At 35.7% G+C, this 72,089-nt stretch overlaps 2 protein-coding genes and 1 pseudogene across 3 annotated transcripts; 1 reads left to right on the top strand and 2 right to left on the bottom strand.

Annotated features, from left to right (window-relative positions):
• Nucleotides 1-38,405: 38,405 nt before the first annotated feature.
• Nucleotides 38,406-42,020, top strand: LOC145557489 (uncharacterized; annotated as a pseudogene). The gene is made up of 3 exons (XR_014092305.1): nucleotides 38,406-38,637; nucleotides 39,258-40,012; nucleotides 40,094-42,020. The product of XR_014092305.1 is annotated as an uncharacterized LOC145557489 (transcript).
• Nucleotides 42,021-45,111: 3,091 nt separating this feature from the next.
• On the bottom strand, nucleotides 45,112-48,742 carry LOC145559619 (nucleobase-ascorbate transporter 7-like). The gene is made up of 4 exons (XM_081621016.1): nucleotides 48,423-48,742; nucleotides 48,195-48,253; nucleotides 45,841-45,970; nucleotides 45,112-45,489 (listed from the first exon to the last, which is right to left on the bottom strand). The coding sequence occupies exons 1-4, from the start codon at nucleotides 48,427-48,429 to the stop codon at nucleotides 45,311-45,313; spliced, it is 375 nt and encodes a 124-aa protein (XP_081477142.1). The 5' UTR covers nucleotides 48,430-48,742; the 3' UTR covers nucleotides 45,112-45,310.
• Nucleotides 48,743-61,882: 13,140 nt separating this feature from the next.
• LOC145558455 (uncharacterized protein C57A10.07-like) lies at nucleotides 61,883-69,884 on the bottom strand. Its single transcript, XM_081619703.1, has 3 exons — nucleotides 68,919-69,884; nucleotides 64,444-64,565; nucleotides 61,883-62,350 (listed from the first exon to the last, which is right to left on the bottom strand). Exons 1-3 carry the CDS (start codon nucleotides 69,511-69,513, stop codon nucleotides 62,033-62,035), a joined length of 1,035 nt encoding a protein of 344 aa, XP_081475829.1. The 5' UTR covers nucleotides 69,514-69,884; the 3' UTR covers nucleotides 61,883-62,032.
• Nucleotides 69,885-72,089: the final 2,205 nt, after the last annotated feature.

Here is a 72,089-nt window from a genome sequence, read left to right as displayed (position 1 = left end):
AGATACTTCTGTTGATGTATCATGATCCCATCAACTGTTTGCTTGATCTGCAATCCTAGGAAGAATCCTAGTTCTCCCATCATGCTCATCTCAAATTCACTTTGCATCAGATCTGCAAACTCACTACACAAAATTTGATTAGTAGCACCAAATATTATATCATCTACATATATCTGTACTACAATCAAATCAAAATTCCTGGTTTTGATAAAGAGGGTCTTATCAACCGTTCCCCTTCTATAGTCATGTTCCATCAGAAAGTTGGACAGCCTTTCATACCAAGCTCTAGGAGCTTGTTTAAGACCATAGAGTGCCTTGTCCAGCTTATATACATGATTTGGGAATTGACTATCAGCAAAGCCAGGGGGCTGCTCAACATATACTTCTTCTTTCAAATAACCATTAAGAAATGTTGTCTTAACATCCATTTGAAAGAGCTTAATGTTCTTATGAGCAGCAAAGGCAATCAAGATCCTTATTGCCTCAAGTCTAGCTACTGGGGCAAAGGTTTCATCATAATCAATGCCTTCTTGCTGATTATAACCTTGCACGACCAGTCTAGCTTTGTTTCTGACTATAGTACCCAGATCATCCAATTTGTTTCTGAAGACCCACCTGGTACCTATGACTGACCTGTTCTCAGGTCTTGGCTCAAGATGCCACACTTTATTTCTTTCAAATTGATTTAATTCATCTTGCATAGCCAAAACCCAATCAGGATCTTTTAAAGCCATCTTGTAGTCAGTTGGTTCTATATTAGATAAAAATGAGAAAAATGCACAAAATTTTTCATAAACAGCTCTCCTAGTCTGAATACCTCTACTGATATCACTCAGAATTTGTTCAGTAGGATGAGAAGATTTATATTTAAAAATGCTAGGCCTAGGTGCATTCTCATTTAATCCATCAGAACCATCATGCATCCCTGGTTCATTTGTGCCATCGAATTGGTTTTGCACAGATGGACCAGTATGCTGAGATGTTCTCCCTACCTCCCTTACCTGGGTGGAAAACTTGTCCTGAAAGTTTTCTGTTCCCCCTGAGGTGTTGCTTTCTCCATTTACTTGGGGGCCTTCATCTCCATCCTCATGAGTATCTACTTGTTGAGGATCTCCTTCATTGTGACCAAGTCCTTCACCAGCAGCATCTGGTGAACCAGTAGGTGAACCTGGCTCTTCTAAGGAAACAGCAGTTGATTCTCCTGTAAAATACAAAAGTCCTATCTCATCTAAGTCATCAACCTGCACATTCTCACAACACATATTAAATTCATCAAAGACTACATGAACACTTTCTTCAACACACAAAGTTTTCTTATTGAATACTTTATATGCCTTACTGTGAGAAGAATAACCAAGGAAAACAGCTTCATCACTTCTTGGGTCAAATTTATCCAAGCTGTTCTTACCATTATTATGCACATAACACTTACAACCAAAGGTTCTGAAGTATGCTATGTTTGGTTTCCTTCCTCTAAGTAGTTCATATGGAGTCTTCTTCATTTGAGGCCTTAACATCAACCTATTTAACATGTGACAAGCTGTATTTACAGCTTCTGCCCAAAAAGACTTGGGGAGACAACTCTCAATGAGCATTGTTCTTGCCATTTCTTCCAAAGTCCTGTTCTTCCTCTCAACTACTCCATTTTGTTGAGGAGTTCTTGGGGCAGAGAAATTGTGAGAAACTCCATGTTCCCTGCAGAACTCTATGAAGCTAGAGTTATCAAACTCTGATCCATGATCAGATCTTATGGCAGCCAGTTGATGATTGATCTTGTTCTGAACCTGCTTTACTAACACAATGAACTCATCAAAAGTTTCATCTTTAGAAGACAGAAATAGAGCCCATGTGTATCTGGAATAATCATCAACAATGACACACACATATCTAGAACCATTTCTACTTTGGACTCTCATGGGTCCACATAAATCAATATGAATAAGTTCTAGAGGTCTGCTGGTACTGATAGTTTTCTTTGGCTTAAAAAAGGATTTGACCTGTTTCCCTTTAGCACATTCTTCACAAACTCTATCTGCTTCAAACTTGATGTTAGGCAGGCCTATCACCAATTCTTGAGACCTGAGTTTGTTAAGAAGTCTAAAGCTGACATGTCCCATCCTTTTATGCCAAAGCCACTGGTCCCTATCAGAAACAGCACTCAAACAGATGGACTTGTTCTCAGGGATTTGGTTTAAATAAGTAATGTAAACGTTTTCATGTCTGAATCCCTGGCAGACAAGTTCATTTGTTTGCAAATTCACTATGTGACAAAGGTTGTCTTTGAACTCAACTTTATTACCTTTATCACATAATTGTGAAATACTCAAGAGATTATGTTGTAAACCATCAACATAATATACATCACTAATAGCATGGGAAAGTGACTTACCAACCTTACCAATTCCAAGAATGGTACCTTTGCTGTTATCACCAAAAGTCACCTTTCCCCCTTCATGAGCTGTAAGTGAGAGAAACTGTTTCCTATCCCCTGACATGTGTCTTGAGCAGCCACTGTCCAAATACCAGTAGGTATTGTCTCTCACTTCAGCCTGCACAGGAAATTCAAACATTAGCTTTAGGAACCCAAATCTTTTTGGGTCCCTTTCCAACAACAGATTCAAGCAAGTCTTTTCTAACCCAAATCTGCTTAACATTTTTCTTATTTTTATCCAATCTACTTTTCCTGTCTTTACACTCATATTTCTTATGACCATTTTTGCCACAATGATAGCATACATGCATGTCTTTTGCTAAGACATACTTACCTTTCTTATATTCCTGTAACCATGTAGTATCTCTGGGAGACCAGTTCCTCCTGTTCCCCTTCCCAGTATAACCAAGTCCCCTTCTACCACTGTTTCTAGCAGTTAAAGTTAACTGGTTCAATGAGTTCTGGGATTGGAGGACTTTATCCATTCTCTTCTTAAATTCTATGAACTCTCTGTCCTTTAAGTTCATTTTCTCATGCAGGGATAAATTCTGGTCAACAACTATCTCAAAGTCAAGCTTAGCTCTTTCAAGCTCAGCTTGCAATTTTGAAATATTTGAATCATGCAAAACTACAGAATCACATGAATTAGTCTTTCTAAGCTGGGCTAACTCAACCTGCAAGCTACAAATTTTAGCTTCACATTCATCATGCATATTACTAGAAACAGTTTCAGAACCAGTACTTTTGCTGTTCTTAACTAGGACATATGCTTTATATAGTTCCTCTACATCATCAACTAACAAGTTGAATCCTTCTAACAGTTTAGACCTATTTAGAGCACTTGCCCTAGATTTTATACTATCAAAGTCATACAAGTCATCACCACTATAATCAAGCACATTAATGACACAACTTGTGAACTGTTTCTCACATTCATCATCACTGTCATCACACAAACCCATATCAGATTTTATTCTCTGAATTTCAAGTTTGCTTTGATCTAAAGCAATCTCTAGTTCAGCTACTTCCTGCTTCAAGTTAGCACAGACACTTTCCAACAGATCACAACTTGAATTAGCAATATCATATTCTTTAGACTTTTCTTTAAACTTTCTCTTAAAATCATGATAAGCAATTCCAAGTTCTAAACATTGATCTAAAGCACTACTAGCACATTCCATCAAGTTTTCTCTATCATAAAAGAGCATATCCTTTTTTATCTGATCAATGTTTACCTGATGTTGATCCAAGGGGTGCTTCTTTGCCATGAGGCAGTGGACATCTGAGCTGGTTCCTCTGCTGTTCCTGGTACCTTCTTCTGAACTTTGATTTAGTATTGCTGTCATACATACATCTGACTGACTTGAATCATCTCCCTCTTCATCACTGTCTGTATCTCCCCAGACAGCAGCAACCATGGCCTTTTTGTAGGCCATCTTGTCTGCTTCCTTGGACTGGTTGTCCTTCCATTGAGGACAATTCTTCACAAGGTGTCCCTTCTCACCACACTTAAAGCATCCTGTTGCAGAGAAGTTGTTAGATTTTTTATTTGATGCATTATTAAACTTACCCTTGATGAATTTTCCCTTCTGGTTTCTGAAACTTCTTTCAAACCTTCTAGCCATCATTCCTATCTCATCATCCTCATCTTCGACTGTTCCCTTTAGTGCAATTCCTTTTGCTGGTACCTTCTCTGACTTAGATCCAACCAGCATTTCATGGGTCATGAGGGAACCTATCAACTGTTCAACTGATAGAATTGAAAGATCCTTTGCTTCATAAATGGCTGTAACCTTGGGAGTCCATTCACCTGTCAAACTTCTCAAAATCTTTCTAACAAGATCTTCATCAGTAAAGCTTTTACCAAGAGATTTTAAATCATTTACAATAGTCATGAATCTACCAAAACAAGTATTAATATCTTCATCCTTAAACATATTAAAAGATTCATATTTTGACATAAGTAAATCAATTTTAGACCTCTTTACCTCACTGGTACCCTCAAAGGCAAGTTCAAGGGTATCCCAGATCTCCTTGGCAGTGGTGCATGCTGAGATCCTGTTTGTCTCATTCTCAGCAATGGCCTGTTGCAGTATTGACATAGCCTTAGCATTTTTCTCCAGCTTTTTGTAATCAGTGGAGATGTATTCATCTTCAGTCTTTGGGACTAGCTTCCCTTCTGGATCAGACTTCTCAATGGTCAAGGGACCATTCTTAACAACCAACCAGCATTCATAATCAATGCCAATGATGATGTTCTTGATTCTGTTCTTCCACCATGCATAGTTCTTCCCATTGAACTTTGGTGTCTTGTTGTCATATCCCATAGCATTCATTTCCTGAGTACTCATGATCTACTTCTCTAGGTGTTACCCTTACAAGAAGCCGAGGCTCTGATACCAAATGAAAGTGCAGCTGGTACTCAAGAAGGGGGGGTTGAATTGAGTACAGGGCAGTGTTAGAAATTATTGGATTTTCTTCTATTTATGTACGGGGACCAGATGATGAACTGGTCCTGCAGCGGAAACAGAAAATACAATAAATAATCAACACAAAGATTTAACGAGGTTCAGCTCAACTCTGAGCCTACGTCCTCCACTACCCTAATTACTTTTATTAATCAACTCTGAAAAACAAAAGCAATTACAAATGATCACACTCGTGATCCCCACACCTAACTCTAGGTGTCACTTCGCACTTGAACTCACAAGCACTTGCACTCACACTCGTAAATGCTACCCAATCACTAACCTCTTAGTGATTCAATACAAACCCTTTGTTTCCCTCTAAATGCTTCCACTCAAAGCTTACAAGAGATAATTACAAAACAATTCTTACTGTGTGCATAAATAGTTTGTAAGAGATGAACTAACTATTTCCCTTAGAGTGTATTTCGAGCTTTCAAAGATAGAGAATTTTTTTTCAGAAAAGCTCACTCGAAATTCTGATCGAGTTTATGCTTTTATAAGGTTGGGAGATAAAATCTTTCGTGATCTTTTCAGATCATAACTTAGGTAAATAGAATATCTTTTATTTTGTAAATAAGAGACATTCTAAGATATTATTCTACTTTCCATAAATGGGTAGAATAATATATTCTAAGTTATATGCGAAATAATTCATCTCCAACTTTGCATAAACTGAATCAATTAGTTTAGTAAATATTCTCTAAGGATAGGAAATATATATTCCAGAAAATATTTACTGAACTAATGTCCAGGTTCATGAAACAAGCTACGAAGCAGCTGTTTCCTGACCTGTTAATGTCCTAGGGATCAGGTCAACTTTTCCTGATCTCTACAACACTAAATACTCTAAGTAAGGGATACAAATAGCTCACGTACAAACATCCATGCACACTTAACATTATAAAGACTACAAAGATCAACTATCCTAATCTAAGAGACTTCATAATCTTCAAGTCTTGACGGCCTTCCTTGATAGAACATTCTGATACAGATTTCTTGAATGCTTTGATTCAAAAGGACTTCATATTGCCTCAAGTACTTGGGATAGCTGTTCCTGTTCAAAATGTCAGTTGATATAATATAAAACCAACAAGAACCAGCTAGTCAGCTGTTTGTCATCACTCAAAACCTTAAGTGACTCAACAGTCTTAACTGGGACCAATGGAGTGAATATGACCTTGATCATGAAGACAGTCAAAAGCTTCATTGTAAGTCATTCCTATTGGTGTGTAGTCTTCAATGGTCCGTTTTGCCATTGGCTTAGGAGCATTGAGCTCTTCATTGAACCCTTGGCGAGGATTTTGTTCGATGGCCATCACCCGATTTGTTAATCCTTCTACCACGTTCAAGAGCATGGCAACGACATCTTGCAGTTTTCGAACGTCCTCTTTTAGACTTGACAAGTCTCCCCTGGTATTATCTAAGGAAAGACTTTCATCCTCCTCAATCATGGCCACTTCATCGAGAGAGGTTATATAAGCTGTCTCGATCATGGGCTCACCTACAGGTGTGATAAGAAGTGATGGATCGAAGGATGTTTGATCATCTTCGATGGCTAGAATCTCGGAAGTTCCTTGTTATCGATCAGATCTTGAATAGCTTCTTTGATTTTCCAACACTCCTCAGTGTCGTGACCCTTTCCTTGGTGATATTTGTAATGTTTATTAGGGTCCCACTTGGGTGGCCTGGCTTCTGAAACTAGATCTTTGATGGGCCCTATAAGCATGACTAGTCCTTTATGGTGTAACTTCTCGAAAGCTGTTTCATAACTCATACCAAGTGGAGTGAACACTCTTTTTGACCTTTGGATTCGTGATTTAGAGGCGTTCGTGGCATGTACCTCATTAATGGGAGAGTAGGAAGAAGGATGGTCGTTCTTCTTTCCTCTCGCATTATTATCTTTCAGAAGGTCATCTTCAATGTCAATGCCTATATTATAGACAGCCTTAAAAGTATTCAAGTTGTGTTGGTACTTTAAGTGCCTTGAATACTTCCCTTGGAGATTCTTGATAAACATCCTCACAGATTCTTTTTCGGTAGGAGCCTTGACCATATTAGCGGAAGTTTTCCTCCATTTGTTGAAGAAAGAAGTGAACCCTTCGTTTTCTTTTTGTTTTAACATCTCGAGTTGTCTATGGTCTGTTTCGTCTTAGATGTTAAACTTATATCTATCTATGAAAGCGTTTGTTATCGACTCCCAAGAAGAGGTTTTTTCTTTCTCGAGAGAAAAGAACCATTGCTGGCAAACGGTCTCGAGAGATAGTGGGAACAGAGAGGGGAAAACCTTCTTATCGATACCCTTAATACTCATTATTGTTTCGAATGCTCTTAGATGAAAGTAGACCTGGCAAATGGGTCATTTGGGTCGGGTATGGATCGGGTCATTTCGGGTCGGGTCATTTCGGGTCGGGTCAAGTTCGGGTCAAAAGATTATCGGGTCAAGTTCGGGTCGGGTCGGGTCATTTCGGGTTGACTGATAATCGGGTCGGGTCGGGTATCGGGTCAACAGTTCGGGTCGAGTTCGGGTCGGGTCAAGTTTGGGTCGGGTCAATTTTCGGGTCGGGTTAGGTCGGGTCAGGTCAATTTTCGAGTCCAATTTCCGGGTCAACTTCGGGTCGGGTCAACTTCTAGTCGAGTCATATTCGGGTGATTCATTGGGTTAAATTCAACTCTGTATATATATTTATTTATTTTTTGACGAAAAACTCACTATATTTATTAAGGCTATTTTTTCATGGATTATAGTAATTGTTTGACTTTTATTAACTTTTTTTTTTTGTGTGTGTGTTTAGAACTTTAGGCTAAGAATCACTTTCAGGATCTCCTGAAACTAAGAAGAACTAATTGAGTTATACCTCACTCTCTTATTGATCTTAGTTTTAATACGTACTCTTATTATCATTGTCATTGTTGTAATAATTTCTTTGAATTATTCTTGTACTCCCTTCGTCCCAAATTACTCTTAACGATTTGACATTTTGCACTATTCACACATCTCACTTTGACCATCTTTTTTAGCTATTATATGAAAGTCAATGTAGTCATGTAAGATGTTGTTGGGTCTATTTTAATGTATAATTTCCTAATATAAACTTTTTATACTACCTCCATTAACTTTTATTTGTAACTTTGGGGTATTATTTGTGAGATATAAAATATTCCAAAATTGCAAATAAAAGTTAAAGGAGGTAGTAACTTATATAATTATTTACTAAAAGAAGTTAAAGGTCGGCTCATTTTCGGGTCGGGTCAACTTCGGGTCTCGGGTCAACTTCGGGTCGGTTCGTTTCGGGTCTCGGGTCAACTTTGGGTCGGGTCGGATCGTTTCGGGTTGGGTCATTTCGGGTTTCGGGTCAAGGTCGGGTCAGTTCCACTTCGGGTCGGGTCGGGTCGGGTTAATTCGGGTTTTGGGTCAATTTCAGGTCACTGGTTTCGGGTCGATTTCGGGTCATGGGTCGGGTCATTCGGGTCAGGTCATCGGGTCTGGGTCAAGATTGCCAGGTCTAGATGAAAGTAAGGGTTATCTGTTGCCTTGAATTTAGGGATGTCAGTAGCGTTGAACTTATGCGGAAGAAGTTCCTTGTCCAATGAGACCCCTTGTGAACTAATGCCCTGAAATTTATAGTCACTAGATATCTTGCTCAAGCTTTCCTGCATGAGGTTCATTTGTTGTTGCTTCACAGGGTCATCAATTTTCAGGGTTAAAGCCTTTAACACCTCAGTCACGTCATTCAATTGATTCCTAAGTTCATTGACCTCTTCTTGACTTGCCATTATCTTTTTAGCCTTCCTCTTTTACCGAATTGGTTTATCAAAAAGTGAAACTTGAATAAAGAGGTTGTCCTTGATTAATTGCCCTTCTCTCCTCGACCAAGTACTGTGGAAAAGGAATTTGGGGATATTCATTGTTAATTATTTGACTCAAATTTTATTCAACATGCAATGGATGGAGGAAGTGAAGAAAGATTGGAATAGAATGTGAAGAAAAATGATGTAGATTGAGGGATATGAAGAATTAGGAGTAGAATGTACCCCCCAACTCAAATGACGGAAAGACCGACTTATGCATGAACCTAAGACATGGTCATGGTAACGTATACTCAAAGTGTGTGCTAAGACTAGTGAGTGTAGGTGACATGTTAAGACTCGTGTTATGACCATGAGACTTAGTGCCTAGACTCAATTAATGACTCGACAAAGTATTATTGACAGTAAAATTTAATCGAATTAATTAGCAAACTGGTTAATTAGACACTAGGTTATGACTCGATCAATAATCCGAACTGTCGTCAAAACGACAGGACTGGTGTCGCACTGTGTAGTGTAGCGCAAGACGACAGAGTTGTCGCCAGGCGCCACAGTCCACAGAGTGGCACTACAGCTCATATTTTGGCGCCAATGCTGGAACTTCAATCTGAGACTGTTTTCGGTGTTATTAATCAACAGGGGTATGCCTAAAGTCGTACTAGGTCAATTCTGATTAAAAAATTAGACTTTATTTACTCAAATTAATTAATCAATTAATTAATTAGGCAAAGTTCTTTAAGTCATTAGTTTATTAAATCTCAACACAAGTCAAACAAACGGTTAAGAAAACATATATATGCACAACAAATAATGCACAATTAGTCAAGTAGGCACAATATGATGCAATGAGTTTGCAACCTAACCACGGCTCTAGTTCTCTAAAGTTCGGGATATGGTTTAGTCAATAGAGGGTCCATGGTTAATTGTCCGGATGCACCGCGCGGAAGCCTAACCGTGAAGGGTTGGCGCGAGTGGATGGGACACCGCGAGTTTTAGAAAAAACTCGCTTCCATGGTTTGGTGAATTCAACTTTCTCGGATGTACCCTTTGTTGCTTAGAGCGTTCAATCAGGTAGATGGAGCATGAATTCCTTGAGGGTTATGTCCATATGTATAACACATATGGGTTTCAGAAAAGTGAGAAAAAATCAATCAGGAAAGAGGATCGAGCAAACAATGCTAAAATCTGGTCAAAATTAGAACGCATATTTCTGGCTCGGTATTGGAAGAATTTGGCGCCAGCAAACAGAGGTTGGCGCCAGGGTTTAGCTGTAGGGCCTGGCGACAGAGTTGTCGTCTTGCGCCAGCTTCTATTCGCTGACGCTAATTCCTACATGCCTCAGCAGCTTTCTATGCTCGATAAAATTTTCCAGTTTCGCGCAGTGTTATTTCGGTCCTAGTTGTGAAAGATATTTCTCAAATTTCCTACGTGTAAAATCCTATGTTTTTAACTCATTACGGATGGTCTTTCCAATGAGATCTTTTTTATGCATATGACAATAATGTTAATCAAAATTACACACATGAAATACTTAGAACGTTTCGAGTCTCATCCACTCATTCTAAATCATTGCCGAAACAAATTCAGGAATTAAAATAGAAATCCTCCCCAGTGGAGTCGCCAAAAACTGTAGGGAATATTTCAAGCGTTAATCCCTTAGCTTGAACCCCACTGTGATCATACACTAAAGTACGGTGGCGTCCAAAGGGAAAGAAGATAGAGCAAAAGAGTCGCCAACAAGTTTTTTTAGGAACTTGTAAACCGTTCACAAGGTGAAGGTTACACCCCTTAACGATCCAAGAGATCGTCAACTCCATAAGGTCTTGAACCAAATAGGGTTTGGGGATGAAGGTACAAATCCAACCTAAAAGAGATTGAACCTGCCCTAATAATAGGCCTCTACTTTATTCTGATCATATTCATGTGCGCTTTATGAGTAACATGCAATCAATAGGATTAACCCTAAACCTGTTTATCTATGTTGGTTGAATATAATGCACAAATAAATCTATTATTGGCGATCACTTGAATTATAATCAAATTAACCCTAAACAAGATTATTAATTATCTTATTAAGCGTGATTACAAGTACCAATTCCCTTTAAACATGCATAAAAAGGCGTGATCAAGCAATAACAATAAATATCAAGCAACATAATATTAAACATGACAATTATTATCATAATAATAATAAAAATAATCATAAATCATAACAATTATAATCATAATCATATTCATGTTAATATTAAAGCATAGCAAGATCCTAGGCATGATACTAACAAGATTAATAACAAACCCTAGCATGTCACTAAACATCAAAAATCATATATGTAGCCCTAACATGATACTAACAATCATAAATATTAGGAAGAGCATAAAAGGCATCATACTTAATATTAAAGTTACCCTAGACATGATACTAGGAATCATAATAACAACTTAAGCATGAACTCTATATCATAACATCAATAAAAACCATTAAAGTACTTACTTTGATGCCTCGTACCTCTTTCTAATAACAAAATACACGCGTTAGTAACTTCAAGCACTAGTAGAAAAAAAGCATTAGGCACCCCCCATATAGCACCGGTTCAGGCTAAACCGGTGCCCAAAACCGGTCCAGAAATGGGCGGGATTTTAGAAGAAGAGAAAAGGCACCGGTTTGGCCTGAACCGGTGCCTAAAATTAAAAAGGCACCGGTTTGAACCGGTGCCAATTGAACCGGACCCAATTCAAAAAAAAAAACGCAGACTACCTTCTTTTCCTTCCTCTCTTTCTCTTTCTCTTTCATTCCTTCTTCATTCCTTACTGTTTCATTAGAGCTGGGTTTCGAAAAACGGCGGCCTTCAATCCTTCCTCTCTCTCCCTCCACCACAGCCGTCACCTTCACCGGCGGCCACCAGGGGTTTCGAAAACCGGCCGCCTTCAATCCTTCCTCCAGCCACCAACATTCTCCCCCTGCCCTTGTACGAATTGGCGAATTGAAACACCGCCGTTGTACAAATTGTCGAGTTGAAACACCACCAGCATTGTACGAATTGTCGAAAACCACCGCCCTTAATTCTCCCCTGCTCTTCTCTGTCTTTCACCGCCCTCCAGCCACCAGCATTGTTCGAATTGAGCAGCAGCGCACCGCCTCCACCTCCGCGTTGTTCCCTCCACCAGCGCGCACCGCCTCCACCTCTGCGCTACCTCCACTAGTCGCACCACCGCTGCTACCTCCACCACCGCCTAAGGTATATATATAATTTTACCCTAATTTTTTTTAATTTTTGCATTGGTTGTTTATTTAGAAATTTTGAATACATATTATACATTAGAGTAATTTTGTATGTTTAGAGTAATTTTGAATACATATTATAGATTAGAGTATTTTTGCATTACCTTGTTCCTTAGTTGAAAAATTTATAAGTTTTAATGGGTTATTTTGAGGTTGATTTAATGAGTAATTATGAATATAATAGAGATTAGTAAGAATGTTACTTAATTAGTTGAGTTTTTGTATGTTTTAATGTGTAATTTTAGGTTGTTTTAATGGGTAATTGTGAATATATTAAAGAATTAGTGACCTTGCTACTAATTAGTTGTGAATAAATTAGAAAATTGAGAATAAATTAGAGAACTGTGATTACATTAGAGATTTGTGAATAATTTAGAGAATTGTGATTAAATTAGAGAATTGTGCATAAATTAGAGAAATAAATAGTGATATTGCCACCTAATTAGTTGTGAATAAATTAGAGATTGTGAATACATTAGAGAATTGTGAATATATTAATTAGATAATTAATGACGTTGCTAATCTTTGTTTTTTTAATATATAGATTCATATGTGAATTGAAGCACGAGTTTAATTAGCTTGAGGACTACATATTGAGCTCAAGTGGGTAGTTGCATTGCTATATTGGTATGACTTATAAACTTTACTTAGCTATATTTCTTTCTATTTATCCATTTAATAAAAGTTTATTCATGAAATTGCAACTTGTGTATTGTTTAATTGCAAATAAATACAACAATATGTAGAATACTTGCATCATCATATACCTAGATACCCGTTCAAGGCTTTCTCATTAGGAGAAAGTCTTGAATAGTCCCCGGTTGGGACTGTTCTTGAATGTGTACTCTCACTTAGGTGGTGAATGTATGTTTTCTTTTCAATTTTAAGGAAAATCTTGGCTTACCATTTCCTCACTATGTTCTCTGGGTACATATGTGGGTAATTAATTATCTACATCGTGTACTTGGAGAACTAGGGGGAAATGCTGCCAGATTTTCCTTAAAATTGGAAGGTTGACATACATTCACTAGTGAGAGTAGACATTCAAGGATGGGTTAGGTTGGAGTGATAAGGACCCTTTGGAAACATGCATTTTTTCACTATATGAATGGTATATTCACGTTTTGTACTTGAATTTGATTTACATAAAATATGTAGCACTTACACATTATAATTATATGGTGCTATATATATGTTTAGAGACAATTTACTAAATGGAGAAGGATCGTGGTTGGATGTATGGTAGACGCGATACATTGGAATTTTGGAATGGGGTTCAAGAGTTTTGCGAGAGGGCTTTAGCTTATCAACGCACACTGGGAGGCAAAGGCCTTTATTGTCATTGTGTTGATTGTAATTGTGTGAATGTGGTCGATAGTGTTGAAATCATTAGAGATCATGTATTATGTCGTGGGTTTAGGCAATTTTACCATGTGTGGATTTGGCACGGAGAAAGTGGAGAGTACAGTGGGGATCTTGATCAGAATGATGTGTGTGTTAGAAGCACTGAGATTCATGTGGACGAGGAATACGAGAATGATGAGTATATTGTTGATAATGGTGAGGATGGAGCTGATGAAGATCAGGCGGATGAGGTCGAGGATGAACAAGTGGATAAGATGTTGCAAGGTGTTGAAGGTGAAGTGTTTGAATTATTATCGGAGGCTTCCAAAAAGCCTTTGTATCCCGGGTGCAAAAAATACTCCAAACTATCGGCCGTGCTAACACTTTTCAACATTAATTCGAAGCATGGGTGGACGGACATCAGTTTTACTTCTTTGTTGACCGCATTAAGTGATATGTTGCCTGATGGGAATGAAATTCCTAAGTCTTATTATTACGCAAAGAAGCTCATGAGTCCCTTTGGTTTGGAGTATAAGAAGATACATGCATGTCCTAATGACTGTATTTTGTATCGAAATGAGTATGAAAAACTGCAGGAGTGTCCACGATGCAAGCTGTCGCGGTACAAGCGCATGAGTTGCAATCCTGGCACGGAGGAACCTCCTGCTAAGGTGTTGTGGTATCTTCCCATTATTCCAAGGTTTAAGCGTCTGTTCTCAATACCAAAAGACGCTAAAAACTTGAGGTGGCATGCAGAGGGAAGAAAGAAAAACAGAATGCTGAAGCATCCAGCTGACTCTCCACAGTGGAAGAACATTGATTTGAAGTTTGAGGAATTTGGTAATGAAGTCAGAAATTTAAGGCTTGGGTTGTGCACGGACGGGATGAATCCATTTGGCACTCTTAGTACCCAACAGAGCACATGGTCGGTACTTTTAGTGATTTATAATTTGCCTCCTTGGTTGTGCATGAAACGTAAGTATGTAATGCTTTCATTGCTAATAACTGGTCCTAAGCAACCTGGAAACGACATAGATGTTTACCTTGCGCCGCTTATTGACGACTTGAGAAAGATGTGGGACGAAGGGGTTTCCGTTTTCGATGCTCATCAGAACGAGATGTTCACATTGCGTGCAGCCCTTATGTGGACCATGAATGACTTCCCTGCATATGGAAACTTGTGTGGGTACAAGGTCAAAGGGGAAAAACCATGCCCCATATGTATTGATGACACATCAAGCGTATACCTGACTCATTCTCACAAAGATGTGTACCTACGGACTCGAAGGTTCCTTAGGCGTGATCACCCGTACCGTAGGCAGAAAAAGGCTTTCGATGGAACCGTGGAAGAGGATACTGCGCCTAGACCATTGACTGGTGCTGAGATTAGTGCTCGGATGAAAGGGATACAAACGGTGTTTGGAAAATCAGAAAAAACTGTGGTCTCAGCTGCTCTGTTTAAGAAAGAATCGATCTTTTGGAAGCTGCCGTACTGGAGAGAACATGACGTTAGGCATTGTCTTGATGTGATGCATATAGAGAAGAATGTGTGTGATGCTCTTTTGGGGACGCTTATGAATATCCCAGGCAAAACAAAGGACGGAAAGGGTGCACGGTTAGATTTGAAAGAGATGGGGATTCGTCCAGAATTGTGGCCTTAAGAAAAGGTTAGAAAGGGGAAGGAGCCGAGAATAGAAGATGAAAGTGTTTCGAAAAAAGGGAAGGAAAAGAGCAAGGGAAAGGGAAAGGCCAAAGATGCGTCAAAGAAGAAAGTTAAGGGTAAAGGGAAGGATGAAAAGAATTATTTACCCCCGGCTTGCTATACATTGTCAAGGGTAGAGAAACGTATGTTTTATGCATGTTTGTACGACATTAAGGTTCCATCAGGGTACTCATCTAACATGAAAAGAATTGTAACCTTAAATGGAGAATTGAAGCTGACAAGTATGAAATCCCATGATTGTCACATTATGATGCAAGTATTCCTACCGATTGCAATCCGTGGTATTCTACCGAAACACGTGAGGGAAGCGATTACAAGCCTTTGTTCGTTTTTCAATACAATTTGTAGCAAAGTTCTTGATCCTTGTACACTAGATGCTTTGCAAGCAGATGTGGTTGTGACTTTGTGCAAATTTGAGATGTATTTCCCACCCTCATTTTTTGACATAATGGTTCATCTGGTTCTTCATTTGGTGCGTGAGATTAAGTTGTGCGGTCCAGTGTTCATGAGGTGGTGCTACCCTTTTGAAAGACACATGGGTACATTACAAGATAAAGTACGAAACCGAGCTCACCCTGAAGGAAGTATAATGCAAGGGACAGTGGGTGAGGAGATAGGTAACTTTGTGGCGGACTACATAGCCCTTGCTCAACCTATTGGTCTTCCTACTTCTCGACATGAAGGTAGACTTGATGGTCATGGCACAATTGGGTCGAAACGAATGTCACCAGACCGAGATCAGTTCTTACAAGCACACCTTTATGTGTTGCACCATGTTTCAGATGTGCACCCATATTTAGACGAGCACATGGCTTGTTTGCGTGCCGAATTTCCATCCAAAGGTGAAAGGGCACTTATGCAGTTGCATAATAAGAAATTTGTTGATTGGTTTCGTGAACGAGTAATGAGTGGATTGAATGATACTAATGTGACCGATACGGTACGGTGGCTTGCGTACGGTCCTAGGGATGATGTCCGTTCATTTGAGGGATATGACATCAATGGGTACACTTTTTGGACCGAGGCTCGTGATTTGAAATCTTCCTCCACCCAAAACAGTGGTGTAAATCTTGTGGCATCGTCAAGGGAGTTTGCAAGTTCTAAGGATAAATCACCTGTCGATGCAGAGTTGTCATACTATGGTCGAATTCAAGAAATATGGGAGCTTGATTATTGTAACTTCACGGTTGCTCTTTTCAAGTGTAAGTGGGTTGATAATATCAGGCGTAACGTCAAACATGAGGACTTTACTCTTGTAGATCTTGGCCACTTGAATGATAGTGCGGAACCATTTATCCTTGCATCTCAAGCTAAGCAAGTGTTCTACGTAACTGACCCAATGGATTCAAAATGGTCTATGGTGCTAGCTGGCAAAAGAAGAATCCTAGGCATTGGAGATGTTGAGGATGAGGAAGAATATGATGCGTTTGATGATTTAGCACCTTTCACTGTTCCTAGACCTGGAGTACTAAATGACATAGACAACGAAGCAGGTTATATGCGATCAGACCACAACAAGGAATTTCAGAATGAGGTAGTTTGATTAAAAGTTAGTAATGGTTTCATTGCAAATATAGTTTAGTTATCATGTATATAGGAGCATAAGTAGGCAAAAATGATATATTTGTAGTTTGAAATTGCCTAAGTGTACTCATTATCATGCATATACAAGGTTATAGGACCATAAGTAGGTGAAACTGGCATAAATAGCTTCTACTTAACCCAACTCCTTTGTTTTGTGTATGAACTAACATTTATTCATTCTAACAACCTATTTTCCATATGTAGATTGAAATTGGCGTTTTGTACTCATTATCATAAATATACAAGGTTATAGGACCATAATAAGTAGGTGAAAATGGCTAAAATAGCTTCTACATAACCATAATAACTATCATGCATATACTTTACTATACACTAATATTGTTTTATGATTGCTTTGACAGGTGCTTATATCTCATGGCGGACGATCATGATCCTCCTTTGGTAGAGGACATTGACGATGATGAGTATGAGGACGAGTACGAGGATGACGACTCCGATGATAGTTGATGCTCCTTATGATGTGAATAAGGAGGATGACTTGGGTGAGCCAGAGGATCAGGCTCAAGATGAGTTCGAGCGTAGGCTTGACGATTTTGAAATGTCAGCTGAACGTGCACCGGCCATTGTAAATACAGCACGTGAGATTGTTGGTGAGAACCCGACTCCTGAAAGTCAAGGCCAAGGACAAGATGAAAACAACACAGGTGGTGGAGGGGGGGAAAAGGCACCGGCTGAAAGAAAAAGAAGGGGTCCGACGAGAAGCTTTAAGAAACCGGACGGTCCCATGGTCTTGGAGTATGACAACAAAGGCCAACCCGGGCCCAAATGGTGTCGACAATATGCTAATCAAGTTGGCTTATGTTCGCGGAAAATCCCCATTACACTTGTAATGCGGCAAGTACCTCCGGGTTTGATTCAAGCATTTTGGGATGATACAAGGGTAAGTGTGTTTTTGGCACATTTAGACAATTTAAGATACCTTAACCTTATTATTGTTTTGAAATAGAAACTAATAATCGGTTTTAATTTGTGCTTGCAGAGGCAGTTTTCTATTCCTAATGATCCCGAGAAGAAAAGGGTGTTTGTCTCTTTATTAGGGGAAAGATTCAGAGGCTTTAAGACCAAGTTGACTAATCGGTGGATCCATAAGAAGAAGAAGGTGCAAACAAAGAAGAAGAATGCCAAAGAGGATGACCGTCTCCCGTGGCAAATATGGCCGACCGTGTCAAAAGATGATTGGGAAGAGTTTGTTAGAATGAAGAGTCAAAAGAAAGCCATTGTAAGTTTGTGTAAATCTGATGTCAATTGAATAATAGCTTGACACTTTTTGTATTAATGAGACTAACATTTTTTGTTTTGTAGGAACTTCGAGAGCAAAATCAAGCGAATGCAGAAAAGAAGGAATACGTCCATCGTATGGGTCCTAAGACTTTTGCTGAAAAGAGACCTGAGTGGGCCGCTTCGGGTTTATACCCTAAAGCGCTTCTAGTGGCATCGAAGGAACCCTCTAGTTCCACGATCACTACATTGGTGAGTCGTGCCGGTGATTTCTTTTGTTCTCTCCATTCGTTTGATAAGAAAACCGGAAAATGATTCATCAAGGGTCCGGAAGCCAAAAAACTGGCGGATAAGCTAGTAAGTTACCTATGAATTGTTGAAATTAAGTCACTTTTGCATCTAATCACTGTACAAACCATTAACTGTTTTACTGACCTCATTTTTCCTTATGCTATAGCTTGAGCACACTCAAGAGATGGTGGAGGGCAAATTTGAACCAAGTGTGGAGAATGACCCTTTCACCATGGCTTTGGGAAGGCCATACCATCCAGGACGAGTAGTAGGTTCGGGAGGGTCATTGCTTGGATGGAATAAGGTGATGGGTCCCGAATACACAAAATCGGGTAGATCTCGAGCCAGTGTTAACTCACCGGGGGAGTTGGATGCCAAGGTGGCATCAATTAAGGAACAAGTACGCAACGAGTTAGTTGGTGAATTGAATGCTTGGGCGAAGTTGATGAACTTACCGACTTTGCCGTTCCTCACTCGTACCCCGGTCGACTCATGTTCTGAACCAAAAGGACAAGGAGAAGGTGATAGACATGGAGGAGATGAGATACGTGGTGAAGATGTGTCACCTGAGGTAAAATCAATTGGGTTATTAAAAGTTTTAAAATACCGAGTTAATTGAGATTTTAGGTGCAATGATTGATGTACTGTTGCAGGTTCCTACTCCTACACATGCGGACTCGAGGGAGCTTGAAAATCCAACACCGCATGAATTTCCAGAGTTACAGGTGATTTGTAACCCTCTACCTTAATGAATTTTGTTATATCTATGCTGTTGTAAAAGTCCTATTTAACTATCTTCTTTTTATATATATACTTGTGTAGGAAGACACCCGGTGTGCACTTCTAGCCCCGGGGCATGCAAATAGTACCGTGTTGAGTTTGGTGGCGTATGGTAGTGCCCAACCGACGACGGGTGCTACGGCGGGGCCACATCATTACTCGGTTGGGATCGATTCAGTGGTTGCGGGGTTCGAAGACATCCCACTACCCGTACCAATAGAGGAGGTTGAGATAACAGCGCTTTGGCAAGCTGTAGGTAGCTTCGTTGATTGGCCACGTGCATGGGTGAAGTTGATTAATAAGGAGGTAAATTATTTACTTACTTGCCTATTTCTTCATTTCTCAACTTATAAACTCCTTGCATATCAAAACAACTCATAATCACATAATTATAAGTGTTTGTCATTTGAAATTACATTAAAATCGCTAAGTTCTAAGGTTTTGGGTCCAATTCATCAAACTAAAGCCACTTTGAGCCGAAATGGCTACTCACTTGCCTATTTTCTTCATTTCTCAACTAATAAACTCCTTGCATCTCAAAAAAACTTATAATCACATATTTATAAGTGTTTGTCATTTGAAATTACATAAAAATCGCCAAGTTCTAAGTTTTTGGGTCCAATTCATCAAAATAAAGCCATTTTGAGCCGAAATGGCTACTCACTTGGCTAATTTCTTCATTTCTCAACTTATAAACTCCTTGCATCTCAAAAAAACTCATAATCACATATTTATAAGTGTTTGTCATTTGAAATTACATAAAAATCGCCAAGTTCTAAGTTTTTGGGTCCAATTCATCAAAATAAAGCCATTTTGAGCTGAAATGGCTACTCACTTGGCTATTTTCTTCATTTCTCAACTTATAAACTCCTTTCATCTCAAAACAACTCATAATCACATATTTATAAGTGTTTGTCATTTGAAATTACTTAAAAATCGCCAAGTTCTAAGTTTTTGGGTCTAATTCTTCAAAATAAAGCCATTTTGAGCCGAAATGGCTACTCACTTGGCTATTTTCTTCATTTCTCAACTTATAAACTCCTTGCATATCAAAACAACTCATAATCACATATTTTTAAGTGTTTGTCATTTGAAATTACATAAAAATCGCCAAGTTTTAAGTTTTTGGGTCCAATTCATCAAAATAAAGCCATTTTGAGCCGAAATGGCTACTTACTTGCCTATTTTCTTCATTTCTCAACTTATAAACTCCTCGCATCTCAAAACAACTCATAATCACATATTTATAAGTGTTTTTCATTTGAAATTACATAAAAATTGCCAAGTTTTAAGTTTTTGGGTCCAATTCATCAAAATAAAGCCATTTTGAGCCGAATTGTCTACTCACTTGGCTATTTTTTTCATTTCTCAACTACTAAACTTATACATTCTCAAACCATATCATAATTACATATGTATAAGTGATTGTGAGTTGAAACTTATTATTTCTCAAACTATTTCAGATTTCCAATGGAAGCAAAACTTCAAAGAGAAAGAGGGTGGAGAAGCCTAAAAGAATTGATCAACCTAAGAAGAAGCTAAGTGAACAACAGTCCAAGAGTGAACAAGCGTCGAAGTTGCACTCTTCGAAAGGTTCACCCATGCCACCTACTCCACTTGTTGAAGACATTGTTCTTCAATCTCTCTCTACTGACATGACCTTTCTTCACAACCGTGCTTGTCATTTGGTCGATCCCATGGAAGTTGCACTTCCTAAGGCAATGTTCCACTATGATGAGGATGCAATTGCATGGATCAGCAAAGAAGATGTGAAGGAATTTCTATGTGGTGCAAAGCTTAACATTTCCCTCATTCAAACATTCATGAGGTACTTCAATGCCCACATAATCTATACTTTTTTCAAGTTATTCAAATTGATGGTGATTATCCTACATCTGATAAATTATTCAATGTTCATGCACGCAGAGCACTACAGGAGCACTTAACTGACACTGATTCTCCTTGTAAAGTTGGGTGGTTATGCCCCGAGCAGTTATCCACTACTAAAATCATAGGCAACCCCCATGACGTGTTGTACTATGTTGAACAGAGTATAAGGGAATCAGCGCGTGCGGGAGACAAGTTCATATTCGCCCCATGTTATAGAGAGTAAGTCTAACCATGTCAAATTCAATCGATTTGGCCTCATTATATGTTGACTCCTAAATATTAATTACCTTGTCTATTGTGAACTTATGTAGGGAGCATTGGAGCCTCATGGTGATTTGTAATTCCACTAACACAATTTATCACCTTGATTCAGCTCGATCATCGGAGAAGTGGCTCGTGAAGTCTATATTGCAAAAGTAAATATATATAGCAACCTATAGTGATGATTATTGCTAATAATAACTAATTTAGTAATCATACGACTAATCAAATTTGAATGTATTTTTTTATACTACAGTGTTATGAAGAAGCTACATTGTCGTGCTCCAAAGGGTCCAACATGGAAGACACCGTTGGTAATTTACATGATATTATTGTGATTATCTTGAAAATCTATGGTAGTAAATATTTGCTCATTTCCTTTGCATGTTCACTGATGTGATTTGTTTGTCATATGCTAGTGTGCACAACAAGAGAATGGACTTGATTGTGCTTTGTATGTGATGAGATTCATGCTTGACATTGTGACTCATTGTACGGACACTCAACAGCTTGATGAGGTAAGTCCTAAAACTTCTTGAAATGCTATATTGATGTGATTTCACGCCTTAGACACCTAATATTACCCAACAATGGCATGTTATGAGAAACAAAAAAGCTATTTCACAAGAAAGGTAGAAAATGGGCTGAATAGAAGTCATATGGGCCATGTTAGGGCCATTTTGTGTTAATATGCTCTTTTGATGTGATTTCTTTCCTTATACACATATAACTAGATAATATTGACATGTTATGAGATAAATAAAGTTCATTTAATAAGAAATGTAGGAAATGGGCAAAGTAAGGTCATATAGGCCATATTCGGGCCATTTTGAGTAAAAAGCGTCATAAACCTTAATAAAATGCTCTCCTATACAATTTTAGGGCTTACACACATACAACTACCCAACATTAACATGTTATGAGAAAGAAATAGTTCATTTGATAAGTAATGTAGAAAATGGGCTACATAGAATTCATATAAGCCCTATTTGGGCCATGTTGAGTAAAATGCGTTGTTAAACTTCTTGAAATGCTATATTGATGTGATTTCTAGCCTTAGACACCTAATATTATCCAACAATGACATGTTATGAGAAACAAAAAGGCTATTTCACAAGAAAGGTAGAAAATGGGCTGAATAGAAGTCATATGGGCCATATTAGGGCCATTTTGTGTTAATATGCTCTTTTGATGTGATTTCTTTCCTTATACACCTATAACTAGATAATATTGACATGTTATGAGATAAATAAAGTTCATTTAATAAGAAATGTAGGAAATGGGCAAAGTAAGGTCATATAGGCCATATTCGGGCCATTTTGGGTAAAAAGCGTCATAAACCTTAACAAAATGCTCTCCTATACAATTTTAGGGCTTACACACATACAACTATCCAATATTGACATGTTATGAGAAATAAATAGTTCATTTGATAAGTAATGTAGTAAATGGGCTATATAGAAGTCATATAGGTAATATTTGATAAAATACATATTGTTTGCCTAATTAATTATTTTTAAAATAATGTTTTTGTATTTCAAGTTTTGCAAGGTCCAAAAGGATGGTCCGTTGACAATCAAGGAGCTTAATGAAGTTCGTGACATGTTGGCGTCTTTCATCACCTTCAACATGTAAATGGCATTATAATTGTAAACTTTTTATGTTAACTTTTGAACTATATAACTTATTATTCATTATATATGTGTACGTACTATTATTTGTGTATGTAAGCAACTTTTTTTTTTTTTGTATTGCGTTTGGGAATATTTATATCTATATATATAATTGAATTCTTGTTTCTAATATTATTTTTGTATATTTTTGTATATAATAATTAATAATATTATTATTAGTTATTATAATAATAAAATTATTAATTATTATATTTAATATAATTGCTGGAATTACAGGTTATTATTATTGGAGGTTTTTTTTAAAAAATATTATTGCACGATGGAAAAAAAAACGAAAAAAAAAAATTACATAAAAGGCACCGGTTAGGCAGCAACCGGTGCCTAAACTATCCACCACCAAAAAAAAATGGCGGGAGAGCTGTATTAGGCACCGGTTAACCAGTGCCTATTCCACCCTATGGCACCGGTTAACCGGTGCCTATTACACCCTATGGCACCGGTTTTGAACCGGTGCCAAAAACCATGTTTTTGGCACCCCTCAAATAGGCAGCGGTTCAAACCGGTGCCTTAGACCGGGTTTGAACCGCTGCCAATTGCCTTTTTTCACCTAGTGAAGGAAAATAATAAACAACAATAAAATTAAATAATGGAAAGAGAGATTTGGGACCAAACCCTCGGAAATTAAACCTTTCACGTTTAGGGCGAAGGCAACTTCGAATATGGTAGGTGTGTCTAGATCTAATGAATGCGGAATTTTTATATTTGAGAGAAAGCTAGTTTAGAAAATAGAGAGAGAGAAATCAAGAAAATCTTGATGAGAGTTGGTGAGAGAAAGAATAAGAATTAATGATTGTAGGTTGTAGGTTGGAGATGATTGTTGATTGTAGGTGTATGAAAACGGAGTTTTTACGACGTTATTTATAGAAAATCAACCAAAAAGATAAAATATCAAAACAGAGTTCTGGCGCAGATAAAATTGAATTAGTGCCAACGCTGGCTATTGGCGCCAGACGCCAACATTAGCGCCAGGCGCCAAGCTTAGCGCCAGGCGCCAAGCTTAGCGCTAGGCGCTACAGCTGGCGTTTGGCGCTGATTCATAAATTCACGCGTTTTCTTAAAATCACATAAAAATTGCCGTACAGGAGGATAAAATCGTATTTTTCCTCAAAAATGCTCTTTGATTCTAATTAAAACTCTAAAAAGTCAACAAAAGTCAATTTATCAATGCTAATTGAATTAGGAATGAAAAGAACCTTCTAGTAGAATCTAGAAGACTAAAACCACTCCTAATTGCATTAGGAAAGATAAATCTATATTAGGCTTTCCCCTAGATCATTGGGCCGTATATAAGGCTCAAACCGGGCCCAGTTTAGTAAATTGACCATAACTTTCTCAATATTCATCGGAATTGGGCTTATAATATATCGTTGGAAAGCTCTTGTCAAGCCCCATCCACATACACTAGTATTGGACCCATATCATGGACCAACCAAACTGGATTGACTATTTTCTTAAAATAAGTTTTCAAAAACAGAGAGAAGAGAAAAGAAATTAAAACTATCCGCAACACTAAACTTTCTACATTTTCACTTCATTCGATTATGATTCGACGCGAAAGGTACTCATCACTGGGTTTGGTTTTTTAGGGAGACACAAATGGGTGTCTACACTTACTAACATATCATAAGTAGATAATTAAACAACTAACTCCCTAAGACAACCAAATTTGTTCCTATTGGGACTGAATAATATTATCTTTTAGATAAAGAAACGTTGAACAAGTCACAATTATTAAGAAACTCCATGCCGGAAAACCGAGGATGCATATTCCGTGCCCAAAGAAGCACCACTCCTCCTTGAGCCAAGCCACGATTACCAAACATAGCACATGAATATGGCCCCGAAAGACTTATGATGAGTGCCTCTACATCGTCCCCTGCTCTAGCTTCGGTGAGAATAAATACGGACGGATTGAATTCCTCGTAAATGCTGATAAAAATTTTCTTGAATGATGTATTTCTATTCATTCCCTGGAAATTCCAAACGACCGTAGTTACACCTAAAGGGATGTAATTTTGGTCGTCTCCATAGTCCTACCTACGTTCAGAATGCAAGTCTATTCGAGGTATATTCTCGGACGAAAATAGAATTCACGAGCCGTAACCTTAAAATTCAGTGTATGACACAGGTATTGAACACGAGTTACGTGTAAACAATCAGTGAAGGAAGCCACAAATAAGTATACATAGAAATCTTGATATATATATATATACCATCACATTGTCAACATCAATTTTGGCATTGGATCCATTACAGACAACAACTACTCATCCGGAAAAAATTTCGCCTCATCGGGGTTGTTTAGAAAATTGTATGAACACCATTCGAGATACACCCAAAACACTAAATGCATATCGGGGTGGTCGGGGACCCATGGGAGGTGAGTACGAACTGGTGCCTCCAGTGGATCAGTTTTCATGACTGTGCCACTAAATGGATGACGGTCTAGCCGGAGAGAGTATATTCCATCTCTAACATCATTGGGGTGAAAAGAAATGTCAAACTCTGCTTCTTCAACATTGTTGTAGTACCTAGTCTTGTTATAATCGAGTTCTGACTTTGTTTTTCAGGTTAAGTGGTTGAAATGTATAGTGGTTTTTGGATGATAAAACAAGGATTTCCCTCCTCTCAACTCATTAATGGATGTTTGGGATATAATAGGACGATTTTTATTTTGCCCCTTCCACCTAAACTTCATTTTAGAAAACATGTTTGAAGGTTTTTCCTTTCCTTAGCAGAAATTAGTGAAGACAAATACGTTATAATTGGCTAATAAAAAGAGGATGGCCATAGCCTTCCCTTTATTTAACGCGTTCTGACTCTAGTTGTATGCTGAGAACTAACTTGTATTCTGTTTAAAAAAAATTGTAACAAAATACAACCTTGGGGTTTAATGGTATACATACAAATAGGCATACAATTAAATTAAGTCGGATAAGGAACTTAAGTGCACCTACAGGTAACCTATTACACAATTCCCTTCTCCTATAATCTAACTTAATTACAAGTTTCAATTTAATATTTATTAATTAATGTCATAACTTCATTTATTCAATGCTCCCTACCATCAACATATTGAATTTATTCAAATTAAAAGGGTAAGGTACAATACTTACCTCTCTAGCGGAAGCTTAACAAGATCTAGAACTCGCCTTACGAACCGCACCGGAGGGCTACTAGAGTCCTCAATAATTGTCACACTCCAAAACCCAGAGTCTAGGACGATGACTCTAATGAAAACACTCTCAATTTTGTGGAATATTTCTCTGTGAAATTGTACCTCTGTTGGCCACAACGGATATCATATTTATAATATTAGGAGTCCTCATCACTTAAGATTTTGGGTGTAACCAACTCTCAATGAGATAAATACCATCTTATTTACTTTCCTAAAATATGGTTATTATCCCCTTAAGTGATAGAGTTAAGTAACAAATACTTACTTAGGATAAGATAAACTTTGGAGGCCACTTAATCTCCAACAGAATTAATGTCATATGCATTTAATAATACCTTCTGATACACACAAACATACTTTCAGAATGCATGAAATCAGAAACTTACCTTTTGCTACACACAAACGTAAATTTTGGTGGATGATGTTGGAAGTTCTTGAGTGAAATACAAAGAAAGGTGAGAGGAAATAAAAGAGGTAGTCCCACTTTGATAATTTATCAAAGCTTTATGTCGTTTATTCATTGGAGTAGTTTTGTACTACTTGTTTGAGAAGCGGTAAGTGGGTTATGGATATATCTCTTAATACCCATTATTATTGACGGTTTATTGTTATTCGAATATTGTATCTATTACAATATTCATGGTCTATTCGTTTGAATTAAGTCGTTGAGAATGTCATTGATAATTCGGGGGTTACGCTCATTCATAGTCAATTATAAATGCCTAGTCGTTGCCTCCTTGATTACTCATTTCATTAGTTGGTCAATGACACTTAATACTCCACTTATTAAGGTTGGCCGTTGCCTTCTCTACATATATATATTCAAGCTTCTTTGGGTTCCATAGGATACATACAAAAATCAGAAATATTCTCTTTGATCTTCTCTTTAAAAAATACTCCTTTGATTTTGGGCAAGTATTCTGAGTTCCAGTCGGGTTTGTGAGTGCACACAAATTCCGGCGCCGTGCTTATCCTGGAGGGCGACCGCTTCTAGTCTACTGCACCGGGAGGTAGCGCGGAATCGTCTTTTAGGTCAGTGGTTCTCCACGACGCGGCAATTATCAATTTGGTCTACACAACGTTGAGATAAGTATTTATTGTTTTATATTTGCTTATTTACTAACAATCTAAAAGACGATGTATTGATTCCAAATATATGATTGCTTATATGTCGAAATTGTAAATTCTTTGTTTTAAGAATTATGAGCTTTCACATATTAGTTAGGATGCGGTTTTATTTGGATCAATTTTGTGTTGTGTACTTGTGTACTAATTCTATGATGAATAATTTCATGGAATAGAATTTATTAAATTGATGGTTGTCCGTTACTGTGAGAAGGGCTATAATGTGAATAACGTATAATGGAAAGTTTGGTCTTGATTTCGCAGTTGACTAATCTGAAAGAATTTTTCGGTTATTCCTTATTCGTTGAATCATTTAAATTATCATATAAGGTTTTGGTTTTACTTGGACCATATTTTGTACATTTGTTGCGTGTGTGACGAGATGAGTTGTATTGAAATAAGAACCATCTTCTTGTTATTAGTTATCATGTGTTTATAGAGTATTTGTTCTATACTTTGATTTATAATTTCTAATTAGTGGGTAATGCTAAAGCTTGTAGAGTATATTGCTTTATGTCCATGTTATATATGAATGTTAATTTTATTTGCAATGATTAATATAATGGCAAATATGTTGGTTATTGACTTATTATATATGTCCACTTGGTTACTCATGAGCATGTGAGAGTATACTACGAAGTATATGAGTATACCTTATGTTATTTAGTGATTGGACCTTTATATTTTGTTATCAATTCTCCACTTTTCTTAATGGAAATTTTGTTTGGTTTATTGTTGGGCTTCTTTACATGAGCAATACTAATGATCTATATGTCTAGTACTTTACTAATGACTTATGGCATGTATACTGTGACTAATTGAGGCTTAGTAGTGCTTTCATATTCTGTAAGTATTTGTAACATCTATTTAGATTATGTTTTTTGGGTTAATCTTTAATTGGTTTGTGATAATTGTGGTGTGCTTACAGTTGATGTGTTAGAACCTTAAGGGTCTGCATTATTAGTTTTTATTTGGGATACACAAAGTTAAATAGTTAACGATTGTCATGTGATTCATGCATGGTACTTATGATTCCCATGCCATTCTTGCTGACCAAACTATTGAGGAGGCCAAAGTTGTTAGTACATTTTTGTTGGTCAGGAAGTCATTGATATTAGGATTTCAATTTTATTGTTGTCCACGGAATTTCGAGAGCAGTCAATTGAAGTTACGATGGCATCTTGAAGCTCATATTTATAATGAGGACGATTGGGTATCTCATAGAGGTCTTACTAATGTTACTTGATTTGATTCAAGGGAGGTTCATTCTAAACCAAGTCTCGTGTTATTATGTTTATCATCTGGTTTAATTCCTAGTAATCATCTTAACAAATATATGCTTTTGTGGGTGTTGACAAAGTACGTTGAATGTTGAATTTGTCAATTAAATATTTGTTGAATGATTAATAGAAAGTAAAAGTTATAATGTCGATATTTTATAAGTATGACATTATATGGCACATAATCAGTTACCTTTAATTTGTTGGTTCTACATTTTGTGGAGTAACTTATTATTCAGTAGGATGCTTTTGAGCAATGTTTTAACATTTTTTTTTTAGGTGCATGTATGTACTCCGAGTACTACTTTTATCATGATTCATGTATGTGTTGAGTATAGAGTTGAGATGTACTATATATGTCAATTGCTTGAATCCATGATATGAAATACTCGTATTGAGAAGCTTTATTCATAACTCAATTGATCTCATTACTTTATCCTCAGTTTAACATGTTTGTGTGAAACTTATAATTCTCAAACTTGTTGAGTTTTGTGAAGGGAAATTATGTGATAATTTTACTTAAGGAGATTGTATGGCTTTCTCTTTGGAGAATTTTCGAGTAAAGTATTTTGGGAATTGACTACGATTTTCTAATATTTTATAATGGTTTATTGTTACCGCCTATGACTCTTTATTGTGTTATAATTCTTTATGAATAAAGCATGAGTAATTTGTAAATGCCTTGAATTTTATATGGTGGCTTGGGAGTTAATCTTTTGAGGTATTGTTGAATTATTATCCTTGATTAATTCAATGTTTCAAAGATCTCTGCTCTTGTCCACCTTATATGTTATTATACCCAGTGTTACGACATAGTTGTGAATTTTTCCCAACCATATATTTGTTTATGCTCTATTTTGGTATTTGAACCTTGTCCTTTCATGTGGGGGTTTTTATATCCAAATATTTCATTCATTGAGAATGTGGGTGCATTGGTAAGGGTTTTGAATCAGACTTTGTTGTCCAATGTGGGGGAAGTAATAAAGAATCAGTGTTGGACTCAAAGTCTTGCTTAGTTTTTGCTTGATAAATTGCATATCCTAATTGATTCTTTATTGAATAAATTGTCTTTGAGCATATATGTGTATTATTACTATGGTTCAAGTGGTTGGATATCCAAGCTGGATTACTTGACTCTAGTAGGAATGAGAGGCATTAATGTTAAAATTTTATATTGTTTAATGCAAAGCCTAAAAGTGGTTAATTGAGCTAAAGATGGTTTATGATTGAGTTTTCCTTACAAGTAGTTTGTTTTGGTATCTCTATGTCTTTAGAGTATTTTCTTTAAATCAGTGGAATATCATGAGTGATTATTTCCGTGGAAGAAGTCATTGAATATTAGTTAGATTATGTCTAACTATGTATAGATTTTTACAAATCTTTTTCCTGGGATTGTGATGCTTAATATCTCTTCTATGGATTGTGTTGCTAATTCACTGAGCTGTCGTTGGAAGTCTTTAAGGCTAAACTTGTGATGGATGAGTCATTGCTATAATATAAGGTTTTTATGATCTTATTGATCATATGGGAGCAATTCGTGTCCATTTGGTAGTCTTATGTTTCTTGGAAACTATGCTTAATCTGACATTGCTTTTTATGTAAGTAAATTAAGCAAATATACTCTTAACTCGAGCAATGACCATCGGATAGTTTTGAGGAGGTTGCATAGGTACTTGAAAGTACAAAAGATAAGAGTTTGCACTATTGCAAGTTTCCATGAGGTCTTGAAGTTCGATAATGAGTTCAAACTCAAGCGGTTATGTTTGCACCACTAAGTGGTGAAGCTATGTTTTGGAAATTGTGCAAAGCAATCTTGTTTTGCTATGTTTGTTTTGGAATAATCTAATTTATTTCTCTTGAATTGACAGGTTATGAGGCAAGATGGTCAAGAGTGCATGGCTCTTATGAGCAAATGTGCTAGCAAATATCCCATTGTAAGGGAATTTGTTATGATTTGTAAGTTGTGGTTACTTTTGATTGAACCATGCCTATAATAGTTGATGTCAAAGATAATTTTGTCGAATGGGGTGATATCACTAGACTACATAAAGTCTAAAAATGTTACGGATCCGTTATCTAAAGGCCTATGGAAAAAAAAAAAAAAAAACTAGTTTTGGAAACATCGGAAGAGATGGGGCTAAAGCCCGTTATATGAATTGTGAAATAGTGAACTCCTACTCACCATGAGTTCAAAGGGGAACATTATGTAATAATTCGGAAGCACATTTTTATATGTCCATCTCTAGATGTTTGTTTGGGCTTAGCTACAAATGAGAAGGAGGTTGAGCATACGGCTCTTAATGAACCCATATCCATATTTTTGGAGGTGTGTTGTAGCTCATACTTGATGGAGTTCACCTACTTAGGTGTGGAAGTGTGGCCGCTTCCTATGAGTATTTCGTGGGCTTATACTCTAGAGCACCTATGAGCATCCAGGCTGGACGTATGGCCAGTATAATGCGTCACCTTTATTCGCGGAATTTCAGAATATTATACATGCTCAATTGTGTGGCTCAAAGTGACGGGTCCCTAACTCCCTATTAAGTTCAAGACGAATGTCACTTGGTAGGTGAGGGATCATAGCTTGATGTCCACTATGTGTTAATTCAAGTCGCGAGACATTGACACTTATGCAATTGTTTTGTTTTGCCCAAAACCAATTTTCTTTCTTTCTTTCTTTCACATCTTCGAACCTATGGGGGATTGTTGGAAGTTGTTGAGTGAAATACAAAGAAAGGTGAGAGGAAATAAAAGAGGTAGTCCCACTTTGATAATTTATCAAAGCTTTATGTCGTTTATTCATTGGAGTAGTTTTGTACTACTTGTTTGAGAAGCGGTAAGTGGGTTATGGATATATCTCTTAATACCCATTATTATTGACGGTTTATTGTTATTCGAATATTGTATCTATTACAATATTCATGGTCTATTCGTTTGAATTAAGTCGTTGAGAATGTCATTGATAATTCGGGGGTTACGCTCATTCATAGTCGATTATAAATGCCTAGCCGTTGCCTCCTTGATTACTCATTTCATTAGTTGGTCAATGACACTTAATACTCCACTTATTAAGGTTGGTCGTTGCCTTCTCTACATATATATATTCAAGCTTCTTTGGGTTCCATAGGATACATACAAAAATCAGAAATATTCTCTTTGATCTTCTCTTTAAAAAATACTCCTTTGATTTTGGGCAAGTATTCAAAGTTCCAGTCGGGTTTGTGAGTGCACACAAATTCCGGCGCCGTGCTTATCTTGGAGGGCGACCGCTTCTAGTCTACTGCACCGGGAGGTAGCGCAGAATCGTCTTTTAGGTCAGTGGTTCTCCACGACGCGGCAATTATCAATTTGGTCTACACAACGTTGAGATAAGTATTTATTGTTTTATATTTGCTTATTTACTAACAGATGAAGCCATTAATACAAAAGATTTCCTTTTACGTATAAGTCCAATAGCGTAGACTTTGTTCGAAATTTGTGTGAAGGGGTTATTTTTCATTGTAGAATATGTCATTTGAAAATTCTGTAAAGGGGTCAAATTTTTATATGGAACTTTTATTCAATTTTACTGTAAGTGATGTATTCATTTTGCTAATGTATTGAAGATTGAACATTACTTTTATATACCATCAATATCACTTTAAAATACTAATTGCACATTAATACTGTTGACAATCGTTGTATGAATGTATACTACTAGATATATGGTATGATATAATTTGTTAAAATCATTAAAGCCATTAGGTGAAATAAATACATGTGTCCTAAATAACCAATTGTAAAAAGACAATTCAACTATTAACTGCATGCATTTGACCTAGCCATATGCTTATGTAAAAGGGGTATAAATAAATATCAACTATCCAGTGATGTCTACCCATCTATTTTTTTGTCAGTGCTCTTCTTCCCTTGTTTTGTGTTTTTAAATTTATATTCTAGTGTATTTAAAACAATGAATAATTTCAACGTGTATAGTGAGTCCCGACAAGGGCAATTTACAACTAGATCACGTCCAACTTACCAGGAAAAGGGCAAGGGTAGGGTGGTGGATGAGTTAGGTCCCGTTCTTCAAAGCTGCTTTGCTGAGCCCTGCTTTGCTCATATCAAATTTGCTCTGCTCTACTATATTTTCAAATAATAATTAATAATAACAATAATAATTAATATATATATATAAAGGTGACTTTTTTCCCGAGTTTTTAAATAGCCATATATGATTTAATTTTCTTAACACGCCACGGAGGATTATAAATTTTAATTGAAGCCAAGTGTAGATACCCATTTGTGTCTCCCCAAAACCAAACCTTGTGATGAATACCTTTCATGTCATTTGATTATTGAACAAAGCGAAAGTGTGAAAAGTCTAGTGATGAGAATGTTTTTATTAAAATATCTCTTCTTTCTGTTTTTGAAAATATTTCCTTTCTTACCTTATTTTTGAAAAACGTGCATTCCAATTTAGTTTGGTCCATGATATGGGTCCAATATTGGTGTAGTTGGATGGGGCTTAAAAAGACCTTTCCAACGAGATATTATAAGCCCAATTCCGATGAATAATGAGGAAGGTATGGCCAAAATACTAAACTAGGCCCAAACCGGATTTTACCTACGACCCAATGATCATGTGGAGGGTCCAAAGGTTTAACCCTATTCCTAAACTAATTAGGATTAATTAGAAGCTTGTATAAGTTTCTAAAAGATCTTAATTATCCTTTTTGAAAAGATAAGATTAAAGAATTTGAATTAAATAAAAACTTTCCTTTTTTAAAAAAACTTTCCTTTTTTCTTAAATCCAAATTCTATTCGAATTTAAAGATGTTCAAAGACAGTCAAATTTTATTTTTGTGCCTCATAATATTTATCCAAATCTTATATGGTTGGATAGATCTTGAAATTATCTTTCCAATGATATATTATAATATTAAATCCGAGCTATAACGAAAAAGATATGATGAGATACAAAACTCTATCCAAAATTAACATCGTCCTACTATTTCGGCCATATCTTTTTATCTACAAAATATTTTAATCTGATTTTAATTGGGTTGGAAAGTAGACTTCAAGAGCTTTTCAACGACATATTATATGCCTTATTTGGACTTCTGGATCAAAAGATATGATAAAAACAAAATCCGCAAAAACTGTTGTCCATCGAGTTTTATTTCGATTCAAATTCGGATTCTTTTCTTATTCTTCGACCCTCTTTTTTCTCTATAAATAGAGGTCATATCTCCCCTTTTTCAATCACCAACTCTCATCAAGAAATTCTTGATTCTCTCTCTCTTTTCTAAGCCTAGCTTTTTACAAACACAATTCCTCATACATTAGCACTAGACATACCTAGCCAAGTTCGAAGTTGTCTTCGCCATAGACGTGAAAGGTTTTAATTTCTGAGGGTTTAGTCCCAAATATCTCTTTCAATTATTTAATTTAATTGTTTGTTTTTATTATTTTCCTTGAAATTACTAACGTGTGTATTTTGTTATTAGAAAGAGGTACGAGGCATCCAAGTAAGTGCTTTAATGGTAATTATTGACATTATGATGTAGAAATCATGCTTAGGTTGTTATTATGATTCCTAGCGTCATGTTAGGATGTTTTGATGTTCCTAGTATCATGTTTAGGGTAAAAAATAAAAATGCTAATATCAAGTATGATTAAAAGTATGATGCCTTTTATATTCTTCCTAATATTTATGATTGTTAGTATCATGTTAGGGTAAGCTTTGATTTTTAATGTTTAGTGACATGCTAGGGTTTGTTATTAATCTTGTTAGTATCATACCTAGGATTTTGCTATTATTATTATGCTTTAACATGATTATGATTATTTTTATGATTTATGATTATAATTGTCATAATTATTGTTATGATGATTATTATACTTGTTATTATTATTATTATTATTATTATTATTATAATTTAATTTATTATGATTATGGTTATTTTTATTATTATGATTATTATGTTGCTTGATATTTATTGTTATTGCTTGATCACACCTTTTATGCATGTTTAAAGGGATTTGGTACTTGTAATCACGCTTAATAAGATAATTAATAATCTTGTTTAGGGTTAATTTGATTATAATTCAAGTTATCGCCAATAATAGTTTTATCTGTGCATTAATGTTCAACCAACATAGATAAACATGTTTAGGGTAAACCTATTGATTGCATGTTAGTCAGAAAGCACACATGAATACGATCAGAATAAAGTAGAGGCCTATTATTAGGGCAGGTTCAATCTCTTTTAGGTTGGATTTGTACCTTCATCCCCGAACTACCAGTCATGGTTCAAGACCTATTGGAGTTAACGATCTCCTGGATCGTTAAAGGGTGTAATCTTCACCCTGTAAACGGTTTACAAGTTCCTAAAACTTGTTGGCAACTCTTTTGATCTAGCTTTCTTCCCTTTGGACGCCATCGTACTTTAGTGTATGATCACAGTGGGGTTCAAGCTAGGGGTAATGCTTGAAATATTCCCTACACCAATAAAATAAGAGATTATTAATTTCTTTTAAAATAAAATAATTCAAATAAATAAATAATAATTAACAATTAATAAAAATTTATTTTTATATAGTTGATGGATTTTATACTTTTTATAGAGTATAAAACCAATCCTAGGACTCTAACCGCCAACTTGATAAAAGTTTTGGTTAAATTGATCTTTTGACATGATTTTAGAGTATGTCACTACTACAAAATTGGCCAAAGAGACCCAATATATAAGACATGTTATCTACATAAGCGGTCTCTTTGATCTAAGAGACCGTTTATTAGTAATAACGAGTCTCTAACTTCATTGGTTGGAATGGTAAAAATATTCGAGAGACCGGTTATTTAAGACAACGGGTCTCTTGTGATTTTTGAAAAAAAATGATTTATCAAAAATAAACCAGAGACCGCCTATTGAGAAAACCGGTCTCTTGTTTTTTATAGATAGACCTGTTAACATTAAAGATGGGTCTCTTGTTTTTTAGGTTCCACCGCCACTCACATTTTCTCTTTTTAACTTCTCTCTCCTCTTCACTCCTTTCTCTCCTTCTCTCGTGCCTTTCTCTCTCCTCTTCACTCCTTTCTCCTTTTTAATGTCCCATTTCATTTCCTTTCTCCTCTTCTCTCGTGTCTTTCTCTCTCCTCCTTCAAACCCTAACCATTTCCTTCAAGCCAAATAGTAGTGATATGATTCAATCCGAGCAGCCATTAACAAAGAAAAGGTAAGAGGAATGGCAAAAGACAGAGAGCAAAATTATTATGGAAATTAATTTAAGTTGTTCGATTCCTTGATCGCTGAGAGTTCTTCGATTTCCTTTTTCAATTTTTTTATTATTTTTCTCTTAGATTTGGTGCAAAAAATGGGTTTTTTTTCCCTTCATCTTCTAGTTATCTATAAGTTTATTTGAGTAGATCTTTAAGTTCTAGTTATTTGATGTTCATTTTTTTTTTCATATTTTCTTAATTAAAAGTCTGAATTTCTTATAATAATTGCTTTTTAACATTTTTTTTTTGTTAAAAAATCAAAAAGTTCTTCGATTTTTCGTTTAGCCATGGTAATAGATTATTGTTTTTTTTTTTTGTGCTTGTTAATGTTTTTGTTTCAAAACCAATTTTCGCCATTTTTTTATGAAATTTTTGTTTTGAAAACATCTATCATAGTCATATCTAGTATTTTTCGTTATTATCGCTCAATTTCTTTCGTATGGAGTCAGATCTGGTATTTTTCGTCATTGTTAAGTTCGCATTTGATTTTATATTTCTATTATCATTTTAAATTTCGATTATTATTGTTTTTAAAATTTCTTTAGCTTGTTTTAAAATTAGTTTTTTTTTGTTTTCTTGCTTTGATTTTTTGTTCATTCATCATTTTAAACAACTTTTATTTTAGATCTCGTATTTTATTAGTTAAATTAAACAATTTATCATTTTTTTAAATTGTAAACAAATTTTATTTTGTACCTTGATTTTTAAATTTTCGTTTTTTCCTTTTTTTTTTCATTCCTTTATTATTGTTGTGATTTATTTCTGGATAATAATATATGCTTTTTTAATTTTTTTTTTTTACATAGAAATCTCAAGTTTCATGTGATGATGGCTGGAGGCTAATCGCTTGTTGGGTGGGAAGTGTCAGCGAAGCAGGATCGGTTGCGATCTTTTTTGGCCTAAGAGATGCTTTTGATGCTGGGTTTGGCAAGCTGGAGGTGTCGTCTGATATAAGTGTTCAACTACTCCACATTCCCTGCTTCAATTCCCCTTGTTTCTTTTGATAGAGGGGTTGAGTAATAAAATTTGCTTCTTCTATTGTTTTAACGAAAAAAAAAGTCTTCAATTACAGAATTTTTATTTTTTTATTTTCATGTATTGAATTTTATAAATATGTACTATGTACGTAATTTTTGAGGAGTATACGTACAAAAATTAATTTTCTCCTTCGTATTTGATCATGAAAAATATGAATAAAATTATGTACTATATAATGTTAATATTGATGAATTGTAATTATAAAAATCTAATAAGCTATATTTTTTTTATTTAAAATGTGACCAAAGAAACCCGTTAAGTTAAAAAACGGTCTCACTTTTCTAAAAAAAGAGACTGCCTAAATAAGATAGGCGGTCTCAGTTTTTTGAAAATAGAGACTGCTTTTCTTATAAAGGCAGTCTTAATAGTTGAGACCGCTTATCTTAAAGATGCGGTCTTAGCTTTCTCATTCTAGAGACCGCTTTTAATAAAGCAGTCTCTTTGCCAAAGAGAGCGCTGCGCTAGAGACCGCCTCCAAGGTAGTCTCTTTGGCTAATTTCAACTAGTCTCTTTGGCCAATTTTGTAGTAGTGCGTGAATGACCTTGACCCATTGTCAGCACCCAATAAAATACATCGTGATTTGAATGAAGAATCCACTTTGATAGAAATGATCGACCTAAAGATTGTTTATTTGGAGCCTAATTAATTTGATTCCCCCAGGCCCCAACTACGGCCTAGTTGACCACTCGACCTTGTGTTCTAGTCCTAAGATTTATCATTTAATCTTATACACTATCAATTTTGTAGCTAATTGCTTATCAATCCACAACATTACTACGACATACATACTCCATCACTAACGACTTGTCTTAAATTAGGAACGACTTATAAATTACTTGCATATTTTAAAGCATGGTCTTGTCATCAACAGTATACTTCAGAAAAGGAGAGATCATAATGCGTGTGTCCTATCTTTAGGGGGGGAAAAAAACAATACACCGTACAAAACAAATTTGTCAAAGATGTAATTTTCAATTTATGAAATCAACACTAACAAAACTCTTTTAGAGTTGTCAAAAACCAACCCAAACTGATGAATCTGAATCGTTTTGAAAAGGAACCGAACCGCTAAAAACCTGTTATTTTAAAACCGTGAACCGACCTAATCCGATTTTTTTAAACCTATTGAACCGATCCAAATGTTAGAGAACCGTTAATGAATTGTATCCATTATCAAGCCGAACCAATACAACCCGAAATCGAGAACAACTCAAACCAAATAACTTTTGAATCCGATAACAACCAGACCCATTGTAAATCGAAACCGTTTAAACCTGAAAAAACCCCGATAAAAACCCGATAAACCCAATTTGCTTACAACTCGTAACAGGTTAGGATCGAACCGTTTATAATCCGTAATGAGTTATGACCAAACTGTTTACAACCGGTAACTGGTTATGACCATGCTCGTAGAAGGCCATGTGCAAGGTGCCCCTTAGCATAGGGCCCCCAATTTAAAGGGCCCAATTTTTTTCCAATTATTATTTAAAAATAAATAAATAAATGTTGTTTTTATCGCCAGAAGACAGCAAAGAGGAAGGAGAAGCAACACTACAACATTCACGCATTCAAATTTCCCAATTCCCATAATCCCATTCAATCAATTCAACCTTCCATATTAATTTCTCCATGTTTCCAAATTCCTCCCTAATTACATCAATCATGGAAAATTGTATTGCATATTTTCCCATTCAAGGAATTTCAACGGAAAAAAAATAAATAAATAAACTCAGTCAATAAATCAATTTCAATCTTTCGAGTTTCTTGTTATCAAACGGTAATTATTTTCCCATATATATGGGTTATCTTCCATTCAATCATCTTCATCTATCTATTCCCAATTGATACAATTATACTTTATACAAAATCAAAAACGAATTGAAGGGTTGAAGCAATTTTTTTTTCTTTTTGAGGGGAACGAATTGAAGCAATTGGAGCAATTGAAGCAATCGATTTTAGGTAAATTTTTTATTTTTGTTTTTAATTATTTCTGGGTTTGATAATTTCAATTGAAGCAATTTTTATTTCCTTTTTTTTTTTCGGCCCTGCTTTGAATGCTTCGTGTCTTCTGGTAAATTTTGATTTTTGTTTTTAATTAATTCTGGGTTTGATAATTTCAATTGATGAATTGAAGCAATTTTTATTTCATTTTTTTAAAATTTTTCGGCCTTGTTTGTGTTGCAACAGAGACATTAATTTTTTATTTTGTTTATACTCTTCTGTAGTTCAGCATAATGCTAATAATATCTGGAAAAGTGGAAATTATAGACTATTGCACACTATTAATCTAATTAGTTGTATCGTACAATTAATCTAACATCCTACAAATACATACTGTGGTTGTTTAGATGAATGGCATTCAAAATAGAACCAATGCACAGCTAATCAATCATAAAACAAATTCAATCAATAATTATATACGAATGAATGAATGAATTAAAATTATACAATCATCTGACATCAAAATCAAAGGAATGGATGCTCTAAGATTCGTAAACATATATAGCAGATTTGATTGATATACAGCAGATGAGAGACTAGTTCTGTATGACTGTATCTAACAATTTTAATTTTTGAAGGTCCAAATTGGTCGTATTCTTTTGAACAAAGATTGAGAATCAACGTTATCGAGTAATTCACCAATTCGTCCAATTGATTGAAATAAAGCTTCTACTTTCCAGGTTTTTTCAATCCATATATATGATACTGTAATTTTTTTTTTTTTTTGAGATTATGCCTCCTAGAAAGTATGAATCTAGGTCTCAAAAGCGTAACAAAAAGAGAAAATTAGAAGTGTTAATTAATTCTCAAAAAGGTTCTCTTGATAAATTCGTTATAAAAGAACCTCAAGTTCCTCTTGTTGAGCCCGTTGATGATGTCCCTATTGAGAATAATAATGTTGATGTTGATGATATTAATAATGTTAATGTTGATCTTGTTAGTGATATGCCTATTGCGGAGAATGTTGATGATGTGGATAATATTTTTGATGATGTGCCTAGTGTTAATTGCAATGTTGACGATGTGCCTATTGAGAATGATAATAGTGCTGAAAATATTGATGATATGCCTTCTGATAATGATATTGTTGATCACCGTGAAACTAGTTATGTGCCTAATATATATGTTCCTAGAGTTTGGGATGGTCTTGATTCTAAAATGATTAATTTATTAGTGAAAAATGGTCCTAAAAGAGATAATTCTATTGTGAAAGGTCCTAAAGATAAATCTTCAAGACGATTTACGGCTAACTTGTATACTAGAGTTTTATCAAACAGTGAGAAATGTGATAGGGATTGGCTTGTTTATTCCAAAGAGCTTGATAGAGTCTATTGTTTTTGCTGTAAAATATTTAAAAAAGTGATGGGAAGAGGATAATTGACAAATGAAGGATTTTCAGATTGGGGGCATGTAGGCTTTAGACTTAAAGACCATGAGACAAGCATAGATCATGTTAAGAATATGACTACTTGGTATGAGTTGCGTCTTAGGTTTCAAAAGAATCAAACTATTGATAAGATGACTCAAATGCTAATTGAAAAAGAAAAAGACCATTGGAAGAAAGTAATGCAAAGAATTATTTCAATTGTCAAATTTCTTGCCAAACATAATCTAGCCTTTCGTGGTTCAAATGGGAAACTATACCAAAAAAGTAATGTAATTTTTTGGGCTTGATTGAAATGTTGGCCGAGTTTGACCCAATCATTCAAGAACATGTCAACCGTATTACTAATAATGATATTCACTTTCATTATTTAGGTCATACAATTCAAAACGAGTTAATACTTTTGCTTGGTTCTGCAATAAAAATGAAATCATTAGAAAGATAAAGCAAGCAAAATATTTCTCGGTAATTCTTGATTGTACTCCCGATGTTAGCCATCAAGAGCAAATATCATTGATATTAAGATATGTGAATGTCTCTAATTGTAATGTTTGCATTGAGGAATCTTTCTTAGGATTTTTGAATGTAAATGATACAACTGGCCAAGGGCTGTTTGATGTTTTACAAAATGAATTGAAAAATCTTGATCTTGATATAATGGATGTGCGAGGACAAGGCTATGATAATGGATCTAATATGAAAGGAAAACATCAAGGAGTTCAAAAGAAATTTTTGGATTTAAATTCTAATGCTTTTTATACTCCTTGTGGTTGTCATAGTTTAAACTTGACATTATGTGATATGGCTAACACATGTAGTAAAGCTAGAGACTTTTTTGGAGTCATCCAACGTATATATACAATTTTTACAGCTTCTACTAAGAGATGGCAAATCTTGAAAGACAATGTAAAAGGACTAAATGTTAAGTCTTTGTCATCTACTCGTTGGGAAAGTCGTGTTGAAAGTGTTAAGGCTATTAAATTTCAAATGTCAGATATACGAGAAGCTTTACTTCAAGTAGCCGATAGCAATGATAAGGATTACAATATAAAGAGTGAAGCTAAATCCTTAGCAAATAATGAGCTTGGTGATTTTGAGTTTTAATTGCAATAGTAATTTGGTATGAAATATTATTTGCAATTAATTTAGTAAGCAAGCTATTACAATCAAAGGATATGCTTATTGATGTGGCTATTAAAAAAATAAGAGGGTTGATTTCTTTTTTTGAGGGGTATAGAGAAACTGGTTTTTATGATGCTTTGAGTAAGGCTAAGGAAATTGCTATTGAAATGGATATTGATCCTATATTTCCCCAAAAGCGTGAAATTAAAAGAAAAAAACATTTTGATGAGAATCCAAGCACTTCATCAAATGCTCCTCTATCTCCAGAAGAATCATTTAGAGTTGATTACTTTCTTTATATTGTTGATCAAGCTATTAGTTCTCTTTATAAAAGATTTGAGCAATTTGAGGAATATGAAAATATTTTTGGTTTCTTATTCACTCCACAAAGGATGAAGTCATTGGATGATTTAAGTTTGAAATCCTCTTGTTCGAATTTTGAAAATGCACTTATGTCTAATGAAAAATCAGATATTGATGGGAATGAATTATTTGTGGAGTTGAAGTTGCTTAAAGAAATTTTGCACAATGACATAAAAGGACCTATTGATATTTTGATATTTTGATATTTTTGAATGATGTGGGTTGTTTTCCTAATGCTACTATTGCAAATAGAATTTTGTTGACTATTCCTGTGACAATTGCAACTGCAGAAAGGAGTTTTTCAAAGTTAAATCTATTGAAGTCATATCTTCGTTCTACGATGCTACAAGAAAGACTTAATGGATTGACGATGATAGCAATTGAGAATGATCTTCTAGAGAAAGTGGAATATGAAGACTTGATTGATGATTTTGCCTCAAAGAGCGTTAGAAGAATATCACTTTTCAAATAAATAGAAGTTAATATAGCTTAAGTTGATATGAGTCTTGAGTTGTATTTAGTTACTATTATCAACATGAATAAAATATCCGAATTTAATTTTGCGTAATTGAATATGCCATTGTTATATGAAAGCATTTTTATTTTGCAATGTATATATAGGAAAATTGTGCATTGCCAAAATTATAGATTAAAAAAAATGTATAATTTTAACATTATTAAGGGCCCCTTTTTTGATTTGGAACAGGGCCCCCAAAATCAATGCTACGGCCCTAGTTATGACCGAACCGTTTATAACCCGTAAGTCCGTAACCCGCTACGAGAGAAAATTGTGAGAGAAAAAGTGTTTTGCCTAAAGCGATATGGGTGAGTGTTAGGAATCAAATATGAAGATTTTAAGGTTTGAATTTGGCTTGGGCAGATTTTGATTAGGTTTTAGTGATTTTGGGGAGATGAATGAGAGGTATTGGATTAAAATAGGTTTAATCAACGGTTGTGAGAGTATTTTGTTAAGGGGTTTGGATTGTGATCCGTGTTTCAATTGAACAACCAATGAAAATTATAGCTTAATAGTTAATAATTAATAGTCGTATTTTAATTTATAAACTACTTGTAATAAAGAAATTATAACTAATTAAGTAATTTCTATTTATTAGTAACTTGCTAGTTAAAATAAAATATAAATTTAAGTATACAACTGTTGGGTTTCGTGATGTCTAACACCACGCGGAACTAAAACCCGACCCCAAGATCCGCACATAAATAAATGCAACTAAAACATGCATATTAATTAACAACATAATTAATTAACAAGAAAAGGGAAAGACGGAATTACCCTTAACGCGTGCTTCGCTCTTTCTTAGAGCTCAGGCTAGCTTGAAAGCTTCGAACCCCGCAAATGCGCAAGCCTCCAATGTCTCACACCCTCGACACCCAACCCGAATGACCCCTACCCTGAAGCTTAGTCGGGGCTAGACCAAGAAAGACTAGAGTATTACAAAATTAAAGGTTTTCTCACCTATTAGGAGATGGCTTATTGAGTTCAACTCAAGTCAATAATCTCAACGCCTAAGGTTGGTATTTAAAGGCAAAGGTTCCCAAAAATTTCAATCAACTTTCCGTGTGAGAGAAATGATAGAGTGAGAAAAGTAAGTAATTAATTTAATAGATTAAATTAAAAGCCATGAAACAATAATCAAATGACAAGTGTCATCACATAAGGAAGGAGTAGGTAAGGACCACAAACCCATCCTTGGAGGGCAAGCATAAACCTACCAACCCCATGTGCATGGCACACTTGGTCAACATAAAGAAGACCAACCTCAACCCTTGGGCTTAGAGAGCAAGGCAAGGACTTCCCACATGTACCCGGTCAACACGTACAGTTGTCGGCCTTGGGTAACAAGGCCATCTTCGCCGCCAGCCTTGCGCCACAAGGCTAGGCTGGTTGTCCCTTTGCCGCAAGCCCATGCTTGCTGCCATAAGCCTATGCGCCTACCGCAAGCAGCAACAGCAGCATAGGCCCAGCAACAACAACAGTAGCCTCGCATGCTTGCTGGCCTTTGTTGGGCAAGCCCGGCTGGGGGCAGCTGTGGTGCGTAGCCCACACAGCTCCCCCAGCCAGCCTCGCACTCCACGGCAAGCCTAGTCCTTGTGAGGGGTGCGATGCCTTGTTACTTGCAGTCGCTTAGCCGCTTGCCTTCGATCCAAGGCGTGGCTAGGGGTCGTGTTATTCTTGTAATTTTAGCACGTTCGTCATTTGATTATTTTTCCGTCTTCATCGATTCCTAAAATCGACTCGACTTACGACGCTCGGTTTTGACGCTTTAAGCTCAGAAACCGACGTCTTTGTTCATAAAACTCTATTGACTTATATAATACTTCATATTAATTCGTCGTCGCGGATTGGTTACTCAATTGGGTGTGACCCGAAGGGTTCGGTCAAGATTAGGATGTAATATTAATTATGCATCAATATTACTGATCGGAAGCGGCCTCCCGCTAGGCATTTTAATCACTTGACCTCACTGAATAACTAGCTTTCTAATAATTTCGAACCCTCTATCCGAATAAGACACTTGTTCGAAGGACACCATTCCTTTTAACAACTAATAAAATGATAATTATTACAATATCGTGTTAATGAACCGACCAATTACAAGTTTACAACTCGACTCGTTCTAATTCATTATTTGATCAATGTTACTTGTTTAAGTCTTTATATTTATGACATGAACCGATTTTACTCGATTTGTTTTGAACCAAACCTGTTTTAAAAATCAATCGAGCTCTATCTGAATCGATTATGATTACAACCCAACCCAATTAGGATCCGGTCTATTTGAACCCAAACAACTTATAAACTGGCAAAACCCATTTTCAAACCGACCGAATTCAACTTGAGCCGATTATGACCTAAACTGATTACAACCCAACTCGATTATGACCCGATATGTTTTGACCCAAAACCCGCCTTAAACTAATAACTTGTTTTTAAACCGACCAAGTTCAAACCAAACCGATTATGACCCAAACCAATTACAACCCAACCCGATCAAAATCCGACCCGAAAAGAAACCGTAATAAAAAAAAATACCTAACTGAACCGACCCAAAATTATTTAAAACCGACCCGAACTGACCCGATAATAATTCCAACCCATTATAAACCGACCCATTACAAACTGAAAACCGATAAATCGAACCCAAAATCGAATCGTAAAATCGATTGACACATATTAGTAAAATGTTCCAAGATATTTTGCATTACAGGGTTTATGAGCATAACTAATCCCCAAAATCGAAAGACATCATCACTCAATATATGATTCCACTAAACCTTCTGAGGATCAGCAATGCCACTATAACACCTAGCCAAAACAATAGAAATTGTAGTAGGAACATAAGTATAAGAACCCACAATAACAGCAGACAGATCTAGCCCTTCGTAGTACACCTGATAGTTTTAGGAGTAAAGAATAGAAGTATATATTTTTGTGTATTTTTGGAGTAAAGAATAGAAGTATATATTTCTGTGTATCATTATGAAATGGAGGAAACTTTAATTTATAGTGGAGCACTAACACAAAGAAAGAAGTCATTTACGGCAACCATGCACCGATGCACGCCCAAGTCAAGGAAATTAAATCCCTTCAATTGAGTGATCAGAAGCAATCAAGTATTATGTACTTGGCCTCAATTATGCACGGTCAGGCTTAAAAATGTGTACAAAGTATTTATGACCATAAAGTCAACTAATTGATATTTGCAATTTGGTTATTGATCTTTTGAAGCAAAATCGTACTTACACTTGGAGTTTTACTATGGGGAATAAATAACTCCAACAATAAATTCCAGCAATTATTCCAATTATAAAGCAAATCAGCAACAGCATAACCAAATAGGTAGGAATGAGTTTCATTATTGTCCAATTGATCTCTAAGCCCATCAAGAAACGCTGAAATCCAAGTAAAATAGCCTCAGCTGCAGAGTTAAACACATTAACAATAAACTATAATCAGCTTCAACATTTATGACCACAAAAGAAAAATTTTCAATGGTAGCCCTCTGTTTTTGCTTATATCAATGGTAGTCACCAGCGGGCTATCATTGAGAATTTAACAGGTCCACAAGTTGCAAGTAACAACAATCCATACACCAAAACCAAGTTAACGTGTTGAGTGGTCACAATCAAAAGTAAAAATAAACCCCACAATTTATAAATTTCCAAAATTTAAAAGACAAGAGATCTTCACAATTGATTGACTGCAAAAACAAAAACACTAACAACAAATTAGTAAGAGAGATAGTAATAATAAAATAAAAGTGACTTACACCAAGATAATGAACTAGTAACATAGTATGAATCTCCAGGGAACTGAGTGAACATAATATGTGGCAGCAGCTCATCTTGCTTCGGCTGTGGCCCTGGTCCTCCTCCGTCACCGCCACCACCCGCCATCTTCTAGAAAAACACCAATTATATTTAAAAAAAAAAATGGGGGTAACATGCAATTTATGCCTATATCCAACAAACTTTTTACCCCTTCTATTTATGCCTACTTCATTATGTGCCACAAATGGGGGACTTCCTAGTTAAATGTTTTGATAATACCAAGACCATCTTTCACACCAGAATCTAGCTACATTATCTCAATTGCCTCTAAAGAGGCTCAGCCCCAAAAAGGTAAGAAAGCTTAAGCATGCACAGCCAAGCTTATGCAGTAACTGAGAAGTGCCCAGTAGATCTTTCAAGTCAAACGCGGCAATTAGCTATTCACAATGACAGAACATGTCTATTTTACTGCTGCACTCAAATTCATAATTCCACCATTCCAGCACACGGGTTCAAAGTTCAATGCAGTTACATCTTTGATTCACTCTTAAAATATCTCCCCCTCCTGCTTCTCTTCCAATAACCTCCCCCTCCCCTACCCATGCCCTTCTCAGTTATAAAATTCATTTTCCGCCAAACAAAATCAAAGAAGAAGAATTTAAACTTGAGAGTAAAAGCAAAATTAGAAGCAAGAAAAAGAGGAATAAAATCATGCAAGGATTCAGAGTTTTTCCAAGTAGCATGTTCTAATGACTTTACTCAGTTACAAAATTCATGGAAGTGAGAATGTAAAGGATAAAATGTAGTTACATTTTTATGGATTGATGAGAATGCAATGATAATAAGAGTTGCTTGAAAATTTGCTAGCGAGCCGAGAGAATGACTTCGTAATTAGGGTCTAGCCAAGTGGATTGATTGTTTATCAGACTACTCAATAGGATTATTATTATGTTTCAGGGACTGAAACAAATTGTAGATGTTTCACCACAAAACATCCTAGTAGAAAAGGGGCAGAAGACAATGGAACCCAACTTCCCAAATGCCTTGATGTTTCACCAGAATACAAATTTCTTGGAGTTTTACTATCCCGAAGGGTAGTTCTGCCCAGACTTTCAACTACTCAGAATGAAAGTTTTTTTTTTTTTTTTTTTTTTTTTTTGCTTTCCATATACAGGAGGAGTTTAACTGTCAATAAATTATGCACCTGGATGAAGTGCAATGCTTATAAAACATATCCAAATCATTTATAATAGCACTAGAAGTAGTATACACTTGACTAGAAAGGTAGAAGTTCATACACCTACTGGAGATTATTCTACCAAAATTCAAATTAGCAGTTTAGACGAAGAGATAGATGTATTAATAGATCAAAGTGATTGATTCAATACAAGATAATTCCCACTCTATGAGAGATGAGCTCTCCCAATACTCTTAGCTGCCTTCTAGCATAAGTGAGCACAACGGAACACCTGACTAAATTCCTAGCAGACATGTACTCTAACAGCAAGAAACGCTGCTATAAGATCAAAGTTCAACTTTCCAAGACAATAATGTTTGCAATATAACAAAGTATATTGTTGGGCTGGAATGGCTGGCAGATCTATACCATCCCACCAACAAATCCATATAGTCACCTATTATTTCGCCAACAAAAGTTTCTAAAATTCTAATGCTACATTGTGAGTAACCACGTGAAAACTATCTCATTACAGCTGAAATTTTTTGTTCAGCATAACTTATCAATTTATCATATTAAATTTCAATCAGTACAGACTAATGTGCTGAATACAAATCATGTAAAATTAACAGTTAACAGGCAAACTACAGCGTCTTATTCTTATCATAAATCAATAATCAGCATAATGGCAAGTACATAAAAATCAAGATACAATTTATAGGCAACAGAATTTAGTGATATTTTGGTGTAAAATTTATCAGAGGTAAAATCATAAAAATAAGTGAAAATATCTAAAAGATCTCAGAGAATCTAAGACAATAATCTTATTCTTTAACCCAAGAATCTCTATGTATAAAGATCAGTTCTAAGATTTCAATAGGCTCTAATGAAATCAGTCACAAAGAGCCCTTTTCATGCATAACAGGTAATAAAAACATTTTTTCCAAACATTTTTTCCCTCTTTAATTGTATTGCAAGTTTGAATTTTTCTAGCTTACACTATTGGAAAATAATTTTTATATAAGGTGAGTGTTCACAATCTATGATTTACTCTCAAACAAATATACGCCTCTAAACTAGATTTCAATTAATACTTCGAAGTGACCAACTAATATTCTTTCTAAACTTAAGAGTGCAAACTTAACAAAGTTTCATGATTCTATCAACACCAAGTACCTTTTCTAAAACGCTTCGACCACCTTTTCGACCGCCTCGTCCACCACCTCTGCGACGACCTACACACACCCCATTTCGCATTTAACAAACAAAACAGAAACCCAAATCATAATTGAAAACATTCATAATTACACCTTCAATTTTAAAATTAATTCATACATTGAAACACGTATCAACTTAGAATTCGCATAAACACACTTGCTTTTTAAACTTGAATTCATACATTACCTGACATCGTACTTCACAGTAAACCCTAACGAGGGAAATTTGGGGCAATTGCAACAAGCTTGTTCCAAAACAAGAGAAAGAGGCGAGAACAGGAGAGAGAAAAGAGGAAATTCACCAAGTTATTCAAGTGAGAACAAGAGGTAAACAGGAAGAGAGAACAGAGGAGAAGAGAGAGAGAAGAGAGGGAACCCAAGAAATAACCGAAGGAAAAAAAAAAAAAGGGTTGGGTGGGGGTGCTCATTAAACATCACGTGCAAGTCACGTGTTAAGGTCAACGTCGAAAGTATGAGTCAAGTGACGTTTCACAAGAGTAATTTTTTTTTTTTACGGGTTCACAAGAGTAATTTTATTTGGTTGGTCTTACCCAAGAATGTTTTTTATTTTAAAACCTCTCATACAAGAATATTTATTTTTGCTTGTCAAAAAAAAAAGAATATTTATTTTACCCGTAAAAAAAAAAAAAGAATATTTATTTTGGGTGATTTTAAAAAAAAAAAAAAAAAAAACCCACAAACTTCATATGTGACGGGTCAAAAGATTTATTTCAAACTTACGTTGTTGGTTCTTAAGTTCAACCCCAAATTAACCAACTTATACACTCATATTTTGAATTAAAATTATAAACAAAAAAAAAAAAAAAAAATAAGATGTTACATATGAGCTAGTGAAGAAACAACGATGTTGTATATAATATGAGCATCCAAAATTTATCTCTTGAAAGGGTTAATCTTTATCATTACTAACATCATCAACATTTTTAATAAAGAAACAAACAATTTTAGTTTTTTTAATAGGAAAATTAAAAAACGGGTCCACAGATCTGGATCCGGGTCTAGGGCCCAGACCTAGATCCAGATCCATTTTTGTCAGCAAGACCCGGATCCGTCGAGTCCAAAATTTGAAACCCAATACCGTGAAAAACGGATCTGGATCCACAGATCCGGGTCGGGTCCAGATCCATTGTCATCCCTACAATTATCATGGGGATTGCTTTATTAGTGTCATAGGGGTGACTCACTCAGTTATGGGTTACTGGGTCGGTCATGGGTTACTAGGTTGTTCAGGGGTTATTAACTCGTTCAGGGGTTACTTGGTTGGTTAGGGGGTCACTCGATTGGTCAGCGGTTACTTGGTCAGAGGTTATTCGTTGGTTAAGGGTTACTTGGTGTGTGATGAGTGACATTTATATCACTCTTAGGAAGTATTTTTAGAGTCATTTTCACGTTTATTTTATCTTATTTTCCCTTTCTTTCTCTTGTTTTCTCTTAATAACATTTCTTGTTTATTTTGGTAATTTTGTCGTGTTTTAGTTCTTTTCGTAGTTTTTATTAGAATTAGTTTATTTTCGTATTTTATTTGCTTTTGATTTGTTATATTTCGTTCTTTATTTTTCCTTGAAAGTATTCTAATTTACTTTTATTTATTTTAATTGGTTTTGAGTCTATTTTATTTCACTTTCTTTGCTTGTATAGTTTTTGTTTAGTTTTTATTAGTTTTAAGTTTATTTTGTTATTTATTTGATTTTATTTACTTGTATAGTTTTATTTAATTTTTATTAGTTTAGTGTTATTTCTCTTTTTCTATTTTACTTTATTTTATTCCTAATTTATTTATTTCTTTTTTTTTATTTGTCTTGATTTCTCCTCGGTTTTGTGTTTAGGGTCCCGGGTTTCATGTCAAGTGAGTTCGGAGTTCGGGGACGAGTGAAAGTGTGCAATTCTTCTTTGATGGCTGATGCCCACCTCTTATCCATCACCCCACCTTCTTAACCTCCACCACATCACTCCCCTGCTCCCTCTCCTTCACTCAGCACCAACCACCACCAAAACCGCCAGCATCTCCAACCACAAATCCACAAACCAGCCACGCAATCAACCACCACCAAGGACCACCACTACCCCCTGTTCTCACGCACACCACAAACCAAAACCCCCCTGCTCCAATTCACTCACCTGCTGCCACCCTCACACCACCACACAACTGCCGCAATAGCCCCTGCTCCAATTCGCAACTAAGCTCCCCTACCCCCTGCTCTTACCACCTCACACGACCACAACCAAACACCTCACACAACCAGCGCTCACCCTTCACCAATAACCCCTCACTTCCAGTCGCCAACAACAACAGCAATCACCACCGCGCAAACCCACCTTTCACCACCGCGCAAACCCACCTTTCACCACCCCCGTCAACAACCAGCAACAATTAAGCAACCAATTGACCCCTCAATTAAGCAAATATCAGAGTAAATTGCAAATTAATCAAGTTCGAGCAAACCGTTGAGGGTTCGACCGAACTTCGAGTCAGAGACTTTGGGGGTTTTGTTATTCGAAGAGGAGTGGTCGAACACACCCTTGGTTCGACCGAACCAACCTTGTAGTTCGGTCGAACCAGCCACCGGTTCGATCGAACCATTTCACGAGACTCGCACATGGTTTTTAATGAGGATCGAACGACCTCGATTTGATGATGATTATTGATGAATGGTGGTGATGGTGAAGGCGCTTCAAAGGAGTTCAAAGCTAAGCAGCTTAATTCGAATGCGAAGGAGGAAGAAATGGGGGTAGCTGATGGTTTTGGTGGGGATTTGTGGGTTTATTTTATTTTTATTTTCTTTTTCTTTTATTTTTATTTCTTTGTTTTCTTTTCCCTTTTTCTTATTTTCTTTCTTTTATTTTTATTTTTATTTTAGTTTCTTATTTTTACTTTTCCTTTTTAATTTATTTTATTTTCTTTTTTTCTATTTTTCCTAGTTTTATTAAGTTAGTATAAATACCCATTTTTGGGGTAATTTAGGAGACATTCAATAACTATCTATTCTTCTCTCTAATTAGTTTTAGGTTAGGTTAGGATTAGTCTTCATTGGTAGAGAGAGAAAGTGGGATTTTCTTCATTAATGAACTTGGATTTTGAAGAAGGAGCTTGTTCAATCCTTTGTAGACCTTCATCTTCAATTAATGAGCAATCTCTTACTCTCTCTCCTCTATTTTTATGATTGAGAAATGCATGAGTTGGATGTTGTTGGAGATTGTTATTCATTGTTTTGGTTTGATTTTGATGGTTTGATGAATGGATATCATGAAAATTAGGGGACATCATGCCAAATTTCACCTAGACCTTGTTAGGACTAATATAGGAACGACATAGGAACTCTTATTCAAACCTTGGTTCAAATGTATTCATGCATGCCTTGAATTGTATACTCTCATGCATACACTTTTACCTTGGCTAAGTACTTGGCTTCTTATGTCATTTCTTATCAATTTGTTCTAATGATATGCTCTTGGTGAATTTGTAGAATCAAGATGTTCGGCAAGGGAAAAGGAAAGTCAAAGAGGAAGAGGGTGGGAGAATCGTCAGGACCGCAATTCCCACCTCCTCCCGGCATCAATGATCATGGCATTATTACTTCGGACGAGCAATTTTGGCCCATATATGAATCACTCGTCAAGCGTCCGATTAGGTCTACAAGGTTCTTTTGCCCTCAAACTTTGAGGAAGCTGGGAATATTGGATGAGGTGACAAGGTTGGCTCAAAAATTTGGATGGGGTGACTTCATTCACCTCCACGCTCACACTTACGAGCGTGTGACTTTGGAATTCCTTGCCTCTCTTCGCAAGGAAGTTTTTGAGCCGGAAGATGTCGATGAGGATCCTCAACTCATGATTCACTTCAGAATGTTCAACGAGGATCACTCTCTAACGGAAAGTGATCTAAATGAGATCTTCTTTTGCCACGCCACCGGCCTTGATCACCCGTCTGAAATGACCTCCTCCCATCGCATTCCTTACAACGAGCAAGAGTGGTGGAGGAGTATTACAAACAAGGATAGGTTCCAAACCAATACCTCAAAGGTCAACAACATCATTCATATAGCCTTGAGGTATTTTGTACGGCTTCTCCAATATGTCGTGTTCTTCAAAGCCAACCTCGGCTCCATGGTAAAAGACGAGGTTGCTTGCCTATTCTTGGCCGATAATCCTCAACGGCTCAAATTTCAATGCTCCTCCACCTTCATCCAACGGCTCTTGGATACTAGGGACAACCGTCTCGGTGATGAGATATTTATGGGTGGCATGATTACTATCATTGCTCTTTCTTTGAAGAATGGAGCATACAAAGATCAAATTGAATTGCTCCCACCTGTGCACCAAACCCGAGAAGAGCTCACCGACGAGTTCCCTCCCTATGCTCTTTCCATAAGCGCCCTCCGTCACAGCCGCTTCCTCAACTACACTAATAGCAAGCGTCGTTTCATCCTCTTGGTCGATAGGGAGATCGAATGGTGTGTCCTCCCGGACCCCAACCTCACTACGGTGGACCACTCCGCTCCTCTCAAATGGAAGATCCCTCAGCAAAATATCCCCAATGAGCTGAGGCGAACTAGAGCCCGGGGTGGAGTTCCTCAACCTCCACCGGTCCTCCATCATGAGCAAATCATTCCCCCCCTTAGCGGGGGAGGTGAGGCATCTTCTTCTTCTTCCATTCCTCCTTTTGATTTCAATGCCCTTCGTAGTACCCTCGATAATATCCGTCGAGACAATCAAACTTCCATTGAGCTATGGGGGTACTACGCGAGGGCAAATTATGACAATCTTGTGCAAGCGGGCATTCAAGCGCCCTATGTAAAATACCCTTACCACCCTCCTCAAGAGGGTTCGGTCAATCATTGGGGACCCTATGACCCTCAACACCCCACCCCCCCTTGCTACGCCTATTGGGAAGGTCCCATCGACCCTACCCAACGCGTTGGCACCCCCCCATACGACCCCTATCGTCCGGGTGGGTGTGATCCGACTTATGACCCGGCATCCACATCCACCCCCGCTCCTTTTTATGGTGGTTGGGGTGCCCAAGGGTGGCCCTATGAGCACTTTAACCAACCCTTTCACCCTTTCATGGACACTCCCGAGTTTGATCCTAACAACCCCCCTCAACCTAGGGGGCGAGGAGATGATAACCAGTGATGAGGGATCTTTTCCCTCCCCCCCGATCTTCTCACTTGTCATTTTTGCTCGGGACGAGCAAACGAATAGTGTGGGGGAGGATGTCCTTTTGGTTGGTTGAAGTGTACATAGGAAGGTAGAGTGGTAGGGTAGTTGCTTGCACATAAGGAGGATAGTGGCCTTGTGGTATTGATGTGGCGTTGTGACGGTGGTGATGATGTTGGTGATGTTGTGATGGTGATGTGATGAGATGGTGATGTTGTGATGATATTGATGTGGTGATGTGATGATGATGATGATGTTTTATGATTATTTTTGCTGATTTCTGATGATTTTCTTTGATGATTCCTGAGTTTTTGTAGGTGGAGATGCTCCCGAAAAAACAAATCCAAATTTCCCGAAAATCCAAATCCCCTTAATCCAAACTTTGTAGATAGCTTTTTATTTATTTTTTTTTCTTCTTTTTGTTTATTTCTTTAGTCTTTTTCTTTGTTTTCTAACCTTTTCTTGTTTTGTTGTAGTTTCTTTTGTTTGGCTCATCTTTATTGAAGCTTGAAGCGGAGATGTAGGACGTTAAGGAGCAACACTAGCTCCCTTGGTGAGATTGGATATATTACCTTGTCTTATATTTCAAGCGGCATTCGGTGAGACCTTTCCTCTCTTTCTTTTTCTTTTTCTTTGAGTGCTTAGTTTAGGTCTAGTTTAGGAAGAGTTGAATGGTTCGAGGTTGATTGATTTTGGTTCCAAGGAACCTGGGATCGTTGATGTTGATATCAACGATCACTTGTATGTCGATTGGGATTTATTTGATTTACATGCCTCGATTGTGAACCTTTTTAATTTCTTCCTCCTTTTTGTGTGTTTTTCTTGTTCTCTTTTGTGTAACAAGCATGACTATGGCAAGTTGAAATATTTTTGATGTGGATTTGCTCATTCATTTGGATTCGAGAATTTGTGTGCCTTTTTGATGACATGACTTTGAATGCTTACCTTCCTAGTTGATGAGGGTTTACACGGTTTAAGAATTCTTAAGGTTGAATTAGACACATTATAAGCTAAGGTAGCCCGGTTTAGAACTCTTGATGACGTTTGAACCCCCTAGTTCCTGGGAAAGTGGTAAGATGGTGTTGCTCTCCGTTGTGAATAGGATTCCCTTGGTTGGTATTTGCTTATTTTTATCCCGTGTGAGCGTCATTTGTTCTAGCCTTCATCATTCTTGTGAGCGGCGCTTTGGATCCTTAACTATGCATGTCTTAATCTTTGTGTTGGTATTTAGCTCCCGAGATCGTGACCAAACAACTTTAAAGGAGGAAGAGGGCATTTCTTCTCATTTTTCTTTGTTTTCTTTGTGTTTTGTTACAAATTTGGTTTTCATTTTTACATCCACCCACTTTCTAACAAATTTGAGCCTCATTCCCCTTTCTTGATCTAGCCATATTACAAACCTATCGGCCTATGTTCTACCAACCCTTGTAGTTAGTGAAGCATTGGCTTTTGAGGTTCAAATTCGAGAGTGTTGGTTTTAGGGCAAGAAAGTTGTGAATATTGGTTCAAGTGAGATTTTGAAAGTTGTTCATGAAAGAAAATATTTGCAAAAAGTTTGTGAGGAAGGATGCAACGTATGAAGTCCAAAAGAAAAAAAGAGGGAAAAAAAAGGGAGAATAAAAAAAAAAAAAAAAAAAGAAAAGTTGAAGAAAAAAAAAACAGAAAAGAAAGAGAAAATGATGAGAGAAATGAGGTAATGTTGTGAAATTTTGTATCGAAGGTTGTAATTTGAATTTAGGTTCAATTCTTAGGTTGTTCTTGAGAGATGGCCACTCTTTTGATCCACTTAGGATTTGCCACCAAAATTTTCAAATTAATTCCCAACCTTAACCCCTAGCCATGACATTACAACCCAAGTTAAGACCCTTGGACTTGGAGAGGTGCGGTCAAAGAACGGTGGAGGGAGATAGATTTCAACCCTATGGAAAGAGTGTGCATAGTTGAGATGTCGGGATAACCTTATGACTCCACATAAAATTTCTTTTTCCGGTTCCCTCGAGGAATCATGAGGAGCTAACTTGGGGATGATTTGAAGCTAGTGGAGAGAACGCGGACCGTCTTGGTTGGAGCTAGGGCAGAGGATGAAATCATTAGTTCTCTACGCTTAGCTTAGGTTTGTCTCCTTCAACCATGAGCATCTTAGAACGTGTTCCCCCTCTTTGAGTTGAGAAAAGTAAGCATTCTTTGATTCATGTCCCTATGTTAGAGTCCATTTGGAGCATTTCCCATCGTGAAGCTTGATTGATTTTCTTAACCCTTGTCATATTATGCTTGTTGTGTGTGTTGTCTTTTTGTTTTAGTATTCCTTGCTCGAGGACAAGCAAAAGGCAAGTGTGGGGGATTTTGATGAGTGGCATTTATGCCACTCTTTTATCCTTTTTCTCTAAGGATTCTCCCCTCATTTGCACTTGTTTGGCCCTTTTTCTAAGCATTTTTACTTAGTTTTGCTTCCTCTTTTCTCTCTCCTTTATCTTCCCTTTTCTTAGTCTTCTCGCTTTGTTCTTATTGTGATTTCCATGCTTATGCTTTGTAGGAACCATCAGGATTTTCAAGAGGAGGAAGCTAAGCTCAAGGGAAGCTGGAGGAAGCATGATTCAGAAGAGGTTCGGCCGAACCTCCTGAAGGTGTGGCCGAACCTGCTCAGTGGTTCGGCCGAACGTTGAGGCAGGGGCTAGATGAAAATTGGCAGTTTTGCAGGAGTGGCCGAACCACAGGAGTTCGACCAGACCAGGATCAGGGAGGTTCGACCGAACCTACCCATGGTTCGGCCGAACCTACCCTGTAGTCCGGCCGAACCTTCCCATTTGTTCGGTCGGACCTCTCCTTTTATCAGTTGGCTTTGTACGGACTATATAAGTCCCATCTTAGAACGTTTTGAAGATTAGATTAACTTAGTTTTAATTTTTCTACAATTTTAGCTTAATCTAGAGAGAGAAACACTATTAGTCTTCATTGATAGAGAGAGAAAGTGGGATTTTCTTCATTAATGAACTTGGATTTTGAAGAAGGAGCTTGTTCAATCCTTTGTAGACCTTCATCTTCAATTAATGAGCAATCTTTTACTCTCTCTCCTCTATTTTTATTTGTTTTATTTTGATTATTATTTTAGTTGTTGGTATTGCTTGTTAATCATGTTTATTCTTGATTGTTTGTTAATTAATCTTGTTATTAGCATGATTAGTGAGTAATTTCCCCATTAAGGGAATGGTTGTGGTGTAGTTGGACCTTGAGCATGTTCTAGGGTTTAGAATTGATTTATTTGTGATTAAAGTCTTTATATGCTTGATATTCTTTAATCTTCTTGCAAGTGCACATTGTTGGTTGATTAAAGGTGAATCTTTGCTAACAAGAAACGGAAGTTGACTTAGTTAAGGTTCATTACTATCGATTGTTATTTAATAGTACCTCCTAGTATATGGTTCTAATGTGGAAACATAGAGGCTATGTTAGGAGAAGCCAATTGACCCCGGAAGGCGGCTAGATTGGATCCTTTATTTCGATATTCGAGCATGTTTAGTTCATAATTAATTCAATTTCTATGCCTTTGTTTATGTTCAAGTGAATGCTATACCTAAACCATTTTCCTTAATGTTTTATTTCTTGTTTTAGCATCTTTAGACTTTAGTTTATTTATCCCCTATTCCGGACTAGCTTAATTGTCGGTAACATTTGGTGGTGTTTATCCGTTCTCTGTGGTTCGACCCCTATGCTTGCCTTATACTCGTATTAGGTTTGTTTAGGTTGTATAAATTGTATTTGATCTAGGGATAGACAATTGACGACGCGTTTATTCCCTTGTCAGTGTGTCAGCTAGTCACACGATGTGGCTAGTCGCACACAAAAGTTAAAGGTGGCACTCCCTCCGTTTTTAAAAACTTGATGATTTTGCTCCATTTTTCCATGTGCATTTTTTTTATTTTTTTTGAAGAAATCCCGATCTTCCCATTAACATTTATGAAATTAACTAATTTAGAGGGTCTAAGTGTAGGATGACTATTTACTCACAAATGTTTGTTGACTTGAATAGAGTTAAGGTAACAATTAGGGATTAAACTTTTTTACTTTTCATCTTTTAGGACATGAACTTTTTTCTTTCATTGTTTGGGACCTGTGGTTAATTCTCAAGCAATTTAACCCATATAAAAGGCTTATTAACCAACATATGCATTAATTAAATTTTTTTTTTTAAAAAAAAAATGGTTATTCCAAAGCAAAAAAAAAAATTGTCATTTATATCGGTTAAATCAAATTTTACATCATAACAAATCATCGGAGTTACAACTTACAAAATCCATTGACTATCAATTACTCCCTCCGTTTTTAAATACTTGCTCCATTTCTCTTGGACACGCATGCTGATGTTAATCTTTGATCACTAATATCTTTAATTACCAATAAATATAAATTCTAACAATTGAAAATTAATAATCTATTCATTGAGATGATTCCAACAAGTACCCACAAGACTATATTTTCTCTTATGTATAAATCACAAACATTAGTCAAAGTAAGATAAATGAATAGTAAAAAAAATAGAAATAGAGCAAGTATTTAAAAACGAAGGGAGTACATGAACTATATAATTGTTCTGTTAGTTCAATATAGATCAACGTAACTAATTTTGCTAGAATAAGTAGTTAATTTGATCATTTGAACTATGTCATCAAAATTCCAAATTCCACAATTAAGCATTAAATTATGAGATTGAATTGAACCTTTCCTTTCATCCGGATAAACTAGCTGACAAACTTTATACTTGTTTGGTAATTCTACTAGTATTGTGTCATCTAGCAAAATGAGAATTGTAATCTTGCACAGCATAAATTGATAGGCCTTTTTTAAGAATTGATTGGCCTTTGATTACCATCAAGCAACTGAATTGTGGAAAAATAAAGAATATGGAAATGGGTAGATATGGTTTAAATGCAATATAATTTTACACCGGCTCGGAAACAATTGTATAAATATAATAATTCTGAATTGACCCCAAATTGGAATTCGAAATTCTAAAATACAAGAACAAACAAATAAATTCAACAATATAACAACACTAAGTATCAATTTCAACATCATAATTTATGAATACCTATACTTTTTTTTTTTTTGGAAGAGAGAACAAACAGAGGAGGTTGAAAATAAAGACTAAAGAGCAAGAGTTGAAAAGGCACGGTATTTTTATGTAAACACCTAACCTTTTTTTTTTTTTTTTTTTGAGAAAACCAATAAAAATCCTCTTTTGCAAATAAATTAGAACCTAAAATAATTAGTGGGCCCTACCATTTACTCACAGTTAATTTTTTTAACTAACATTCTTTCTTAGGTCCCAAAAGATGAAAAGTAAAAAAGTTTAATCCCTAATTGTTAGCTTAACTCGACTAGAATAGTACGAAGTACATTAATAAGGTGCGGCGTGCGCACATGTATGTTGCAAATGATCTTTATTATGAGCCTAATTAATTTCAATCAATGCCTTCGTTAACCTTATGATTAATTTTCTATATCAAATATAATTTTACGAGTTCTAGATTTAATTCTTGAATAGAATATTAGTACTAGAGATGATTAAATTTAAGGAAAATTTTGTAGAAAAAATCTTTTAAAAGCGTCATTTTACCAACAAAAAAAACACCTCGTTCTTTTTATGTTTGGTAAGAAAAAACATGTTTAGAAAGCTTCAACATCTTTTTTTTTCAGTGCGTTTCTGGTGCGGCAGGGTGCCCTATTAGTAACCCCTAAAGTAACACCCCAAGTAACCCCACTTAAGTAACTCGTCTAGTAACCCCCCAAGTAACCCCACTTAAGTAGCCCCTGATCGGACCTAGTAACCCCTAAACAAGTAAGTAACACCACCTCAAAGCCTTAAACTCCACCACACCACCACCACCTCTCGTACTCACTACCCCACGCCACCTGCCCCAACGCCACCAGCAACCACGCGCAGCAACTATGCTGCCACCAACTCCGATCCCCAAAACCACCCTAACCACCAGCAGCCACCAACCATGCCCATCAACCTTCACCACCAACCACCAGCAACCCACACCAACCACGCCAAGCAACCCACAAAACCAACCACCAGCAACCCCCACCAACCACGCCCACCAACCCACACCAACTCTGATCCCAAAACCCACCCTAACCACCGGAAACTCCGATCCCAAAACCACCCACACCAACCACGCCCAGCAACACACACCACGCCCAACAACCCACCACCTCCCGTACCCGCTACCACAAACAAACCCAAATCCAACCAAAACACAACCAAACCGGAAAAACAAAAACAATTAAATCTAACAAATACAATGGCTTCAAATTTCACTTCAAATAGGCTTAAATGGCCAAATTCGACTATGAAAACACCAGATCTAGAGTTTTCATGGATGAATATGGCCTTAAAATCTCTAAATTGTTTTTCCGGCGATGGAGTACGAGGAGCTTCACGACGACCACAAGCTAGGTTGGAGCTTCAAGGAAGTCGACGATGATCTAGGTTGGAGAAGGAAGTCGAAAACGATCGTTGGAGAAGGAAGTCGGTGCTTCAAGGATGAGAAAATGGAGGAGAGGAGATAGAAGAGAGGAGAGAGAGAAGAGAGAGAGAAAAAAAATTGTGGTTGGTCGTAAGGTGATGTCAGCCGCATATAAAACTTTGTGTGTGTTTTTCTTTCTTTTTTTTTTTTTTTTTGGAAAATAAAAACCACCTCCCGGTGCAACCTCTTTTGAAATTGAATTGCCTTATTTTGCCTCCAAACTGGTTTGTTCATTTTCTTAAGCCTTTGATTGAATCCATCCCATTTCTCCTTACTTTCATCGTCAGACCAAAGACCCTTAATAGAATTTTAAGGTTCGATTACCTTGACCAATGGGTCAAAGTAAAAAAAAAAAAAAAAAAAAAAAAAAAAAAAAAAAAGGTCAATAATTTAAAATTTGGGTGTAACACACATATAAAGTACATCTTGTTTTCAGATAAAGAACATTATTAAAGCATATAAAAGAAAATAACAAGAAATACACATGACGTTTATTAAGATGACTGTTATAATCTAATATATATACAAATAAAGTAGGCATTTTTGGAGACCATTTGGAGCGCCACATAAGAAAAGATATTATTTTGACCAATGAAAAATTAGATTAATAATTTATTTTAGGATTAAAAAATTCACTCGCCACCTACGAAAAAAGTGACGAATAAGATTTAAGAATTTTGCCACATATGTAAAAATAACGAATAGTAAATTATTAAAATTTAAACTTTGTAAAAAAAAACTAATAATTATCTTTTTTACATATATATATGCAAATCTTTGATCGCAACTATCTTTAATCTCTCCCTAGCAAATATTATAAAGATTACATATTAATTATGTACTCATCGAAACGAATAAAACTAAATCTCATATGACTCTGTTAGAGAGAAATTTAGAAGATTCCCCCTAATTTTTAATAATTAAAAGATTTTAAGTGATACTAACATTTTAAAACAAAACGAGTATATAAAAAAAACGCATAAGCAAAGGATTTATTTTAACCAATAAAAAAAAAAAGATTTTTCATTTATTTTTGAATTAAAAAATTTAAATTGTCACCTAAGCAAAATTAATGAATAAGGATTGGGATTTTTAATTCAAGCGCCACATTAAATATATAAAATAACGACATATAATGTTAAAATTAAAAAAATTATCTTATGATATTAGGAATTTTATTCAAATTTATATTTCATGAATGATCTTCATAAATATACAATATGTTATACTATATTTAATAAAATAATTTATTAGAACCGTGCATCGCACGGGATTATATCTAGTTATATATAAAATAAAATAAAAACCGGTGAAATAATATGATTGAAATAAAATGTTTTGAAAACTAAGTTTTTTTAAATGATAATTATAATTTTGATATTTGAAAATGAAATCATGAGTTATTTGTGAGAGAAATTATTTTTGAAAGAAAAATATTATGCAAACTCATTATCATACACAGTTTTTCCTAACTAATAATATGTTCTTTACAATTTTTGGAAAGTTTTTCTGCTAATTTTTCCAGTACAATTTTTTCACAAATTTTTTATATGTGGCCGGCCATACAGTGTGACAAGAGTTACTCGATCGGTCATGGATTACTCGATCAGTGAGAACTTGTTCGGTATTTAGTGTGGGTCAGCTTGCCGTATAATGTGGTTGGTCAAACTGAGTTTTACTCAGTCAAGAAAGTATTCGGTCGATTAAGGGTTACCCAATCAGTGTTTTGATGTATGTCAGCTTGTTGCACGTTGTAACTGGCTACACCAAAAAAGTGTTGTACTTTTTTTAATAAGCATCATTCATTTTCTTTGTGGCTTTTCCTTTTTACTTTTTTACTGAAAATATGTTTTCATATGCTTCAATTTCCCTTCAAATATTGCTGTAATTATTTATATGGAAGATGAAAATTGCATCTCAAATTAATCCATAGGAGAGGTTGAAACCATGGGAAAAATTGCATCACGGCGAAGTAGATTAATGCCGATTAGGAATTTTATCTTCTACATCTGCAACAAATCTGGAATAGAACATTTTGGACGCTCATCGTGTAAATGATCATAAAAAGTATATAGCCACAAAGTATACATTAACCCCATGGGAGAGGGCCTCCGTAAAGTGATGTTCCACAATATTTGAACAAGCCTTCGATTTCAGGACATCCATTAGGATAAGGTATTGACCGATGAAAAGGATCTCGCCTCAATTTCTTGTGATGGAGCGAACTGAGGCAGCCATATGGGTCTTTTTCAAACTGAGATCTCACTAAGGATTCACCTTTCTTAGCTGCTGCTTCAGAGGTTGCTGATGCAGGAGTGCCCACATAGGAAAACCTAGATGCAGGGAAGCCGATTGCCAACCTGTGAAGTTGCGCAAATCTCTCCTTTTTAAAATCGTAACTTACAACCTGATAGTACAAAAAAAAATTATGCAGATTCTGTCAGAATAAAATTTTCAACAATGACAACAAAAGAAGCCAACTGCATCCAGATAGATTCAGAACCAGAGTGAAGTAAGTTACAACTGTACTACTTCATATTCCAATTACATTAGAAAGATGAAACAAATAACTCTCATCTTCTAAGGTTTCAATTAACATGATTAGATTGTCTCAAGGCTCAAATGACACAATGTCAGAAGAATGTAGTGACTCAATGTACTTTGCTAGTGAGAAGTTTTGTACCTTAAAATTAAATATATACAGACTACAGTCATCTTGTGTTTTTTGAATCAAAAATTTATTTGATGAGTATCATGTCCTCGCAAGTTGCAACAAAACATAATTTGCAGAAGAAAAAAAAAAAAAAATGCAAACGCTTTAAAGGAAGTTAAACAAAATGCAATAAAATTCTACTACTATAAGAACAGTCCCAAACTCCCAATATGTATCAGAGGAAGGTGTAGTATGCTGGAGGATGTTGTGATTTTATACACAGAACTAGAGAGGAACAAATGATGGCCATTAGACAAAGTTTTGATGAACGAGAAAAATAAAAGAAGCTAGGCAAATAAATACACCATAGTTGCCTGACCTCAGACAATCATCATAGCCATGTCCAGCAAAGCAGCATAGCAAGTGTTAGTTTCACAACCCCAAAGTTTTCCCAACCCCTACCTATTGCTTTTCCCCTCCCTTCGCTTCTATAAGAGGCCAATAGCCACCAATCACAAATAACACCACCAAGCACCAATATATCAGACCATGGCCATGGATTCTGATTCTCTCTCCTCCCTCCATAAAGTAATCCCCCTAGCAAGGACGCGACACAAAGTGAGGGGTATATTGGAAGCAAGATTTAATTTAGTTATGAGAAGCATGTAGGAAGATGAGAGTTCGGCGTAATTTGGGAGAGTGCAAGCCTCTCGGAAGCTTGTAGATTGTAACAGATTTTTCTGTTCAATCACAGTTCCCACCTTACTTGCTACTAATCAGTTCATAGTAACCCCCTATTCCCATGATTCTTCTGACTTCAAGACGAGCCTTTCAGTAATCAGTAATCACCCACATTGTCCCTGCAGACTTTTTGTAGACCCCAACAGCGTGTAATTATTGTATGATGCAGACTATCATGCATCAACGGCACATCATAGGGGCAGGTTTTCAGAAGCTGAGGTAGCTTATTTGCAGGTTACGGAGAGAAGGAATTATGCCAAGAGGCTATAGAGAAAATTTTCATATACAACTATTTTACTTCTTGTCAGGGTTGTCATCATCAAATCATCAGCAGTGATTGTAGTCAGATTGGATCATGATCTAAAATGGCAAGTGCAGTATGTAGAATTAGATGTTATTTGCACCATAGTATGAACCAAAAATTTGATCAAAGGCTATAAACACATCCTCCCATCTTGAACTTAAATTACCCTTCACTAGGATACAATTTCCACCCTCTATGTAAGATTTTTTTGAAGACATTAATAGCATGTAGCTTCAGCATGCCAAATCTTAGGCAGCTCAGCTAAAATGGGCATACTAAAAACCTTGCAGCTCGTTTCAGAGACAATAGGGTTACAGAATTTATATCCAAAGTATTTCTTATGCTTCATATTTTCTATTACCCTTTAAGGATGATAGTGAATGGTTATGGGAGAAAAGCATATGATCGAAATTGGAGTTGCATAATCATAAACATTGGCACGAAATTTCCTTACATATTTCAAGTAGTTTTAATATCATTACCACAATGCTAAACAGTTCAACAAAAAGAAGCATGAATTTGCAACTTTATATTATTTTATTAATGAATCTTAGCAGAGATTCCAGTAAATTAAACACCATAGACCAGTATATTAAACTCCATTCAGAAATGACATATATTAACAATGTAGATGTAAGTTAGGAATACTAATGTAAAACTAATGGGATAACAAGTAACAATCCATTTATAATAAGTTTTAATGTTTTCTTAATTTTAACTGTAATGAGAACAACCTTTACACAGTTTGCTTCATAAAAATCTTGTATATGTCCTTTTTATGCACATATAAATACAAACTTACTGTTATGTTTTGAGGATATGTGCCTGTGAGCTCCCGGAATCGACAAACACTAAAGAGAAGGTTTTCAAAACTGTCCCTTGCATGCTCTTCTGTAAGTGCTCTCTCCCTGACATTTCCTTCCCCTGTAGAAATTATAGCACAGTAACAATAATCAATGGAGGGTACCACACAGATACAAGTAAAGACAATTAATACGAAAACATTTTTGTGCTCTATCCTTTATTTCCTTGCTCTATTTATGACGCGGTGACCTACCCATCCTAACCAGGGTAGTGCCAAATATAATTCATGTGAAGATAAGCCATAAAAGGTGACGTAAACATACAGGAAGAGGAAAGAAGCATGCCAAACAAGTTTTAGATAGGAATTTTCAAATTTTTAGCAGATTATCATCAAATTTTACGTATCTTAGTTGATAAGACAAAACAGCAGTTCAATTGTGACTCAGAGCCTGAAGGTATTCTTTCTTTCAGACAATTTCTGGCCTTTGAGATAAAAATGGAACGCCAAACATTACGAAGTATTAAGAGCAAATTCCAAAAATTTATCATAAAAACTCCTCAAAAGATCTGAAACTATTAGCCATTCCTTACATAGAATACATACCACTAGCCCCAACACCATTAGCTACCAACCAATGGCAGGTTAGGAGGGTAAAATTCATGCAAATTTAACCATGAAGCATTGCAGCTACAAAGAAGATGTTTGCACCTTAAACATGATCTAAGACATTATGAATTCTTGATCTTCAAAAGGCTACTTTTATTAGGCCCTTGATCTGATTGGCAACTGAGTATATTAGTAAAAACAGTTCATTTGATAGCTTTTATTTAGTCCACTGTAACCCTCAGTAGATATATACACGTTAAAATAAATTATCTAGTAATATGGCAACCTTATCTGATCAAAAGATCAGGCAAAGACCCATAAGTCCAAGGACCAAGCAATATAATGTCACTGTACATATATATCAGGCGCTGCCACTGTTGTGCACTCAAGCATATTTATACCAAACAAAAAACAATTTCAACCAGCCTGAACGAAAATCTTAACTATGGTCCCAAACAAAATGCTATCCTCAACATTCTTAAATAACAAGTATAAATCCAAAGAAATTATTCAGTACCTAGATAACAAGATAAGACTTAATTTGAAACTGAATAGATTCAATCCCATGTCCAGAAATAACCCAAAGGCAATTGAAACAAATAAGGAAGAATAATAAATAGCCCATATCCAAAAGGACACAAATAAGTGCTGACTGATCAAAAGTGTATATGGCTTAAACTTATATGATAACTTCTTTCATCTCCTTTATCCCTGAAATGCAATTCCTGAATTTCATAGCAACCACATTAACTTTCTTCTCTCTCTCTCACACCAATTTAAAAATATGAAGTGAATCAAGACATTCATGCTTCCCAATATACTCATATTCTCTATCTTGGTCATTTGATTCATTAGAAAAGCTGAAAAGTACCTTCCACCATACACTGAGCTTCTTTCTGAATTTTAATCTCTAGAGGACTGCTTCCTCAATCTTCTTTCCTGTATGCTTTAATTAATAATTAAACTGCTTCCATGGTAGCTACATTTTCTCCCTGCAAAGTCTCCCTCTCAAGTTGAACTTGATGACAAAGCTCCTCCACTTTAGCTTCAGATTTCCACCTTTTAGTGATTCAAAGCCTTGTGCTTTGGTACACTATTGTATATCTTCTTCCTAATTTCTAATCTATTAGTGACTAAGACATTTTTAAGATGACTGAACAAAGCTCAATGCAGACTGTTTGTTTAAATAGGTTTCCAAGTTTAACATAAAGCTTTGATTAACAGGGCATCAAGAATTAACAATAAAAAATTTAAAGCTTTGATTAATCGAGTCATACGGAAGTCACAATCAAAGGACAAACGTAGACAAATGTAGCACATTTACATAAGCAAACCCTAAATTAAAGTTACCCCTTAGTCCCTTACCTTATTCCTTAATCTACATTGATTGTGCTTCAGTGCTTTGGTACACTATTGTATATCTTCTTCCTAATTTTTATATCCAACCATACTTGGATATAAAAAAAAAAAAATAAATAAAAAATAAATAAATAAATAAATAAAAAATTAAAAAAAAAACCCTGCTAACTGATCACTATTAATTATAGGCCATGTAGTGCATTGTATAATCTCCCACAACATTAATCATGACGTGAGACCATACAATGTTACAATGGTTTACCCAGCATTCATATACGCAGAACTCTTTTCGTAATCATCTACACAACATATAAGATGACCACTTTCTGAAATTAGCTTAAGTGGAGCTTTATCTCCAAGAATGACTATCTTTAAAAATGAATGAAATAAAATATATACTCCCTCTATCCCATTATATAGTTCTTTCAAGGTATTTAAGAAATAGGAGGAAAAAGTGCATGAATTACATTAATAAAAGTGAAAAAGTACAATCATAGACAAAAGTGAGAAAGAGAAAGTGGAAAAAAGTACAATGCATGTGCAAAATTCAAGAGTAAATTAGGAAGTACAATGAATAAAGTTAAAAAACTAAGAGTATAATACTATCCAAAAATAGAAACAGGGACAATATTTTGGATCTCAAAAATAGGAATACAAGAACTATATTATGGGACGGATGGATTACATATTAAAAATAAATAAATAACTTTTTTTTTTAAAAAAAAAAAAAAAGAGAAGAAGATTAAGGTACACCGGGTTAAAACCAATCAACTCTAGAAAAAGGATAATAATTCATTGCAGTAAAGACCATATTGTTTTTTTTTTTTTAATAACTTATTTGATTATAACCAATAGAAAATGAATGGTTCTTTTTTTTTTTTTTCCTTTCTCCTTTTTTTTTTTGCTTAATGTCCTTGGTGGTTAGAACATTACCTTGTATACCATAGGATGGGTTCTAATTCTTACCCAACATTCTTTTTTTTTTTTTTTTTTTTTTTTTTTTCCCCCTCTTAATGTCCTATTGCAGTACATAGATGTGTCTTGTTTTTTGTAAAAAAAATTTAAGACATTGATAAAAGTGTTCAAGTAGTACGATGCCCTACCATTATTAAAATCTTGGCTCCGCCACTATTTCCAAATATAAGTTACATTAGGCAAATTTAAGTTTAAGTTAAGCACAAAAGAAGTTTAATTAAGTTAAAGTTAGCACAAAAAAAAAAAAAAAAAAAAAAAAAAAAAAAAAACAACAACAACAATAAAGATTTTAATTTAAGCAAAGTATTGTTAATCACAGCAACATTAAGCTGAGGGGAAAGACATAGAAATACTAAGAAAATTGAAATTCGATGATTTCATTTGTGTTTACTCATCATTAAATATCTTTAATTTTGTAATTAAAAATTATGAACATTTAATTTTTGGAAAATACACAATAATACGAATCCAATGACATCTCATTTGAGAAGTTTTTATCTTAAGGATTAGTGTACAAATTACGTCAAAGTTTATTTTAATCTAGAATCAGATCTAGCAAAACTTCAGATCATGTGAACTAACATAGCTGAAATCTAGGATTTTATGAAGGAAAACCTACTAAACAATCTCACCTACAGAATTATATCTCCAAACAAAGATTAGCATTCACATGAGGGTATCAAAGAATTTTCTTTATGAAAATCCTTTACAAGCCAGCTTTATTAAAAAAAGAAGAAAACATACCCCAATTATTAAAAGATTTCGAATGGTACTGGAATCTCCAGTAGATTAGGTGTTGTTTCCATGCTGGACAGGTCAACAAAACACCAGGTTGCTCATGAGTGAGTTTCATGCCTAAATCTTGTGAACCATTTTCTTTGGCTTAATCTGTTGTTGCTCCAAAAGAACACTTTAAGGGTCATACTATAATAGCTTGATAGATATGGTGGTATGACTATAATACCTAATACTACGTATAGGTTATTACATAACTTCAACTTTCAATAATATACTATTGGAGAATCATCTTTTTTTTAATACCTGACTCAATTTCCGCTCAGCAATATCAATCAAAACTTAGGCCTTCACCTTAAGAATTTCCTCAAATTCCTATGAAAATTCTTACTTCGTATAATAGTAATCAAAACCAAGGATTTAGCTTCAAGGAATTCCTCATTTCCTATTGAAATTCTTAAAATTACTCAAAAATTAGGACTTTGCTTCATGGAAATCCTCAATTTCCGACACTGCCAGTGCCTAGAACAACATATTCGATAATTTCTCAAATTCCTAAGGAAACCCTAATAATACTACAGATTTTCTGTAAAGACATTGTATCAATGTCAGGGTGATTAATTATTCAGATAACAATACTGGTGCATAATACTGCATATAACAGAATTGAGCAATGATAAAATAAAAGGCAACATTTAAAATTTAGTTAAAGCATAGTATCAATCATATTACACACATTCTTTCAAGTAAATTAGGAACTGGCAAAAGGCATAGACAAACAATATAGATGAACTCACCAAACCACCCTTTCGATTCGGCAACAAGCCAGTAACTCTGGGCTTCACTACGAGGACCGGCATCCTTTCGAGTCTCGCCCCCACTAAACAACAACAAAGCTTGATCATCCTTAGCAGCAACATCAACACCCTCCTTAATATGTTCCAAAAATGTGGCAGCTTGTCCAGGATGCATTTGATAAGATTCCAAAAACCAAGACTTCTCATTATCAACTTTCCCACAATTACTACTAGTATAAACTGAATGCCCAGCTACCATCACAAGATTTGTAAGCTTAGGAAGCGGATAAAAATCCGGTTTCGCATCGAATTGCCTATAATTATACACTAATCGAACACGATTTTCATAAAATATAAGTATGGTTATAATTGCAATCCCAAATGACAAAATTAGCAAAAAGACTAATACAGGATGTAATTTGTAATAATACTTGACACGATTTGCAACTGATTTGAACATTCTGATCAAATTAGATTTAGAATTTCTAGTTCTTCTAGGGTTTCTAAAACCTAATGATTCTATATCGATCTCAACTCTAGGGTATGCATCAAATTTCTTTGGAGTACTACCTCCTCCAATTGAGCGACCACTCATCCTACTAAACAAAGAATTGACATGAAATTACCCAGAAAATATCGATCATTTCTTAGTGAATGAATTATGAATAAAAAAATTGAAGAACAATATCAAAATCAGAAATTTGGGATTTTAATAAAACTACAATTGATAATTGATCACAAATAGTAATAATAACATTAGATTTGATCAATCAAAACAGATTATGAGACCCTTAATCCTTCGAATTTGGCTGAGAAAGAGGAATTTGAAAGAAGATTCAGATGAAGAATTGGGGAATTTATTGAAATTGCGCAAAAAAAAAGAAAAAAATACATCGCTGATTTGATTATTTTTCCATTGGGGTCGTTGTTACTCTTGTTAGTGTTGAGTGTTGACTAAGACTATGAATAATGAATTCTATATTCGACGCGGTGAGTTTAATTTCCCACCCTTGTCATTAAGGAATATTGTTACTCAATCAAATTTATGTTCTTTTATCAGTCAAAAATAAAAAATTCTACTCTTTTGATATTGACTCAGTTAAATTTTAATTTGGATTGATCGGACTCAAAACATTAAAATTTAAGATCATTCTCACCTAAGAAGAAAAAAAAAAATCACTCCTCTCTCACTCTACCTTTGACTGAAATATAAATGTGGGTACTAAACTATTGTTGCACATTGAGTACTCATCTTTCACTTGTTGCAGGTAGGGTACTAAATTTCGTACTCAACTTAGTTTACTTGTTGTAGGAGGTTATGGGGAAGCATTGAATAGCAATTTTTTTACACCTTAAACCTTGATATCAAGTACAATGAATGTACAATATTTAGAACAAGCAATGGTTATATAATAGCCATTACAACTGAAGGGGTATAGCGTTGAACAATAAACACCGAATCAGTTGAATTGGGCTCATCTTCATCCCTTCTCCAAAATTGCAAACTCAAGGTCTACCGTTGTACTAGAAATCAAATCAAGTTTTCCTCCACTCATGACTTATCAATGGGCTTAAAACTCATCCCAATGAAGTTTTATTCACAATCTCTCTTGTCAACGGTTTTGTAAATTGATCCGCCAAATTGAGATTAGACTGAACAAAATCAATGGTAACGACCCTATCCTTTATCATCACACACACATAACTATGGCGCACTCCTATGTGACGTAACTTTTCGTTATAAACATGGATATATACTTTTGATATAGTAGAAGAACTATCACAATGTATTGAAATAGGTGACAAGGGATTAGGCCACAAGTCCACTTCATTTATCAAATTCGTTAGCCATTTTGCTTCTTTACATACCGAAGGCAACGCTATGAACTCGGAAGCCATTGTTGAGTTTGTAATACGTGTTTACTTCTTAGATGCCCATAAAATAGCACCTCCTCCAAGAAGAAACACCCAACCACTAGTAGAAGAATGATCCTCTTTATTAATGATCCCACAAGAATCTGTTACCCTTCTAAAAGCGAAGGATCTCCTTTGTAAACCATACCATAATCCATGGTTTTCCTCAAATACCTTAGAACACGACTTAGAGATTGCCAATGATTCATACTTGGATTACAAGTACGCCTACATAGCTTGCCTACGGCGAACGCTATATCCGGTCGAGTGCTTGTCATAGCATACATCATACATCCAACCAATCTAGCATAGTCCAATTGTGAAACCGGACCTCCTCCATTTGGAACCAAAGAAACATTTAGGTCCATTAGAGTAGACATGAGAGAACTATCCAACCCACTAAACTTCTTAATCACTTTCTTAATATAATGCGATTGTGCTAAAATTATTGAGCCATTCCCTTTCTTTATCCTAAAACCAAGGATCCACTACTAAAAATTGGCCAAATTGCGACCGGCGCAAACGGTCGCAAAAAATAGTAAAAATGGTCGCAACATGGCGGTCGTTATTATCTTGGTCGCAAAAAAAAAAAATTTACGATCGTTTGACGGTCGCAGATTTTTAACGGCCGTTTTACCTATTTTCAACAACCGTTAAAAAACGGTCGCAAATATTAGAAATTGCGACCGCCTTATGAAACGGTCGCAAATATTGAATTTAGCGACCGTCATAAGCCGTCGCTAAAAGTATTAAAAAAAACAAAAAAAAAAAAACAAAAAGACCCACCCTTAAACCCAGATCCACCCAAAGCAGATCCCACCCAAACCACCACCACTACCCACCCTACACAACCACTAGTCGCCGCCTCTACCCACCATTACCTTTACCCACCTTCAACCACCCATACCCACCACCACCCACCCTTAACCCAGAAATTCGAACACAACAATTAAACCCAGAAATTCGAATAAAAAAATTCAAACACAACAATTCCAACCCAGAAATTCGAACACAACAATTTAACCCAGAAATTCGAACACAGCAATTTAACCCAGAAATTCGAACAAAAAAATTCGAACACAACAATTAAACCCAGAAATTCGAACAAAAAAATTCGAACACAACAATTAAACCCAGAAATTCGAACAAAAAAATTCGAACACAACAATTAAACCCAAAAATTCGAACAACAAAATTCGAACACAAAAATTAAACCCAGAAATTCGAACGACAAAATTCAAACATAACAATTAAACC

The sequence above is a fragment of the Chenopodium album genome, chromosome 9 (assembly GCF_948465745.1).
Source record: "Chenopodium album chromosome 9, dcCheAlbu1.1, whole genome shotgun sequence".
NCBI lineage: Eukaryota > Viridiplantae > Streptophyta > Magnoliopsida > Caryophyllales > Amaranthaceae > Chenopodium > Chenopodium album.
This window is presented reverse-complemented; position numbering and strand designations above follow the sequence as displayed.

What these genes read in the sequence shown, in the direction of transcription:
- LOC145558455 (XM_081619703.1), bottom strand. Translation starts at nt 69,513, where the DNA reads ATGAGTGGTCGCTCAATTGGAGGAGGTAGTACTCCAAAGAAATTTGAT. An exon ending in CGAATCGAAAGGGTGGTTTG is followed by an intron (nt 64,566 to 68,918) that starts GTGAGTTCATCT and finishes TAATTTCTACAG; the next exon opens with GGGAAGGAAATGTCAGGGAG. An exon ending in CATATCCTCAAAACATAACA is followed by an intron (nt 62,351 to 64,443) that starts GTAAGTTTGTAT and finishes TTGTACTATCAG; the next exon opens with GTTGTAAGTTACGATTTTAA.
- LOC145559619 (XM_081621016.1), bottom strand. An exon ending in GTCGAAGCGTTTTAGAAAAG is followed by an intron (nt 45,971 to 48,194) that starts GTACTTGGTGTT and finishes GTGTTTTTCTAG; the next exon opens with AAGATGGCGGGTGGTGGCGG. An exon ending in TACTAGTTCATTATCTTGGT is followed by an intron (nt 45,490 to 45,840) that starts GTAAGTCACTTT and finishes TTAACTCTGCAG; the next exon opens with CTGAGGCTATTTTACTTGGA.